Source organism: Silene latifolia, unplaced genomic scaffold (assembly GCF_048544455.1).
Source record: "Silene latifolia isolate original U9 population unplaced genomic scaffold, ASM4854445v1 scaffold_20.1, whole genome shotgun sequence".
In the NCBI taxonomy this organism is placed as follows: Eukaryota; Viridiplantae; Streptophyta; class Magnoliopsida; order Caryophyllales; family Caryophyllaceae; genus Silene; species Silene latifolia.
Genome location: NW_027413163.1, coordinates 1,623,623 through 1,695,711, shown reverse-complemented (window position 1 = coordinate 1,695,711; position 72,089 = coordinate 1,623,623). Strand labels below are relative to the sequence as shown.

At 37.1% G+C, this 72,089-nt stretch overlaps 5 protein-coding genes across 7 annotated transcripts; 2 read left to right on the top strand and 3 right to left on the bottom strand.

Annotated features, from left to right (window-relative positions):
* Nucleotides 1-15,727: 15,727 nt before the first annotated feature.
* LOC141638468 (uncharacterized) lies at nucleotides 15,728-16,201 on the bottom strand. Its single transcript, XM_074447882.1, has one exon. The coding sequence runs from the start codon at nucleotides 16,199-16,201 to the stop codon at nucleotides 15,728-15,730; it is 474 nt and encodes a 157-aa protein (XP_074303983.1).
* Nucleotides 16,202-21,167: 4,966 nt separating this feature from the next.
* Nucleotides 21,168-32,449, top strand: LOC141638499 (uncharacterized). The gene is made up of 3 exons (XM_074447912.1): nucleotides 21,168-21,439; nucleotides 29,484-30,022; nucleotides 31,999-32,449. The coding sequence occupies exons 1-3, from the start codon at nucleotides 21,259-21,261 to the stop codon at nucleotides 32,260-32,262; spliced, it is 984 nt and encodes a 327-aa protein (XP_074304013.1). The 5' UTR covers nucleotides 21,168-21,258; the 3' UTR covers nucleotides 32,263-32,449.
* A 5,424-nt stretch (nucleotides 32,450-37,873) lies between these two features.
* Nucleotides 37,874-43,407, top strand: LOC141638522 (casein kinase II subunit beta-2-like). 2 transcript variants are annotated; one of them, XM_074447930.1, is made up of 6 exons: nucleotides 37,874-38,262; nucleotides 38,899-39,096; nucleotides 41,414-41,629; nucleotides 42,181-42,290; nucleotides 42,373-42,538; nucleotides 42,835-43,407. In XM_074447930.1, exons 1-6 carry the CDS (start codon nucleotides 38,064-38,066, stop codon nucleotides 42,963-42,965), a joined length of 1,020 nt encoding a protein of 339 aa, XP_074304031.1. In that variant the 5' UTR covers nucleotides 37,874-38,063; the 3' UTR covers nucleotides 42,966-43,407. The 2 variants fall into 2 exon arrangements, with proteins under 2 accessions (XP_074304031.1, XP_074304032.1); XM_074447931.1 differs by lacking the exon at nucleotides 38,899-39,096 and having other exon boundaries at nucleotides 37,875-38,262.
* A 296-nt stretch (nucleotides 43,408-43,703) lies between these two features.
* On the bottom strand, nucleotides 43,704-48,639 carry LOC141638411 (SNF2 domain-containing protein CLASSY 4-like). Of its 2 annotated transcripts, none has more exons than XM_074447820.1 (4): nucleotides 48,436-48,639; nucleotides 46,402-48,132; nucleotides 45,985-46,143; nucleotides 43,704-45,817 (listed from the first exon to the last, which is right to left on the bottom strand). In XM_074447820.1, exons 2-4 carry the CDS (start codon nucleotides 48,100-48,102, stop codon nucleotides 44,006-44,008), a joined length of 3,672 nt encoding a protein of 1,223 aa, XP_074303921.1. In that variant the 5' UTR covers nucleotides 48,103-48,132; nucleotides 48,436-48,639; the 3' UTR covers nucleotides 43,704-44,005. The 2 variants fall into 2 exon arrangements, with proteins under 2 accessions (XP_074303921.1, XP_074303922.1); XM_074447821.1 differs by having other exon boundaries at nucleotides 46,402-48,124; nucleotides 48,436-48,619.
* A 21,910-nt stretch (nucleotides 48,640-70,549) lies between these two features.
* Nucleotides 70,550-71,458, bottom strand: LOC141638466 (uncharacterized). The gene has a single exon (XM_074447880.1). It carries the CDS (start codon nucleotides 71,456-71,458, stop codon nucleotides 70,550-70,552), a length of 909 nt encoding a protein of 302 aa, XP_074303981.1.
* Between the last annotated feature and the right edge of the window lie 631 nt (nucleotides 71,459-72,089).

Sequence of the window (72,089 nt, the reverse complement as noted above, 5' to 3'; positions counted from 1 at the left end):
AGTCGTTATATGTTATTCCGTGTAATATGTTACGTTATGATTTAGCAAAGCGGTTTTAAGAAAGTCTTTTGGTCAAGAAAGTTGTACTGAGTCAGTGTTATGAGATTGTAAAAGTTGCGATGATTATCGATATGGTTGTTGTGCCTCGAGTGGCGATCTGGGCACAGTTATATAGATTGTTGTTTATTTACTGATGAGACGAATTTTTGAAAGTATATATATCAGTTATATTGATTGTTGTTTGTTTACTGTTGTTTGCTGTCAGTGTCGGTCTGGGCATATAGAGTGTTGTTTTGTTTATTAATATTTCTTACCAGTTTCAGCTTGGGAGTGAGGGTAGAGTAGGATATCTGGATATGGAAGAAAGTTGCGTATGTTTCCGTCGTTGTCATGGTATAGTGATATTCTGTTATTATGACAGTGAGTATAGGGTGTTGGGAACTAGTATTATGTTGAGTTATGGATGAGTTTTACGGCAATAAACAGGAGAACTTGAGGATCTAGTATGAGTGTGTATAACGATCGTAGATCGTGAGTTATGATTGCGGATAAGTGCATGTATAAAGAAGTATGTCATTTGGCGGTAATGTTGAAGAGATGGAGTAGTAGTTATACTGAGGATTTTATAATATAGGTTAGATGGAGTGCAGAATAATTGGAGGCACGAGAACTGTTAGAGAAAGAGATTCCTTGATATAGGAATGGTTGTAGGTATTGAGGTTATAGTGGGTTATCGTTGACATGCGGTGGTAATGAGGATTATGGGAGTTATAGCAAAGAACCTAGTACTAGTGAGTTACGAGGACGTAAAATTTATCTTAAGAGGAGTCGGATGCGACAAACAGAGTTTGATGGTCATACAGGTTGTAATTGGAAGTTTGAGTGTTGGTTTAGAATAAGGATGGATTTGTGTGGTGGTCGATTTTATTACAGGTAATGGCAGTGCTTGTAGTAGCATGATGTTTAGGAGTGTGAGTAAACTTCGATAGTATTAACGGATTGGGTGATGATGTTTATGTGTGTGAGTAAATTTCGAGGATGAAGTTCGTTTTAAGGGTGGTAGAATGTAATATTCCATTTTGGTTTTTGGTAGTCGTTCTCGCTCGCTTGACGGATTGTGTTGGTGTTAGAATGGCTAGCGAGTTGGTTGCTGTTGTGTTGTTGGCATTCGATGGTATTATGAAGTTAGAGAGGCTATTCTACGATTGATGCTAGGTTGAGTGGCATTGTTGAGGTAGGCCTTGTTGGGTGAGTTAGTGTCAAGGTTAGAGGATGAGTGTTGAGTGGTGTTGGTTGGTAAAATGGTATGTGTGCATGCTATGTAGGTATGGGTGTGAACTTCGGGGACGAAGTTCATTTTTAAAGAGGGAAGACTGTAATACCACAGGTTTCGGTATAGGAGTTACTTGACCGAGTGGGCCTTACTCGGTCGAGTAAGGTGTTGGGTGTTATGAGTTTGGGTTCTGGTGAGTCAGTACTCGATCGAGTACGAAGATACTCGGTCGAGTTGAGCATACTCGATTGAGTACTCCCTGTACTCGATCGAGTACCCGGTCAGTTACGGGTAATTTTCGGAGATTCTATTAAAAGAGTTGAGGGGTATTTATTATATTTCGTCAGTTTCTAAATCATTTTACAATCCCTAAAAGTTTACTACGACTCTCTCTCAACTCTCTTAATCATTTTCCAAGCAAGGATCAAGCCTTTGTGATTCCGGATTCATCTAGCGTTGCATCTATCGTTGTTGTAAGTCTCTAATTCTTCTAGTTTGGATTAGATTGAGTTATGGTAAACCCTATTTTAGGTTAATTTGGGGGTTTAGGGTTTTGTCATCATATGTGTGTTGATTGTTGATTATCATTGTTGTAGGTGACGATGTAGTATTCGTTATACATTTGTATGATTGATTGCAGTGTAGCGGATTGTAAAAGGTAGGGTTTCCCTACTCGGTTTACTGTTTAATCATTATAAGTATATGTTTGTATTGTTGTACGATTGTTTATCTGCTGATCGTTGTTGGTGTGTTAGAGTTGATGTTAGTGATGTGATGGTTGTTGATGATGTTCGCGAGAGGCGCGTCCTCAGCAGAGTGGAGTCACTTGCGAAAGTGGCTTCATGCCCTAGTTTCGCCCTCTATGGAACCCGCCATAGGAGGGGATGTACACATTAATGAACAGGGTTATCGCTCGTTGATGAGCGAGGATTTGGTGGGGATTGGCTGCGGTCCCCCATTGGCGGTGTGGATTACCTGTTGCGATGGGTAATCTGGCAGAGCTACACACTTAAGTGTGTAGTCGGTTTCTATGTGAGATCGGGAGTTGGAGGTGTGATGATCAGCAGTTTGCCCTTCTGTACTTGTCTTATTTTGGTTATACAGTAACTGACCCTGTTTTTGTTTTATAAAATATGTGGTGATCCATTCTGGTATGGTTAGCAGATTGTGACAGGTGATGATGTGCTTTAGCTATGGGGTCATCCTAGGGATTCATCACTCGAGTCTAGCTGCCGCTATCAAGCGCTTTTAGTTTTCAGTTTTCGTTGTTGAACACTAGACACATGTACTTTGGTTTTTGGATTTTGAACTTTGTAACCAGTTAATCATTTATACTTTAATAATTATGTTTTGGATTGGTAACTTTGATATACTAACCTCGGGCAACCAATATGGTGACGGTTTCTCATGCTAGGGTGGTCCTGGTAAGGCACCTTGGTATGTGGGGGTGTCACAACGTTGTCAATGTCAAAAGTGAGGCTACTAGGGATGGTGTAGTGTTGGGTAAGAGGGCGAGGTGATCCCGCCCTCTCCAAGTGTGAAGTCGTGGGTAGTCCTCCATTGGTGGCGAGTCTTATATTCCAAGGTCCGTTTATCTTCCAAGAATAGGTACCCTCCTCCGCCCGTCTATAATACACGACTTACTTTTCAATCACGCTAGGTCGATGATAATTGCATATTTTATACATTTTAACCCCTTATATTAATTTGATTTTACATATTATTTAGCACTTATCAAAGTGTTTTTAAGCTAATATTGTGTTTCTAGTGCAATTGCGTGTACAAGTGTGTTTTATAGGAAAATGAGCTAAATGAGCTAAAGTACTATAAAATGTGTCAACACTAGAAGCAAGGCTAAATATGAGAGCAAGATTGGACTAAGTGTTGGAAGTGCATGGATTTTGCATGAAGAAAGTGTTGGATCAAAATGAAAATGCAAGCAAGGTCAATATGCAAGTCAAGCCTAAATTCAATGCCCAAATTATGGTGGAAAATATTGGATGCTAAGAAGAGCTTAAGATGCTTGAAAATTATTAAGATGCTCACCTTAATGCTCTTAATCACACCATTAAACAAGATATTAATGGCTCACATGGGATTCTCTAGGCAATTATTCAAGAAATTAAGAGAAAATATTTGGGGTTGACCCCTTGTATTTGCTCTAAGTTTCACCCCTTATTTCCTATATAAAGGGTGTAGACTTCAACCTTTTTTACCACCATACACCATCTATTCTTACACACGTTTACATATAATTCTCTCTAAATTTAGTAGTTAGTTTATATTAGCTCTTAGTTTAGTTTAGTTTAGATTTATTTTATGTTATTTACATTTCCTATTTATATTACAAGTTATAAAACAATTTACATTTACAAGTTAAATATATTACAAGTATTGTTCTTCCATTTCTAGTCCATTTCCATTCAAGGTAATTCTTATTCTATTTTCATTATGTTATTTATCATTTCATTTAGCATTACTTTAGTTTACATTTCCACCATGTTAGAGTAGTTGCATTTGTCTAAGGAGTAAGGGAAACCATGCATGACTAAGTAAATTGTAAATGTTAAAATGAGGCTAAGTTAATATTGTATAATTGTTTCTATCACATGTTTGCATCGTCACGTTTAATCTATGTTTAAAGGCCTTATTCATTGATTAAGTTTGTTCATTCATTCTAAAAGTCGAGAGGCACGGAATTGAATTAGACTAAGCATGTGTAGTAGGACGACCTAGTCATGGACGAGAGTTTCTCTAGGACCCGGTCTATGGTTGACACTAATATCGTATGGTGGGTGTCTTTAAGCCTAAACATTTATCGTAAAATCAACTTCCTAACTCGACATGAGCATTTACATAATTAGCATGTGTGACCCGACCTCCCTAGACATTTTCTTTATTATTGTTTTATCATCACATTAAACCAAACCAATCAATCAACCGTTAACCTACCGAGATAAAAGTTCAATTCATAACAACTAAATTATAAACTCCCGTCTCTCTGTGGTTCGACCCCTACGTACTACATTCATTTGTTTTGTTAGGGTATAAATATTATTTTTTCATAGGTGTGCGATAGCCTATCAAATTTTGGCGCCGTTGCCGGGGAGACGGTTTTGTTTGCTAATTAGTTGTTGAATTTTATCTTATTTTATTTTGTCTCGAGGAATACTTGTTCCTTGGGATCATCTCACGGTTTTCTTGTAGTTTTAGTGCCTATTTTTGTAGGTGATAAAGCTATTGGCCATTCATAATGAATTATGAATTCGTCCCACAACTCCAAGATGAGCCTTTTCATGACTATCTTGCCCGATTCTGCCATTTTTGCGATAGTCTCCTCTCTCTTGGACATGTCCTTGATGGGGATTACATGGTTCAATTCTCCCTTAATGGCATGAATTTTGAGACCCGGAAAATAGCTCTAAACTTGAGTAACGGGAGTGTCTACTACATGATGGGGCTAGAACTTTGGGATTTCTTTGATTTCATGGCTAGCCAAAGTCAATTGCAGGAGGTAGCTCGCCAAGAAGAATTGAGGCGTGCAATGCTTCTTCAAGATCATTTGGAGCAACAAGCGTCCGAGGTTCGTAGCATAAAAATGCTCGAAGACATGCTCACAGAAATGCGAGAAGGAAATGAGCGATTTATCAAAGCTTCTACTCTTCCACCTTCCCAATGTGAGTCTTTTGCAACTAATAATTTAGAACTATTAGAAGATGATGATGATGGTCCTAATTTTTCTTCTAAAATACCCCATAACATCACTCTGATTGACCATTTAGAGACTCATGACATTGACCTTGTAGTAGATGACACACCCACTATGGACGATGCCGAGCTCGAATATAATGAAAAGGATAAGGTTTTACACGAGACCTTAGATTCCTTTGAAAATCCTTTCGTGGAGGATGTGGTTGACGTTTTTAAGGTTGATAAAGGACTTATTGATGCTAAAATAAAGGTTAAGTGGGATGAACCCCCCATTTTTGACGAGTCCTACCACTTAGAGTTTTCATACAACCAATTTGAGACCGATTATAATTATAATTTGTGCACTAACGATTATTTTTATGGTCTTAAGCATGATGCTCCTTTTCTTGCTGACGAGTGGAGTACGGTGGTTCTATTTGAAATCTCTCATGGGCAATTTGATAAGATTAATCATTTCTTGCCTTTGATCTTTCATACTTATATCTTATCAATTGCTTACATATGCTTGTGTATTGCTCATGCACAGGTATATGATTTACTTCTAAAGGCATTGACGTGCTTTTTAGAGGACAATGGAGGATCCATTAGAAAAAAAATAGTTTGTTTTTATTTCACTTTTTACGCAATTTCATGTTTTATTAGAATTAGGAATAAATTTTAGACTAATTAGCTATTTTGAATTGTGACTTGTAGGTGTTTGAAGAGGAGAAGAGGCGTTTTGAAGGATAGCATACTACCCCATGTTGTAACCCCGTTCGGGGTCGTAACATTTACGTTTTTTTTTTTTTTTTTTAAAAAAAGTCAACGGTCAACCCCGATCGGGGTTGACGGTCGTGACTTTCTTCATTATTACGCGTTTTAATAAAAGTCGAGATATGCTAATCTTTTCCGTATGCTTCGAAAGCAAAGGACGGTACTCCTCCTCTCCATTTTTCTTTATTTCCCAATCAAATCACCTCCGAAAACCTCTTTTAGCATCAAAGACCTCGTAACCGCCGGATTTTTGACCCATTTTTTTGATGAGATGCTAAGTGGAGGAGTCCCCCGAATATATGCTAGCTTGGGGGAGGCTCGTTAGTCTAGTAAGTTTTCTTTCCTTTGCATTTTAGTTTATTTCTCACAACCCATTAAATATGTCCTCTTGTCCTTCTTGTTTATGTGCTTTGCGCCATTTTTATGGTTTCGTTTGGTAATTTGATTGTTGGCACATTGAGGACAATGTTATGTTTAGCTTGGGGGGAGATTGCATTCGCATATTAGTTAGTTTGCATTTAGTTAGTATAGATTTAGTGAGAATTTTTGAAAAATTTGTGTGAATTTTTGCTTCTAATTCTTTGTTTGTCCTACTTATGCCCTCTTGCTTGTCCCATCTTTGGCTTGATAGCTCTTGATTCGCTACTTTTGACGGGATATAGCATGCATGGGGATGTCTTAACATAGTAGGTGGAAGATGGAAATTAAACCAAGTAGGCTTGATCTTGACTTTTGGCAAGATACAAAATTGGTAAGGTAGAACCTCCTTAAAGGCCATTTCATCTTTATTTGGTCTCACTTAGATGAGTGTTAGGTCTCCTTATGGTGTGTGTTACATCAAAACGCACAAGTATGGTCTTCTTTTCATCTCTTTTAAGCATTACTTTCATTTTGCTATGCATTTTTGAAGCCAAATTCACATAGATAAATTTGCCCATTTTCTAGCCCCCTTCACATGTTCTTATTCCCTAGCTACATTAAAAATAGTCTACCCTTGTTAAAGCTAGTAGCTATGTCTTTTGGTGATGGGATGCTCAAAATTGGGATGTTCTTTAAAATTTATGTCATTGTGAATTTGTTTGCCGGATGTCATTGTTTTTCGGCTGTGCTATGAAAAAAGAATTAGAGTTGAAGAAAAAGAAAAAGAAAGAAAAAATGAAAAAAAGGATGAGAAAAAAAAAAGAAGAAAAAAAAAGAAAAGAAAAGGATTTGTTTGATAAAGTTGATGTTAATAATAAGTGGTAGAAGAAGAAGAAGAAGAAGATAAGACTTCTCATATGGTTAATTATATATTTGGAGAAATTCTTAAGGTTTGTAATGTAAAAAGTCATTTGTCTTCTAATTGGGTTATTTTGGGTTGGAATGAGCATTTTCTCATGGCTTTGTTGCTAGCTTAACACTAGCTCCACATATCCATAATCATTTGTCCCCCTTATGTCCCATATCACAATAAAGCCTTCTTCTAACCCTTTGGCTTCATTATTTGCTTGCATTTGGTTGTTTTGGCTTATGATTTGATTGATTACTATATTAGATTGCGGGTACACTCTCATGAGTCGAGGATAGTTGAGTGATTATTCACATAAATGTCCGTTACACAAAATTGAGTTATGAGTGGACCGTGAGAGTCCGAAAGTCAAAAGATCGTGCAAGAGCCGGAAATTTTACTTGAAATCTTCTACGCTACGCCGCCATGTAAATCTCATCCATGATTTTGCTTATCCTTATGCCCATGTTGTTTTGGGATTTGAATCAATTGCTTGTTAGCTACTTGGGATTTGCAATGTTGGGATGATCTTGCTTGAGGACAAGCAAAGACTTAGCTTGGGGGAGTTTGATAAGTTCAAATTTTATACATTTTAACCCCTTATATTAGTTTGATTTTACATATTATTTAGCACTTATCAAAGTGTTTTTAAGCTAATATTGTGTTTCTAGTGCAGTTGCGTGTACAAGTGTATTTTATAGGAAAATGAGCTAAATGAGCTAAAGTACTATAAAATGTGTCAACACTAGAAGCAAGGCTAAGTATGAGAGCAAGATTGGACTAAGTGTTGGAAGTGCATGGATTTTGCATGAAGAAAGTGTTGGATCAAAATGAAAATGCAAGCAAGGTCAATATGCAAGTCAAGCCCAAATTCAAAGCCCAAATTATAGTGGAAAATATTGGACGCTAAGAAGAGCTTAGGATGCTTGAAAATTATTAAGATGCTCACCTTAATGCTCTTAATCACACCATTAAACAAGGGATTAATGGCTCACATGGGATTCTCTATGCAATTATTCAAGAAATTAAGAGAAAATATTTGGGGTTGACCTCTTATATTTGTTCTAAGTTTCACCCCTTATTTCCTATATAAAGGGTGTAGACTTCAACCTTTTTTACCACCATACACCATCTATTCTTACACACTTTTACATATAATTCTCTCTAAATTTAGTAGTTAGTTTATATTAGCTCTTAGTTTAGTTTAGTTTAGATTTATTTTATGTTATTTACATTTCCTATTTATATTACAAGTTATAAAACAATTTACATTTACAAGTTAAATATATTACAAGTATTGTTCTTCCATTTCTAGTCCATTTCCATTCAAGGTAATTCTTATTCTGTTTTCATTATGTTATTTATCATTTCATTTAGCATTAGTTTAGTTTACATTTCCACCATGTTAGAGTAGTTGCATTTGTCTAAGGAGTAAGGGAAACCATGCATGACTAAGTAAATTGTAAATGTTAAAATGAGGCTAAGTTAATATTGTATAATTGTTTCTATCACATGTTTGCATCGTCACGTTTAATCTATGTTTAAAGGCCTTATTCATTGATTAAGTTTGTTCATTCATTCTAAAAGTCGAGAGGCACGGAATTGAATTAGACTAAGCATGTGTAGTAGGACGACCTAGTCATGGACGAGAGTTTCTCTAGGACCCGGTCTATGGTTGACACTAATATCGTAAGGTGGGTGTCTTTAAGCCTAAACATTTATCGTAAAATCAACTTCCTAACTCGACATGAGCATTTACATAATTAGCATGTGTGACCCGACCTCCCTAGACATTTTATTTATTATTGTTTTATCATCACATTAAACCAAACCAATCAATCAACCGTTAATCTACCGAGATAAAAGTTCAATCCATAACAACTAAATTATAAACTCCCGTCTCTCTGTGGTTCGACCCCTACGTACTACATTCATTTGTTTTGTTAGGGTATAAATATTATTTTTGCATAGGTGTGCGATAGCCCATCAGTCGAAGTGCACAACATCCCTAGACATAGGCGCGTCCACCGCCCCCGACTCATAACCTAACAAGTTCTTTTCTAATCGAGTCACCAAGGCCCCATAATATAAGGAGTACTTGTCCGATTCTGTCATCCTCTCAAGAGCAAGGCCACCATAGATGCGGCGTTAAGTAGAAACGCTCTTCATGGCGAGGGTTAAGGTAAGAACTCAAGTTTAATACCTCCGTGGAGTTGAGTTTGCTCGGGTCCTTCCTCCCATAAAAGAGGTTGGTCAAGAAGCACAAGAAGACTTTTAGGACGGGGTGCTCGACGTCACTTGTTTTCATTTTACTCACACCGGTCCTTCCATTACTCGTATAGAGATGAAAATACCTCGAGGCTTTCATGTCTTTCTCGATCTTGTCATGGTGACCCGCGACTCGCTTGCCCACTCTCAAGTGGTCGGCAAATGCGTCACTAGTTAGGTTGAAGGTGGTATTTTTGAGCCTAAAGCTCACGGCATGGTTATCCTCATCGTAGGTGAAAAGCTCAAAAACTCGAGAGTGAGGTTATAGTAGCTTATTTCCCCAAGGTTGTACAATCCTTCCAATCCAAGGACCGATAAGATGTCATGTACCTCCCTCTCTATTCCCAAAGCCTCAAATGTACTCACCGACATACACTTCATCGCGGCCATCCTTCTAGTGGCTAGAACCTCAAAGTTACTTCGGTGATCTTCGCTCCCAAATGCTATCGTCGGGTATCCCGGAAGGGTAATGGTGGTGGTGCCTCTTGTTGTTTTTGTTAACGGGCATTCTTTCCACGGCCGGCTTTAGTGTTTCTCAACATGCTACAAGATAAAATCACACCACAAAATACGGAACGGGAAAGTAAGAATCAAATGACATGGAAATGGATAGAAATATTCTCCCTACGCTTTAAAATTTAACAACCAACATCCCAAGGGGAATGACACGACTTTCATTCAAAGAGAGTTAATTTGACTCGGGAAGATAAAATGAAGAAGATCTTGGTGGAGGAATATAGTGACTATATTCCAGTTCAAATGATAGTAAGTATTTAAAACCTTGACATTATTATTGTTTCAAGAGAATGAACATAAGAGCTAACATTATTTGGCATGCCTCCACATTTCCACACAATTGAGAAGTTTTAAGATGAGTTTTTCTAACTCAAATCAATACCGTACATCATAACAAAATAGAGAAGTCAAAAGACAACTCTAGCAAGAACTAGGAGTGCGAATAAAATCCGGGTAAGCTAATTACTCCAATATTTCAAAATTTTCAAGTGTTTTAAGACGGACAAGTTTCTCAACATACGACTTCACAAGTCATTATAATCAAAGATTAGGACAATAATGAGCAAGTGAAGTATGTTATTAGTATAGAAGTCGAAACTTGAGCGTATTTGTCATGAGATTTACGGGTACTTTGAAAAATTTTAAGACGGAAATTCTTGATTCCATCCATTCTATAACATCACTCACAAGACCATAGCTCAATTAAAACATGTTGTGAGTATAAAAGTTAAAATTTTGACATCATTGGTACAAAATTCTTGAGAATTCCACTCTATTTTAAAACAGAAAATTTCAACATTCTTCATGAAACATAGTAGTGAAGGATTAACACTACATGAGACAAGTAAATCATGTTGAAGTATGAAATTCAAAATTCCACCCTTTGAATCGCCACCATTTTCAAGATTTTTGACCCATTTTAAGACAAAATTTCCACTTTAAACCTTGTTTAAAAAGACCCATTAAGATTATTCCTTAACGATGTCATTAAACCATTTTTTTTTTTTTGAGATGCAAAAATCAAAATTTCGTCATGAAGTAGGGGTATTTCGAGCCTCCAAAACACAATGCATAGTTTTACTAGTAAAGATAACCATTTATAATCTGTTTGACCGTGTTTAGCATCGAGGAGAGATAAAGTTCTATTTCCCCTAAATTAAAACCCTAGCCTTATCGCCTGCTCCTCGGCTCGCCGGCCGATTCTCCCGCCGCTTTCATCCGTTCCGTCGTCGGCGAGCTGACCTTTTTCATCTTTGATCATTGTAGTCTTCTTTTAGCTGCAGTTTTGGGAGGTTTTTTGGGTCTTCCGGTCTGTTGTTTGCTTTCTCAAGGTCGATTGGTTTTCGATCAAGATCACGATTATCATCAAATGGTGCGATTTCCTTGGAGCGCTTTTCTTCAGTGATCTGCGTCTCGTGCAACTCTGCCGGTGATCTCGCTTCCTTGTGGTTTATGATTGTTAATAGTTTGTCTAGTTTTAATAACATTAAGCTGCTTGTCTCTGTCTCTTTGCTGGGGTGGTGGTTGTTTATCGTTTTCTTTATGCTGGTTGGGGTTTCGTTTTCTTGTATTGCTTTGTTGTTGGTAAAAGATTGATTGTGTGTTGTTATGGATTCCTATCGGACATGTCTAAAGTTTCTCCAATCATTTGCTTGTTCTCATCTAAATGAGGACTTTTTTGAAGATGAAGGGTGGGATATGATGAATTATATTATGCAGATAAAGGGATCTCCCATCCCTAAAATAAAGGAGTTGAAGGATAGAGGAAATAGTTTTTACAAGCATAATTGTTTTGGAGCTGCTGCGTCTTGCTATGATGAAGCTTGTAAGCTTCTAAGTCTTGTTGTTGGCATGGAGGGTAACGATGACACCAACTCTTTGTCTGATATTGCGGTCTCTTTGAATTTAAATTTAGCCGCTTGTGCTTTAAAGCTTTTTGAATATGAGGCATCAAGGGACCATTGTTCTATAGTCTTATTGTTTTTTCCCCATAATGTTAAGGCTCTCTTCCGACGAGGATTGGCCTTTATGAAGTTGAATAAGGTCTTAGAAGCTAAATGTGATTTGGAAGCGGCTTTATTGGTTGAGCCTGGGAATAAGGACATTCTTAGGGAATTGTGTGTTGTTAAAAATTGTCTTGCACTTAATTCGAATGGCAAGAGGAGTATTGTTGACCACCCCTTGCACGATCCACGTGGAAAGGGTAAAGTTCAGGTTCAAGATGATGAGCCCCCTTTGAAAGCTCTGAGAGAGTCCGGTAATTGTTCTGATAGTGACTTTAAAGCTGCTCTTACTAGTTATCATGATATTAACATCAACTTCTTGGGAGAAACTCTTACCCAATCGTGTGTGACTCAGAAGTGTGATATGGAGCTTGATACCGTTACGCTTGTTTCAGACCAACAATCTTGTATTATTAATGTTTCGCCTACTCCAAGTGAGGTCTCTTGTAACTTTAATGGTTGTGCTATGGTTAATTCTCTGGATGAGAATGGCCCTAACAGAGATTTGAGCGGGGATTCCCATGGTGTGGAAAAGAAAATGTTTCAATTTAGGAAAAAGGGGGGAGGACACTCCGTGCTAAAAATTGATGCGGGTACTTATAAAAAACTCCTTGATGGTAAGAAAGCGAGTTTTTTCCAAAAATCACATTTGTCAACTCTGAAAATTCGAGTTCTTAAACCATGTATCAAGGAGCCTGATACATGCTCAGTCACTTCCCATAAGAAGAAAAGAAAAAGACGAAAAAGGAGAAAAAGTTTGAGGGCCGGTTCTATGACCATTGTGGATGACGGGATAAAAAGTGATGTGTTGCCTTTATCTTATGGGGTTTTTAACAAGCCTATTGATTGTAATCTGCCTGTTGAGAAAGCTGCTCCAAGCTTATCCTGTGAGCTCGTTAATCACCCGGATTTATGCGGCTCGTCTAGTGTTAATTCTCATCAACCTCCATATTTCATCTTCACATCATCGAAGTTAAAGGTTCCTAAAGTGTTTCATGGTAGAAGACAATCAACAAGAATTCAAAGCCGAAGAGAAGAATCTCCAAGACGCAATGTTTATATCTACCCAGGTAAATTTCCACGTTCTTGTGACGTGAGTGTGTCTTGTTGCAGGTACTTTCCTAAAGCTCAATTACCGAAGAAAAGAAAAGGACCAACATCCTCAATGTGCTACGCCAACAACTCTTTGAAGAAACCTCGTGTTTTAAGTAACCCCACCCCTGATTTAAGTTTACGTTTCTGTCTCAATAATGTAGTACTAGCACCGGACTTGTCAAGTCTTATGTGCTTTATGTAAAAAAACCTTTCTTTACAGCTGTCAAAAAAAAAAAAAAAAAAGTTTTACTACTAAAGATGGTGGTCTTATAGCATGCTTACATTGTCAAATTAGTGGTGGTGAATGAAGAAAAGTGGAGTAATTGGGTGATTTCTAAGCAACAATAGTGCAACAATAGAGGTTTTTGTTGGGTTTTTGGTAGGAAGGAGATGAAGGTATGAAGATATGAGGATAAGAATGAATTATGGAGGAAACAGAGCTTTTAATCGAGTAACCTTCACCCGTGTAAACCGACTCGGTCGAGTACAACTCTACTCGATCAAGTGGACGGCCTACTCGGTCGAGTGATATTTTCCAGAAATGTACCAACTTCTGGATTTGTCCACTCGGTCGAATCAAGGGTCTACTCGGTCGAGTGACAGTTCACTCGATCGAAGAGTTGGTGCTCGTACTCGGTCGAGTGATTCCGTTGGATCCGAAATTCTCAACAAAATTCGATCGACAGGATTCCTGTAATACAACAAGAGGTTCGGGAGTCCACCGTTATCGGTGACTCATCCCGGGTTAGCTTATACGGCGTTATACTCACTGTCCAAGATATACTACTTTCGTACTCGTATTTACTCCACTATGATAATCTAAATTCATAGTTCTAACGATGGCATTAGCAATTCAAGCACGCATAACATGTCGGCATATCAAGATTCGGGACTAATGCCTCTCATGCATATACACACACTACAATCCTTTCCGAAATATACTATACATGTAGTTCTTCCATTTATCTCCCACGATTTATCACATTCTATATTACATACAAACACACTATAGGAACGTGTCCTTTACCACAACATACATGCAACCATATCATGGTTCACATAGCATTACCCATACTCATAACCACCCACGTAGTGACCAAGCAAGACAATAGGCACTAGTTTTGATATGAGGGCGCCTACTCATCCAAAACCGACCTCTTATTATACTCATGTCGGGTTCATTTTATTAGACACTCCTAGATTAATTTTGGTTCATTGGTTTAGGTTCCAAAATCGTCGCTCTAATACCACTTCGTAATACCCTCTTCTTACCCGCGCAAGGTAATTGGGAGATGTTAGCATCTCGGTTTCCCGAGGTGGTAGAATTATAGTTGCAATTAAGACACAATTAACATAAATAAAGTATTTAGTGGATTACATAACCATAAATGAATTAGAGAAATAAATGATACAACTCATGACTACTATACTATTCTAATGAGATGACACTCGGCTCCAAGTCCAAAGCTCGTCCCGTCTCCCATGTGACACCAACTCAACCTGTACCCAACCTGCTCCCCATATGATCGGAAATATCATATGGACCGACAAAGGCCACCCCGGAAATAGGTGACAATTATACAGACACACAACACGTTAGTTTCAATAATTTAATATGAGACACAACCTCATAAATAAATATGCAACATGCCAAAATTTAAATGAGATACAATTACCATGTCGGTACCGGGACACGCCCAGACGTACCCATAACCGCCGGTGATAGGGACATGCCCATGACACCGCACCTCATACAAGGTACCGAGACACGCGCAAAATGTACCGGGTCCGAAAGCCAACCGGATCCCCTGCCAGACGTCGTGTCTCACCCACACGCGTCCCTTCGTACTCAAGCCATTAATGTGCACATGCCTCTTGGAGTGGGAAGCTCCAAGAGGCGACTCAAGCGTAAGACGGTCTCCCAACCGTCCTACGTCTCCTCAACAACCAAGTACCACCATCAATGACCTCCAATACAACACCACAATAACCACACATGGAAAATGCAATACAACGCCAAATATATGACTCATCATGAATTCAATCTCAACATGTTACAGATAATAATTCCCAAGTGCCAACATGATGTACAAATCGACTCACACATGAAATGATGATGAAAGACAAACAAATGTGCACACTGAATATTGAAACCGAGTAGGATAAACCTACCTTTTCGCATTCTTCACAAGCTACTCGAATCCGACCCGGCTCATAAAACCGTCTCATCCTAAACAAATCATTCAACACTATCACAATACATTCTATACTATAATAAAATATGAAACCCCTTATTATTACCCACTAATTACCCATATTACATATGTTAATTACTAATTAATCTCCCCTAGTAAAAACCCCCCAAAATTGAGCTTAAAACAAGACAAGGGAGAAAGGTGGGATTTCGACTTACAATGGTATATCGGGGATTAGGAGGGATGTTCCATCTTCAATCCAAGCTTGAAGGTCATGGGAGAGTTTTAAAGAGCATCTAGAGAGATGGGAGAGTGTTTGTGATGAAGGAGAAGAAGAATAAAAGGGATAAGAGCGAGGTTTGGATAAGGTGTAATCCCGAAATAAGGCTTATCGCGTAATGTACAACGCCACTCGACCGAGTGACCGGTTCACTCGACCGAGTGCCACTCACTCGGTCGAGTATGAGCGTTACTCAACCAAGTGTCGGTCACTCGATCCACCGGAAGCTCTACTCGATCCACTGCAGTTCTACTAGGTCTAGTTTGGGTCTTACTTGGTCTAGTGTACGGTCATCCTTTATTTCCGAGTACACGTGGATCCCTTCACGCGTCCCGAGTCCTTTTTGGGTCTTAAAATATCCGAGTATTACACATTCAACTGCTTCTTTAAATCTTCCGACTCTTTTGGTCCCATACGGTACAGAGCCTTAGATATAGGTCTTATCCTTCGTTTAAGCTCAACATTCAAATCATTGTCCCTCTTAGGAGGTAACCCAGGTATATCTTCCGGAAAGACATCGTCAAACTCACTTACCACCAATATCTCTGTTGCTGACGGCTCCTCCACCTGAGTATCCATCACATGGCAAAGGATCATAGGACGCTCCTTCCTCAAACATGACTTTAAAGTCATAGCTGTGATCATCTTCACCTTGGGTTTTACAACAAATCCTCGATATGACACTCTAACTTCCTTGGGACCTTTTAGGGACACTTTATTTTGACGACAGTCTATCTTGGCCTCATACTTTCCCAAACAATCCATCCCAACTATGACCTCAAACCCATCCATACGAAACTCAAGTAAATTAACCGGTAAGTCCACTTGCCCAACCACCATAGACACTCCTTTTTACAACTTATGACATGACACCGACTCCCCCGATGGTATAAACACATTATCTTCTGCCAACTCATATTCTCCAAAATCCATAGTTAAGGTATGACCTCTAGACACAAATAAATGGGTTGCCCCTGAATCAAACAAAACAAAAGTTGGTTTATGATTACCAAGAAAAGTACCAGTGACAACTTGTGCATCATCCTTAGCTGCCTGTTTACCCATCATAAAGAGTTTGCCACTGTTCTTCTGACCTCCTCCTTGGACCGTAGTCGTTGATTTAGTAGGCTTAGCCGCCTAATTCTGAGTCACACTATTATTTGGGCATAGGATCCACCATTGTTACGGTTATAACCGTCGTTGTTGTTGTTCTCCCTTCCTTGGTTGTTCCATGACCCAACTAGCCTGTTACTTGTCAAACTCTGGTTGGAGTTTGCGAACAATTCCCCCAGTAAGATCGCCGGAAGCCTCATCCTCCTCCTCCAACACTCTTGCACTCAAACCTCTTGTGGCCTACCCCACCATAATTAAAGGAATGCAAGGTAGAGTTGTCGCTCGTACTCCGACCACCTCCTCCCCCCACACGAGATCCCCCACTATAGATAGATCCTCCGGAATAAGTTCTATCCTGGTTGTGGTTAACAGGCTTGTAGCTGGATTGGCTGCCAACCTCACTCTCGGCTTTCCTCTTCTCACTTCCTTTTTCCTTGGCTTCCTTAGCCATATCAACCAACCTCTCTGCATACCCAGCTCTCTCATAGACTTCTTTTAGATTAGAGATCACCCCAGCTTGTAGCTTCTCCATAATGTTCAGCATTATCCCTCTCTCAAAACGGAGAGTCAGACTCGGTTGACTCAGCTGCATGTCCTCCGTATAGCGCGACAGTTCATTGAACCTGTGATAGTACTCGGTCACGGTCATGCTATCAGTCATAGAAAAAGTATCAAACTCTGCCTAAGGAAGTACAGTTTTGCCCAAATTCCTATAATATGCCTGTGCAGCCTCCCTCTCACCGTGCGACTATACCCTGGCCTCATCTCTCAGATAGAATGCACTTCCAACACACTCTCCATCTCCCGGTGCCGGTCGTCAAGCATTTTAGGCTCGCATGTGCCCTCATAGGTAGTAGAGTTAAAGCGAGAAATGGTAGTGCTCAATCGGGATGTATCCACCGCTGTTTACTTCCCTTTACCCACATTCTTAAGAGCCTCAGTGAGCACCTCTTGCTGCTCGATCATCCTAGATCTCGCCGAGGCTCATATCAGAAGTGTGGATATAAGTGGCAGATCTCTTTGGCGGCATTTTAATTCTTCAATAATCAAGACAAATGTAGCACATAGCCTACGGCTCAAAACAAATATCACATCCTCCAAAGAGGTGCTAGGTCGAGTACCTGGAAGTACTCGGTCGAGTACGAGCTACTCGATCGAGTACTCCGACTCCAGTAGCTGTTCTTAAATGCACATAAAGCATACTCGGTCGAGTACCTCATGTACTTGATTGAGTACATCCCACTCGGTCGAATACTGCCTCTGCTCGGCCGAGTGTTCTTATTCCAGTAGCTGCTGCTAAATGCACAAATACCCTCACTCGGTCAAGTGCCAGGTTACTCAGTCGAGTACCTGCCACACTCGGACGAATCATGCTAAAAACTATCCCCCAAACACACACCAACAAGTATAAGTACATAAATATGAACCAACAGCCTATTCACATGTTTCTATAACCATGTACGACAAAAGGTAAACAACCAATCATACATCATGTGTTTCTATATCACCTCAATTACTCCACAACATATGCATTCAATTCATGCGATACCATCTCGAACCACAAGATGCGTATCCACTCTATCCATACACAGATATAAACACAAACATACATCGATCCCCAAACACGCCTCGTAGTGACCGGCTCGAATTTGTGTGGGCAATATTGCAGTTTCGAGACTTCTCCCAAACCTTTTTGATAGCTCCAAACAATTTCTACCCGGGTTCATTTTAATTAGACACCCTATGTTCATTTTGTTCATTGATTTTAGGTTCCAAAATCGTCGCTCAGATACCACTTTGTAACACCCCCATCTACCAAAGTGTCTTACCAAGGCCTACCTTAGCAAATAGAAGCGTTACCATCTCGGTTGCGCAAGGTAAAGTATATCAAATGGACCATAAAAGAACGTTTATTAAAGGTACAATAATGTTTAATCAAATACAATACCAAAATCCAAACCAAAACCAAAATACAACTCCGAAATGAAATGAAACGAATAGCTAATGTTTAATGCGATAGCAGAAGCTAGCTAAAGAAAGTGTGATAACTCTGCCCCGTCCATATCCCGCATGCTACATCAATATCCAATACCTGCTAAGCCAACTGTTCACCATTCCCGAATGGATCACCACAGTTTTAAAAGCAATAAACGGGGTCAGTTAACTGCACAACCAAAATAAGAACTCACAATAACACAAACCAATCAAAATGCAACCAATCAATCCTCCAAACTCCAACAATCACCAGTAACCGACTATACACCAAAATGTGTATCCCTGCCAGGTTTCCATCGCAACGGATAACCCACACCACTAGTGGGGACCGCAGCCTTACCACCTAAGCCCCGCTCATCGCAATGAGCGAACCCAGATCATTAATGTGCACATTCCCCCTGTGACGGGAGCCACAAAGGGCGAACATGGGGTTGGAACCATCTCCCAAAAATGGTCTCATAACAACAACCGATCACAATACAATCTCAATCACAGTGATACCAATACCAAACAATCAACCACAATCACATCTTATAATCAATTATATAACCAACTGAGTTGGGAAACCCTACCATATCAAGATTCAAGCAAAAGCGCAACAAATCAAGCTAGAACGCCTCCTCTACGAAGTCCTCGCCTATTATGATATTATACAAACAGAAAACTACGCATCGTGCGATTATTCACCCCAAAATCCCCAAATCACCTAATTAGGGTTTGTATATCTATAACCAAAATATCAATAAAAAAATGGTAAAGATACTTACTGATTGAATCGACGCGGAGATGAAATAGAAACCCCCAAATCTATGAACCCTAGCCTTAAAAATGATTAAGATAGTTGGAGAGAAGTGTTACGTAGTTTAGAGTTTGCTTAAGAAATGATTACGAAGTGATTAAAACCGATAACACGACTTATATATACTTCTCCAATTATCTTAATCAAACCGCGAAAAAATAATCCATCAGACCGGGTACTCAGTCGAGTACTTCTGAAATACTCGGCCGAGTACGCCCTGCTCGACCGAGTTCCTCACTACTCGGCCGAGTGCACCCAAAACAGTAGCCTGTCTAAAAGCACTCGACAACTTACTCGGCCGAGTACCGCCTACTCGATCGAGTGCACAATGACCAAAATACCGTGATATTACATTAACACTAATTAGCTTGAAATTTGAATTTTGATGGAGGGAAACCAAAATACATAAGTAAATTACAATAATACCCCGTTTGTCGCTCAATTTGAGTAACACCCGGTGTCGTCATCTCATTTTCCATTATAAATTTATAATTATTGATTACGAGTTCAAAAACAATGAGCTTTTATAAGCAAAGGAGCTTGTAAAGGCGGTGATATTGAAAACAATAAATAAAAATCACTTTTGTATGAACTTATCGCAGAAAGTTATGGTAGTTAATATTTGGCAAAAACTTTGACTTACCAACTTTTGTTTCAAATAAAAAATCTCATGGAAACGATCAATTTCAGTAAAACAGGTATCATTTCACCGTATGGCGACATAAATATGACCATTTTATAATAAGTATTGATCTTTTTTTGATAACAGTGACCACTTTTATTATTTCCTCCGTTCCAATAAATAGTTTACGTTTGCTTTATTTTCCCCTCACAAAATAAAGTCAACGTAAACTATTCACTAGCACAAGGGAAAATACTATAAAATGACCATCTTTTAAAAGTGTTTACTTTATAACATAAAATGGTCACTATCCATTATTAAATGATCAATTTTTTTAGATCAGAATTACATGGTACAACCGTCCTACCCTAAATTACTGTAGTGGGTTAATTTAACATGTGTATATTGAGTTAGTATAAGTAATGGGTTAACATGGCTAGATGGTATACCTATAACAAAAATATCTGAAGCAAGACACTAAAAATGCAGATAGTGGGTCGAACCACAAGGAAAAGTGACAAACTGCTAGTTGCCTATGAATAGATTAAAGGTTATTGAATCACAAATTGATTGGATTGATTGTAATTAAGACGAATCAATAATATAAAACAAGTTTAGGGATTGCGGTCACAATGAATACCAATTAGGGAATTATGGGCAATTAACTAAACATAGACTGACTATCTATGAGCATATGTCTGATAGGTACTATATATCCTTTAGATTATTGCTTAACATGCGGTTTTTATAACTAAGTTTGTCTACTTATTATTGTAAGTCTCTCTTAAGGGTTAATTCGGTAGGCAATAACACTAATTCGCGATAATAATCAATTAATCATGGCTAGTAACTAACTAATCATATTTATAACAAATAATCAAGCTATAATCTTTCTAGCAATTAACAGATTATCACTCTTAATTCATATTCATCCATTCCCTTCACCCTAAATGAGAAATTAGCTACTCATAACATTAATAATAATAATAATAATAATAATAATAATAATAATAATAATAATAATAATAATAATAATAATAATAATAAAGAGATACTTCATAAGGATTCATTTCCATGCTAGTCGGGTGTTGGTTCCCCTTTACTTTTTTGGTAATTTTTATGTGGTTCTAATTCAATTACATGTGAGATATGATGTTTTATGTAATCCAAATTTATTTTTTTAATTTTGTCAAAAAAAAAAAAAAAAAAAAAAAAAAAAAAACCAACCCTCAAATTAGGATGGACCAAATATTTTTCTAAAAAATTCTTATTAGACCGACCTTCAAATCATGAGAATGGAGTGATGAAAAAAGAGAAGACAAATAAATAAACACACAAACGAACAACATAAGAAACAGAAAAGAAGACATGGACATGGAAGAAGAAAAAAGAAGAGTGAGCAACGAAGCTATGGAGCAAATTAGTGAAAGATTATCAACTTTTGATAACCTTTACTTCCCACGCGCTCTTTTACAAAACGCTTCTTCTCCCCAACTTCGCAAGTCTCTTCTTCTTGATCTTCTCTCTCGCGACGTCGCCGTTTTTCTAGGTTTCCTTCTTCTTCTTTTTATTTGTTCTTATGCTATTTAATTACGTTTTTTTCATGTGGGTATTTTTGTATTTGACATATTTAAGTGTTGTTTCTAGTATATGTTGATGAAATTTAGGGAAGTTTTGTATTAGTGATGCAAAAATTTGAATGGTTGATCAATAAATCCCTCCGTTCCAATCATTTATTTACTTTTGATTGATATACCCCTCATAATTGAAACAAAAAGGTAAACAAATGACTGGGACGGAAATAATACTTGCAATCTATTGGATGATTAGGATATGTGTAGGGAATTTTTTTATGGGTTCATGGTAATTTATATTCAAAGGTTGCTAGCGGAATTTATGAATGCTTCTAGTTTATGCTGGTTGAATTTATGGAGGTTTTTTAGTAGTGATGGAATATTTTGAGTGAATGATCATGAAAGGTACAATCTTTAGGATGGGAATTGGTAAATACGGTATGTTTACGAAATTACAACGGATTATTTTCCTGCAATGACCGTCAATTGCGCTATGTCTTGTGATTTTGTTAATTTAGTGATTGATTCTTGTGGAATATAGTTAGGGATGGGTATGTGTTGTAGTGTCAGGGTATCACCTCAATGAGAGAGAAACCGAGTACTAGAACAATATGATATTTGGGAATTATAGAGAGAGAAAGATTGAGGAAAAAATTTGTATTAATGATTGAATGAATGAATTACAGTGTTTTTCCTCTATTTATAGTTATTAGAATCGAAGAGACTAATAACAGTGGTAACAAACTAATACAACTAATTAACAGCTGTATTGTAATAACTCCTAACAACTTCAGTCCATGTCAGCAATGATCCATTCCCCTGTATCATTCCATCCTCCTTAAGAAAAGACTTGACCTCAAGTCTGCACATTAAAGGTAGGATATTTGGCCTCAAAGCTGTCAGCAAATTCCCAAGAAGCATCAGCCATGTCCATGCCAGCCCAATGCACAAGATATTGTACCTTAGCTAGATTTTGGGATTTAATAATTCGTCTATCCAAAATCGCTTGAGGACTCAAGGTTTGATCAGCATGTCTACCCTTCAACCAGCCAGGAATATGAGGTTTATCAGGTAGTACTCCTCTAAAGGCCTTTAGCTGACTCATATGAAAATTAGGGTGAATTTGAGCATCCATAGGTAGTTTAAGCTTGTAAGCCACTTTTCCTACCACGAGTTCCACCTGAAAAGGCCCAAAGAATTTTGCAGCCAGTTTATGGTTATCTCGAGAAGAACACCCCACAGATCTTTGCTTGTAAGGTTGTAACTTCAGCCAAACCCAATCCCCCACAAGGAAGGATCTTTCGGATCTCGTGATTATCGGCCTGACACTTCATCCTTTCCTGTGCTCTAGTTAAGTGTATCTTGAGAATGTGTAACATTTCTTCCCTCCTCTGCATTGTCCTATCCAACTCATCAACATTTGACTCACCAGGCAAGTAAGGAAGATGTAAAGGAGGTGGTTGGTTGTAGACTACTTCATAGGGAGTTTGTTGTATAGCTGAATGAAAGTTGGTGTTGTACCACCATTGAGCCAGAGATAACCAATTGCTCTATTCCTTTGGTTTTCCACCGCACATGCAACGTAAATATCCCTCTAAACATCTATTCACAACTTCAGTCTGTCCATCAGTTTGAGGGTGATATGTTTGAGAGTAAGAGTTCGAGACTTACAAGGTGAATAAAGCCTTCCGTGCACTCAAGAAAATTGAGTCCCCACACCGACAATACTCCTAGGCCACCCATGAAGTTTGAAGACATTGTCCAGATATGCTTGGGCCACTGTAGTAGCAGTATAAGGATGTGTTAAGGCCATAAAATGACTCATCTTACTCAACCTATCTACCACTACAAATATAACATCTTTGTTGTGTGACTTAGGAAGGCCGGATATAAAATCCATGGAGATGTCTACCCATACGCTTTCGGAATTGGTAGAGTCAGAACAACCCAGGACTTGCTATAGACTCCCTTTATCGGCCCGACAGGTGATCGTTATCGATAAAATTGTTGATGTCCTTGTTTTGGCCCTTCCAATAGAAGAGTAATTTAACTCTTTTTATAGTAGCATCTCTCCCGTAACGGCCCCCTTGATGAGAGCCGTGAAGCCAAGTTAAAATCAATTCTTTGAACCCCTCCATTTCTACCAAGTACACTTTTATCAGTGCCTTTCGATTAACCCATCCTTTAATACAAAAGGATAACAGTCTCCTCATCGTAATTGTAAGAATATAGCCTGGAGATGATCATCCAAAGCATAGCTTTCTGTATTTTAGTCTTCGGATCGTAGATCGAGTTAATTATCGATAATCTTTGAAAATAAAATATCGACTTCTTGAACCCTTGAGAGTGCATCGCAAGACAAGTTCTCTCTCGCCACACCTATATTGGATTTCATAGTCAAAGCCCATTAATTTGGACAACCAAAATTGCTGAAAAGGAGTTGAAATCTTCAGTTGCAACAACCATTTAAGACTTTTTTGATCTGTCCTTACAATAAAATGATTGTTGGACAAGTATTGCTCCCACTTCTGAACTGTTGTAACCAATGCCAATAACTCTTTTTCATATACTGACAAGCTTTGCCATTTGGGGCCCAAACTCTTACTTAAGAAAGCCAAAGGATGACCTTCTTGCATCAGGACTGCCCCAATGCCTGATTGGGAAGCATCAGTTTCCACAACAAACTCCTTAGAAAAATCAGGAACTGACAGCACGTGTTGTCACCAAAGCATTTTTCAAAGCCTGAAAGGCTAGGTCAGCCTCCAAAGACCATTGAAAACCATCTTTTTTCAGCAAAGTAGTAAGAGGCTTGGCAATTTCAGCATATCCCTTCACGAATTTTCTATAGTAGCCAGCCAACCCAAGGAAACTCCTCAGTTCCTTTACTGTTTTAGGAGTTGGCCATTCCTGCACTGCTTTTATTTTTCTAGAGTCAGTTTCCACCCCAATTCCAGATATAAAATGGCCTAAATACTCAACCTTGGCACTAGCAAAAGCACACTTGCTTAATTTGGCATACATGTGTTGTTGTTTCATTAATTCAAATACAAGCCTTAGATGGGAAATATGGTTCACTAAATTGTCACTGTAAACCAATATATCATCAAAGAAAACCAAGACACATTTCCTTAATAATGGCCTAAATACTTGGTTCATCCAAGCTTGGAAGGAGGCGGGGGCATTAGTCAAGCCAAAAGGCATGACAAGAAATTCATAATGGCCAGCTGTTTTGAATACATCTTCCTTGGCCATTCTTAGTTGGTGATAACCAGCCCTTAAGTCTAGCTTAGTGAAGATAGTTGCTCCAGCTAGTTCATCAATCAACTCATCAACTACAGGTATTGGAAATTTGTCTTTGATGGTTTTCTTATTAAGCTCTCTATAATCCACACAAAGCCTCCAAGACCCATCTTTCTTACCAACTAACACTACGGGGGATGCAAATGGGCTACAGCTTTGTTGAATGACTCCCTTATCAAGCATTTCTTGAATTAACTTCTCAATAATATCCCTTTGTTTCAAGGCATACCTGTAAGGTCTAATGCTTACAGGGTTTACACCGGCTTCTAATGGAATTTTATGGTTAAAGATTTGGGCTCCTTAAATATTACTGAGTATTCCTGTAATAATTTGGCTGAGCAGGAGTAAGACTGAGTATTTGAGGTGTCAGTTCACTAAGGTGGCGGGGTTGAGATTGACAGAGGCGGAGAGTGTTATTTTCGATGGGAATGTTGTTGAGGGTTCGGATTTCTTCAGATATCTAGGATCTATTATTCAAAAAGATGGGGAGTTAGACGGAGATGTGGCTCACAGAATTAAAGCGGGATGGTTGCAATGGAAGAGTGCTTCAGAGTTTCTATGCGATAAAGATATGCCCCAAAGATTAAAGGGAAAATTTTATCGCACGGCAATTAGGCCTGCCTTACTTTACGGCTCCGAGTGTTGGGCCGTGAAGCATTGTCACATTCAAAAGATGAGTGTGGCGGAGATGCGCATGTTGAGATGGATGTGCGGACATACAAGGAAAGATCGGTTAAGGAATGAGGTGATTAGGGAAAAGGTAAAAGTGGCGCCAATAGAGGACAAGATGATGGAAAACCGACTAAGATGGTTTGGCCATGTGAGAAGGAGACCTATGGACGAACCGGTTAGAGGCCGGAGACTGGAGAACAGAAAAGGTCCCTAGAGGTAGAGGAAGACCGAGACAGACATGGTTGAGAGTGATAGAGCACGATATGAGAGTTCTGGGGCTTGAGGAGAGTATGGTGACGGAGAGGGCACAATGGAGGGAAATGATACATGTGGATTTTTAGTATTTGATGTTTTTTTGGCATATTTAGTGTTTTTTTATTTAATTTAAAGAAATTAAATTATTTATTCTTCTCTCCTTTATTACACTTTTTTACCAACCACTTTCTTATAGATTTTACCTGGTTCATTCCGGATCCTTAATTCTATTTCGGTTTCTAAGAATCGTTTTAATCCTTTCTCTCGATTTAAATTTTAAGTTTTTATAAAAGAAAGCCGGAATTCGATTTTAAAACCCCTAAGTTTACCTTGACTTTCCATTACATTTTCGTTCTTCCTTTTTGTTTTTCATCTTCCCCTTTTTTTATTCGCATTTTGAGGCGTGCGTTCACCCATGGACGGTTTGAAAGGATGATTCATGTCAGTCGACCCCAAATCATTTTGGGATTAAGGCTCTAATGTTGTTGTTGTTGTTGTATTCCTGTAATAATTTGGCAATTCCCTCAGGATATTCAGCATTGTGCAACTGAAAACAGCTTACTGGAGAACTCTTCCTTAACTGATGTTGTTCAGTGACTTGTAAGTAAAACAGATGGATAGCATTGGCCATCATCTTAGGGGTAGCTATGGTATCACCCCTAACCTTAGGAGAAATACCCCTCAAAACATGTTTGATACCCTTAGTCTCAAAGGACATCCACAATTTATTAAAATTCCATTTTACAGTCCCAAGAGTACTCAACCACTGCACTCCCAAGACCATATCACAACTGCCCAAGGGTATTAATAAAGCCTCACATTGAAATTCAGTGTTTTGTAACTTCCACTGAAAATTGGGACACACATGCTGACATGCTAGATGATTGCCATCAGCAACTGCCACAGATTGAGGGCTAATTGGATTAATTTGGAGATTTAATTTCCTAGCCAAGTCCAAGTCTAGAAAGTTGTCAGTACTTCCAGAGTCTATTAAAATATGCAATGGTTTCCTACCCATATAGCCAGTGACTCTCATTGTTTGGAAGGAATGACTACCATGCAAGGCATTGATAGAAATGTGGGGATTTATACTATTCACTTCAAATTCAGTGTCCCCTACCTCAGTACATCCCTTAATCACTGTCCTCTTCAGAATCACCAGGTACAAGAATAGTAAAAAGTTGGGGTTTCTTAAAACTACATTTGTGCCCTCTGACTAAGGTTTATCACAAAAGTAACAGATGCCTTTAGCAATCTTATCAGCCCTCTCAGCCATTGTCAGATGCCTTTGGGGAGTAGTAGACTTAGAATCAGCAGGAATAGTGGGAGTGGGGAGAAGTGGTGGTTTGTTTACAGTCCCTGACCCCACAGATTTAGTCCCCAGACCACCAGAAAAACGAGAGTAAGTTCTGGTTGCCTCCACACTTTCCTCTTGCAACCTAGCAAAGGCTACAGCTTCAGCTATAGTAGCAGGCTTAAAGGCTTTTACAAAGGGCTTAATGACAGGTTTTAGGCCACCAATGAAACTATCTAAGAAGAAAGCATAGTTCAATAAAGGGTTCCTCTGAATCATTAGAGATTTTAAGTATTCAAAGGAATCAAGATAGTCATTTAAAGAGCCAAGTTGGTGCAGCTTGTTAAATTTTTCAACCACATTATCACCCACATCATCTACAAAACGAGCACATAAATCAAGAACAAAAGAAGACCAAGAAACTGTTACCCTTGCAGCCATATACGCATTAAACCAATCGCCAGCTTTCCCAGATAGATGATGAATACCCGCAATATCCACCTTCTGATCCTCTGGAATTTTGCATAAGTGGAAATATTTCTCACATTTCTGTACCCAACCACGTGAATTCTCCCCAGAAAAGGAAGGAAATTCAAGTTTGGGGATAAACCCTAATTGTCTTGGAGTAGAAGAAGCAGAAGTAGGATGAACACAGTGTCCATATGAGATTCAGAGTGAAGACGTTCTTGCAACAACCTCATCAATTGCGACATCTGCTCCTCCATTGCTTTTCCTTGTTCTACAATGCGCTGATTCTGCTCATTTAAACGTTGTTCCAGTGATTTCAGTTATGCCTCCATGGTAGATTTGCGTGTTTTAGCCAGAATTGAAAAGTATTTTAATGGCGGAAGTTAGGATCGAATGAAAGCTGATACCAATGTTGTAGTGTCAGGGTATCACCTCAATGAGAGAGAAGCCGAGTACTAGAACAATATGATATTTGGGAATTATAGAGAGAGAAAGATTGAGGAAAAGATTTGTATTAATGATTGAATGAATGAATTACAGTGTTTTTTCTCTATTTATAGTTATTAGAATCTAACAGACTAATAGCAGTTGTAACAAACTAATACAACTAATTAACAGCTGTACTGTAACTAACTCCTAACAACTTCAGTCCATGTCAGTAATGATCCATTCCCCTGTATCAGTATGTGATCGGAATTGACCATAGAATATGCTCGCTCTATTTCAGTCGATAAGAACCATCTACGTTTTCTTTTCTTTTACATGAGGGTGATTTTGTGGATAATTGGGCTTATTGATCTGATTGTGAGCACGGAGAAGATTTGGTTTCGTGTTTTGTTATGCACTTGGGTTTAATTCTTTTTAGGCATAGACTTAAAATTGCTTTTTTGTTTGCCATGTGGGTATATTTGAATTTAACAATTTTGTGTGTTTTTTTTTTTTTTTTTTTGGTGGGTTCATCATAATATTTGTTCATATGTTATATTCGAATTTTTCTTTGTAAGGTTTTTTTTCCCTTATACTTCTAGTTTATGTTGGTGGAATAATGGAGGCTTTGTAGTAGTGATGCGAAATTTTGGATGATTGATCCATGAAACCTGCAATCTTGAGAATTGTTATTGCATAATTAGGTTATATGTAAGAAATTTATTGATGGGTTCATGGTAATGTATATTCGAATGCTATAATCTGAATGCTTCTTGTAAGAGTTTGGTTCTATCTATGCTTCTAGTATGTGTTGGTGGAATTTATCGAGGTTTCTTAGTAGCGATGCAAAATTTTGAGTGAGTGATAGACGAAAGATACAATCTTTAGGATAGGAATTGGGTAATTACGAGAAAGTATATAGGGAATATTTCCCTGCAACAGATTGCACTATGTATGTCTTGGTGATTTTGTTAAGTTAGTGATTGATTCAGGTTGAATATAGTTAGGGATGGGTGCTTTAAGTTAGTGATTGACTCTTGTTGATATAGTTAAGGACGGGTGCATGATCGGAATTGGCCACGGAATATACCTACTCGTTCTGTTTCAGTCGAGAAGTCCCATATATTTTATTTTATTTTATTTTATTTTATTGCGTCAGGGTGATTTTGTGAATGATGGGGCTTATTGACGGGGATAGATGGAATATGTTTAGGGGAAGTTGCTGGTTGAGAACATGGAGAAGGTTTGGTTTTGGAACTTGGTTGTGAACATGGGTTTATTCTTTTAGGCATGGACCTTTAAAAAGGAGTAAAAAAGAGAGATTAATCCCTTTGCTGGATTGATAATATTTTCCTTTCTCTTCTCTATCCGTGGATATTTATTTCCTTGAATTAAGAGTTTAAGACTAAATTGTCTCTTGCCCTTAATTAGTTGATTTGAAATCGCTTAGCAATGTTTTATGATGTAGTTTCTCTTTCAATTGTCAGTTGATGCTTTTACTTGCTTCGTTTGGTTCATAGAATGCAAACAATAATATCTGCTTAGATCGTGATTTGCATTTTGCGTTTGAATTGTTTTCATCTGTTGAACTTTATTCAATGCAGAACGATATGGTCCGCAATTGACATCTCAAGAACTTCAGGAGTTTGATGTGCTGAAGGATGATTACGAAATTAATTGGCACATAAAGCATCTAAGACGCTTACTTAGTCCTACCTCCGAACAACGACGGCTTCAGTCTCTTACTGTAAAGAACAGGAGAAGAGCGTACATGGATAAGCTAGTAAGTGAAGGACATTACTTTTCTGAGGATTCTATGAGGGAGAGGGAGCCATACTTGCATCATGAATATTTGGGTAAGTTTCAAGATCCTTACGGAAGAAGCATGGCTAGACCAGGGGAGCGATGGTCCGACACATTAATGCGGCGGGCGGAGGAGGCGATTTTGCTTAGAAAGATCAGAAGTGAGCAGCAGAGATTAGGTGTCCCTGAGAGTGAATGGGTTGGTAACGAGGGACGTAAAGAAGATGAAGAAGAGATGGAAGAAGAGGAGGAAGATGAAGAGGAAGAGGATGAGGACTCTGATGAAGAGGACAATGATACCGATGGTGTTGATGCTAGTAGGATATCAAGTTCTTCTCAGGTGAGTGAATGAATCATAATATTTCCCAACTGTTTGATGCTGTTATATTGAAACAAAATGTTTACATTTTCACGATTGTCAAAGCTTTATTTGTATATTGGCTATTTATTGTGTTTTCTTTTTCGGTTTTTTACTTTACCTGGTGTTGACCATTTCAAATGATGATTCATATTACCCAACTCCATATCAACTATCAAGTTGCTATATGCTGCATATTTATCACTGTATTTTTCTTGATAGTGTTTTAAGCCATCCCATTGACTTTTTAGTCTTGCCTTTATTATTATTGTTTTCATCGTTTAAAACATAGTCCCTCCGTCCTTGTCATTTGTTTACCTATTCCATATATGGGTGTCTTAGTCAAAAAGTTTACCTTTCTATATTGGGAATATTGCCCACTTGTCACTCAACAACACCCCCAAATGGTCCCCTCCCCTCTTCTTGGTCTTCGTGCCAAAACCAAAGGTAAACAAATGACCGGGACGAAGGTAGTACATATTATGTGATTGTATTGTGCATGGATATGTAGATTTTGTGCATGCCTATGTAGATTTGATTCTGTAATGACCGGGACGAAGGTAGTACATATTATGTGATTGTATTGTGCATGGATATGAGATTTTGTGCATGCCTATGTAGATTTGATTCTGATTGTGCTTAATCCCAGGGTACCGATTGTGCTTACTTGCTCAGCTGCTCTGTAAGATATAGAGGAAATATTTTTTTTTTTTTAAAGGGGAAATAGTGGACACTAGTATCTTCTGCAGGCTGAAGAGTACGATAACCATGTGCTCCCATTTTAGATGCTGCCATATACAAGTTTCATTTGGAAGCTCGGGATATATGACCTTAACAATTGTTGTAGTGGTCATGCAGGCCTCATGAGTAACAAAGCCGGCACACAAGTTAATCTCTGTAGGAGTCATCATGGCTTTCTTACTCTGACGTTATTCTTTTGGAACCTGGTACTATGTTTCGGTACCATCTTTGGCAGCCTAGCGCCTTATATACTCTTCTCCCTCCATCTCTCTTATAGTGTCCCCTTTGAGTAGAGGCTATATTTATATTGTACTAGATAGAGATAGAGGCAACTTATTTTGCGATGAACAAAAAGGGAAATGGGAACAATATATATGGGATAGAGAGAGTAACTAATAAACTTATAGAGTTAGATATTGTATGTTAGTGGTGTACTTGGGTGAGTTGGATCTTTGTTTGGAGATTCATTTCCCGAGATACCATTCCCTCTCAAAGTTCAACCTCGCTTACCACCGGAAAATGAAGGGAGCAATTCTAATTTTATAAGAATAGGTGTGGATTCGTGATCAAACTTGCCTATTATTTAAATTAAATGTAAGTGTCAAGTTGCTACATACCCACACGACAACAGAATGTCTGAGGATCGATTATTAGACATGAATAGTTGAGGTAAAATTGAGTGTCTGAGAAGTATAGGTTATCAATTTATCATTGACACTAGATGTTTTGGGAGATTGGCTACCATTCTACCAATTACACAGTTTTAGATGAATTTTGCTTCATGTTATGTAGTCGATTAGACCTCAATTGAAGTCGTGCTCATTCAAGTTCAATAAGTATATGATTCATCTATTGGAGGAATAGCTGTTGGAGGGAAGTTTCTGCTGGCTCGAAAAGACATTCCTTACGAGTATCATAAACAGTTTTGAGCTTTGACATGTCATTCACTATCAAGTTGAATGACTTGAATCTGGCTTAATCATGTATTTGGACCTTTGGAAGGAACTAATGAATTGTCTGGAAACAGAGATGTGCTGCCCTCTAAATTGCAGATTGTTGGCTGTATTAGTGCTATTTCGTCAGGAATTTAACATCCTAGTGTTTGTGTGTTACCCTTCTGTTTGTGTTCATATGTTATTTCGTCAGGAATTTTACTAATGAATGCTATTAAGTTACTAACCGATGTACGACTATCTTTGTTCCTGACATTGTCACAGGTAGAAGCAGTAAACGGCCAAAATGAAGCAAACGATGGCGTTCCTTCAACCAGTTTAGGGAATGTAGAGAGACCAACATTATCTCCAACAGAGATGCAGGAGCAGCTGGATCAATTCACGTACATAATGCAGCAAAAGTTTTTATCAGGTCAAGATCGGGAGCATTTCAATTACTCAAATATAGACGAAGATCAGACCTTGGATGATCACTGGCTAAAAGAAGCCAACCACGATGCCGAGGAAAAGTACTTTGCTGAAGATTGATATACAATTGGTCTCCTGTTTGTAATACTATCTCTGAAAACCGACAGTTTCTACTTATGTAAGAAAACGCTGTCAAGCCTGTAACTTATTGGCACGGTTTTATAGGGACTTGAGCTTGTGTTTTTCCTGCAAAGTTAATTGTAATCAGCGATGTTTTAAAGTGGTCGGTTCCCCGTTCTGATTTTGAGCCTGGTGCATTGGTTATATTGGTGATACCAATTGGTCTGAGTTAGGGTTTAACGGTTTGGGGTTTGTTTAGACAACTCTAGAACAAAATTGTTTTCATTGGATCAAAGTCCAGTAGCGGATTAGGTTAATGATGTGCATTATATCAGATTTTAGTACTCGAGTATCCAACGTCATTTTTCAAACCAAATCAAACACCAAAATGTGCAGTTATCTTATGCAGCACTGTTTCATACCCCACTCTCTTCAATTTCTTGTAATGTTTTCTACATAGGGCAAGTGGGCCTTTCGTAAGGCTATATCATTACAGATTTGGGTCCTTTCGAATCGAGTTAATTGGTTAAATGTTAAGTCAATTGGTTAGTTTCAAGTTATTCCTATTAAGATTAATAAGATTTTTTTTTTGGGTGAAACGTAAGTACTTTTCATAAGCTCAAAATGTGTTACAAGGATAATTTAAACAGAAAAACACGATCAACAAAAGCATAAGACTAAACAATTGAGTTGATCCAATCCCTATCTCTCAGAGAGAGTCTCCACTTTCAGTAGCCTAATTCTGCATCTGATAGTAGCCTGAACCTTCATGCTCAGAATTTCAGGCCTGCAAACCATCCCTTCCAATCTTGCTGCATTCCTTTGATGCCACATCTCATAATAGACAGCTATGAAAGCTGCCAAACAGCAACTTTTCTGTAGAGCAGTCTAATTTCTTCTCCCTACCCAGACAATGTCATTACCCTCTGGATATGAGATATGCAACCAAAGAGCGATATCGATCAAGACCAATTTTGTGTATTTGCACCTTCAAAAAAAACAATAGCCTCTCGTTCTCGCACAAAGAAATGCAACACCAAGGATCGATGAGTTACACCATGCCTAAACAACTTATCTTTGACATTGAGGGCTTGCCTAAGGATAAGCCAATTCATGAAGCTGTGCTTGGCTAGAGACCACCTATTCCAAACCAGCTTAACCCAACCCACCTTCTGCTCTTTGTGTCGAAGCCATTAATACCCAGATTTGACACTATAGCCCTTCTGATAAGCAAGCCAAATGTCATTAGCATAACCCTCCTGAAGAGTATCCCTCACCTTACAGATGGTCTTCCAATTTCCACTCATATGAGACTTTGGAATATGGTCAGACCAACTGCCACCTTTCATACAAATTTGATGTAGCCATTTGACCCAAAGACTATCAGACTTGCTGTAAATCCACCATACCAGTTTACCAACAGTGGCCATATGTCAGGTGAAACTGTGTTTGATGCCTAGGCCACCCTCACTCTTTGGGGTACAAACCTGCTCCCAGCTCACAAGAGGAGTTCTAATATAGTTGCTAGTACCATTCCATAGATAATTTCGACAAATACTGTCAATTTTGCTTAACACACCTTTAGGGATTAGAAAAATATTGGCCCAGTAAGAAAAAAGGGAGGTGAACACAGACTGGATCATGATCAATCTGCCAGTATATGAAATTTTCCTAGCTTCAAAAGATCTAATCCTGTAAATGATCTTCTGATGTGACTCTTAATTGCGCACATTTAGTCCCCTAATTGAACCTATTTTGCATACTAATATAGCATTTCATGGCCATTTTATCCGTCAATTCCTTCCTATTTTGCTTTCCTAGTGCATTTTATATGTCTTATAGGAAAGGAGATAATGAGGCGGAATTCCCGTCTCCCGTGCATATTTAGAAGCTTGATGACAATCTTAGATGGACTAGTATGAAGAGGAGGCAAGAACAATGAGGAATGAAGTAGGAATAAAGAGTATGCGTAGATTATAGGCTTCTAAAGCAAGACGGTGGAAAACTGCATCAAGATCCGTGCGTCTTAAGCACAAGACGGGCGGATTGCCGTGTCCAGATCCGAGCGGCCCGAGCATGAGACAAACGGATCCAGGACCTTTGATCCGAGCGTCTCCCTAGCAAGACGAGTGGATCCCTTGGCAGAACCAACCGTGCTTCAAGCTGATCCGAGCGGATCGTGTTAGAAGTAGTTGTCCAAAATGCGCATCTCCCTCGGGACTTGCAATTCTCTATTTAAAACTTAGCATTGTTATTTACTAATCCACCCTTACTTAACCTAATGATGTACTACTATATATACTCCATTTGTAATAATCAAGAGAGAGGTTCCCGAGAATAAAAAATCCTCTTAGAATAGATTAGGAGTAGATTAGAATAGATAAATCTCAACCATTCGATATTAATCTTCCCTTAATTATTGATCAAGTTTATTATTATTGGGTAATTGAAGATTATTGGGTTATTATTGGAGAATTGACAACTCTTCATCAATCAAGTTCTCTTCTATTATTCTTTCCTTTCCATTTATTCATCTTAAGTTTGGTATAATTTCTTTACTCCTTACTCTTTATTGTTTATTTCCTCATTTTCTTATCATGTTTATACTTGTTGTAATGATTGACACCATTAATGACATGTTTCCCATGATAATGAGTGAGTAGTTCTTTAGCTAGGATTAATGGAGAATTCAGGGAAACCAACATGAGGATTGATCTATGCTTAATCTAATATGTCTTCATAATTAATTTGCTTACTTGTTGTGATTTCAACTTATGCACATGTTATGTTTGATGAAATGCTAGCCTATGAATCCTTGTATTTTCTACCCATCACCTATCTTTTCAATAGGGCTTGTAAGCTTATATACCAACTCGAGCCTCATTAGACCATGCATATAGTTGAATAGGAAGGACTAAGTCGACTTGTATGTGTTAGTTGTACAATCTAATCGATTCGGCTCCGGGACCCAACCCTTCTTAGGGATTGTAAGCTTATACACCAACTCGATCCCATCATAACAATAAGCGCTTACATCTAATTGAGAACATGTTTGTATGATCAACTCCCATGAATCCCCTATGATCCCATGACATCCTAGTATCCTTTATTATTTGTCTACACCTTTACTTACTTGTTTTACTTTGTTGCTTGCATTAGTTTAGAAACACGACTACAAACCCAAATCAAAATTGTGACACTAGCATAAATTGAGATAGATAGACTTAGAACCCAAAGCACACCGTCCCGTGGATCGACCTCGACTTAACCACTAACTAGTTGTTTGTTGAGATATATAAATGTGTTTGATTGAGAGCCCCAACGACACTCTCATCATCTTCTCAATCAAAATTTGACAATCAGTTTTCCCCAACTTACCAGCAGCAAGAGGTACTCCAAGATATTTAAAGGGAAGTTGTCCCTCACTGCAGCCTAACATGTGAATGATATGATCCTTAACTGCTCTCTGAACTCCATTAAAGTAAATGTTTGATTTTTGAGAATTCATTTGAAGACCATAAGAAGCAGAGAAAGTAGCAAAAGATCTAAGCAAGACCAAAACAGATTGCTTGTCACCTCTAGAGATCAAATCAACAAGTCATCACCAAACATCATATGATGCAAGCACAATCTCCCACATAAAGAATGAAATTTAAAGTCCAGAGTTTCAGTTGTGAATTGTAAGATTCTTGTAAGATACTCCATTGCAATAGTGAACAAGAGTGGGGAAAGAGGGTAACCCCCTGCCTCACTCTTTTTTTTTCCTTGGAACAAGATTAAGATTTTTGTTTCAAGTAAAACTAACTAAAAGATGTTTTTTTTTTTTGGGTTGGAAAATACTTCTATAAGGCAATTTTAGACAGATATTGTAAAACGTAAATTTTAGTAACCACTTTTACCAACTAAATAAGGGGTGTGTTTGGATCCATTTGACCATGTTACAATTATATTATGGTGTGTTTGGGAACAAAGATTATATTTCTAAATTCAAATTTTGATCTATTTATATGTTTGACAAACCTATTAGATTTGAATTTGCTACCAAATCCAAGTAATGCTAAAATAAGCTCATTTGAAATCGACTCTCTAACCCCTCTCATTTCCAAATTTTTATTTCACTTTACTAAATTGAAAATGAGACATTTTAAATTAAATTCTTGTTGCCAAACACTCTCTTAATCTAAAATCTTATCTATATTAATACAAAAGACAATACTCAATCCTCAGCACGCCACGTCATTAATGCAGTTTTTTTTTTTTTTTTTGGAAAATCATGTTATGGTGGGACCCGTGAGTGTGCAATGTATTTATTTCTTCAGATTTCCGTCTTTTCAAACATGCGATAAATTCCGTCTTACACAAATTCTATGAAATAATATTATGAAAAAATTCTATGAATTAATATTATGAAATAATTGTATACATTCCGTGTAAATAAAATTAATAACATATACGCAGATTGAATTACAAATGCGAGTAAATGAAATTGAATTACATAATTTTTAAAACAAAATTACATAATAATAAAATTACATAATTTCAAGAAGGAATTACATTTATATACGGGATCGAACATAAAACGCAAATGAATTACATACATAATTTTTTAAAACTACATGGTACAATAATTTTTGTTAAAAAAATAAATCTTGACGGAGTATTTACTTGGAGTATAAAATATTCATGTATTTTGGTTAATATTATTGTACCATGCAGCAACAACATCCCAACATAATTTTTTAAAAGTACATGGTACAAAAATTTTTGTTTAAAAAAAATCAATTATGACGGAGTATTTACTTGGAATATAAAACTCGACAACTTAACTATCAACCGCGCACACCGAAAATGGTAGGTGACAATGATAGGCAACCGAGTTAATTTAGTTTTCAACTAAAATTTAAAGCAAATTTTAATTTTTTTTAACTGTAAAAAAACAAATAAATTTTAATTTAATTTACAAGTGATTAAAATTTTTTTAATAACTTTTTTTATAATAAATAATTCGCAATTGTTGTAATAAATATTTTTTTTAATAATAACAACACGATAAGTTAACAGTCGAAAAACTTTAAAATATGTTCTTTTTAGAAAAAATAATCCTCTCAGATCTGTATAGAAAGTCGTTCATCACCGAGGATTTATGTACTTAGAGCAAAAATTCTGGTAATTTTACTATCAGCCTCGCACTCCGAATTCGGAAGATGACAATGATACGCTACCGAGTAATTTCTATTTCTATAAGTACGAATGATAGGCAACGTTAATATCGTCATGATAAATTATGTAGATCGTAGATTTAGACCAACTAGATAAGTACAATAGAAATGCAAAAATAAAATACATCCAAAAACATTAATACTGACCCAAATACATACCCGTGCAATTTTGCACGGGTTTAAAACTAGTTGTCTTATATAAGACTAACTCAAAGTGTCTCCCTTAAGACGTTTTTAATTATACGACGAGAAAATGTCAATATTTTATAATTAAAAAAATAATTATAGTAAAATATTATAACTAAAAATGTCGCTTTTAACATTTGATCAAGAATATTAACATTTTCTCGTAAAATATTTATATTTTATCTATTTTAATTTCAAACAAAAAAGGCATTTGAAATGAGAACTTGCCTACAAAAATACCTAAATTTGAATGTTCCTATTCCTATTCCTATAAATTAGGCATTGTAACTTCCAATAGCCCAGAAAAAATCAGCTAAAAATCCCAGCAAGTGCTACTCGTATTCATGAAAAAAGCATGCCGAAATGAAGAAGTTGTAAAGTGAGGATATAATAGAAATGTACAAGAAAAGAGTAGTATTGAAGGTGTCGGATATGGTGGATGATCCCAAACCAATTACCCAAACAATTGAAATACTCCCTGATGAACTCTTGTCGCTTGTCTCCACCACTAGCGGCAGCGGAAGCGGAAGCGGAGGCGAAAAACTGCATTCTAATCACCGCTCACTCCCTCGTTCCAATATTCACCGCACCGCTGGTCAGTTAACTTCACCTAATTCTGCTTCCGCCCACTTATTGTTTGATTTCAGTTCAATCTTTGTATTATATATACGGTAACTTAATTGTTTTGTTAGTTTCATATTTTCATTTGTTGTGGAATTAAATAGTTGCATGCACTGGCGCCGCACAACTATGACGATATCAGGAGGCTCGCCCACGGCTTTGGTTCTTTTTTTCTAGTTTAGCCCCCATCAAAATATTCGCCTCTTAACTGTAAATCCTGGTTGCATGCTGTTCCTAATCCAGTTGAGCAAAAGTTGATTTTATGTCTTGTTTAGGAGATTTGGTGAGAGCCCATAGTTTGAGAGAAGAAAATAGTATGTTCAACATTCTATAAAAGAGAATAAAGACGGGTACAAAGTGAAAGAGAGTTTTGTAGTTTTTACTAGTGGATTAAATCACCAAGAAGGTCTGCAATTTCACTCTTACAGGAAGCTTCCCAACTCGAATCATTTCGCTTTTGGCAGGGGTTTAATAAATGTTGATTTGAATCTTCACTTTTAGGAGCATACCTTGTCTGACATGACATGATTGCATGATACTTAGGGGGTTAGGGGTATGAGTATGAAATTTGTAATCAAATCTTACCAATCCCACACTCCCTCCATCTCAGGAATAATTAATGGGAAAATCTACAAGGAAAATGTGTCGGATACGGTGGATGATCCCAAACCAATTAACCAAACACTTGAAATACTCCCTGATGAACCCTTGTCGCTTGTCTCCACCACTAGCGGCAGCGATAGCGGAGACGGAAAACCTCATTCTAATCAGCGCTCACTTCCTCGTTCCAATATTCGCCGCGCCAGTGGTCAGTATTTTTACTTGCTACACTTTAATTAGTTACTTCAATTCACTTAATTGTGCTTCCGCCGACTGATTGTTTGATTTCAGTTCAATCTTTGTGTATATAGACTGTAGTGGTATTGTTTTGTTGTTTCATACTTTCATTTGTTGTGGAATTAAATAGTTGCATCCAGTGGCCCGACTATGGGGATAGTAGGATGGTTGCCCACGACTATGATTGTTTTTCTAGTTTAGCTGATTAGTTCTCTCCCCTCAAAATGTTTGCCCCTAACTATTAATCCTTGTTGCATGCTGTTCCTAGTCATGCTCATGCTCTAATGCTTTGTTCTGGCCGTTTCAACGTCGTTAGGTGTATAATTATGTAATCAGTTAGAAACTTTGTTGTCTTTAATTGTTGGTATGGAGATTTGAGTACTCTGGAGGGTGCGTAACACACAAACTCATGAAGGTTGCCTACTTTGTAGAATGGAATGGATTTTAACCAAATGTCATAATACTTCCTCTCATCCAAATCAAAGCTAACAGTTGTTTTATCACACTTGCCGAGGCACGTTTTGCAACGTAAATATCTTTAGTTACACATCATTAAAAATTATAAAAATTTGATATTCTTATAGCATTCATGACGATAAATCAAACAAGATCTCACATGACTATATTTTATCTTATATATTAAGAACAATATCAAAGATTCCCTACGACCATGAATAGTGCCAAAAAGCAAGTGTTACCTTTGGTTTGGATGGGAGGGAGTATGTCGTAAGACGAATACGAAATATGTGTGAGTAAATCCAACATAAGTACAGCACAAGGGTCCTGGGATAATGTATTAGAGAAATGGGGTTTGTTTGTGCTCACAAACAATTAATGACTAAGCATGAAATTAGAGTGTAACCTCAAATGTTAAAAAATGTGACATCCAATTTTGAGTGAGCAATCTTGGATGTAAAGCTATGCTAGCAAATCCAGTTGAGCAAAAGTTCATGTCATGTCTTGTTTAGGAGATTTGACGAGAGCACATATTTTGAGAGAAGAAAAGAGTGTGTACAACATTATATAAAAGAGAATAAAGACGGTTACAAAATGAGAGAGAGAGAGAGAGAGAGTGGTAGTTGTACTTTAAGAGAGTTTGTATTTTTTTTACTAGTGGATTAATTCGCCAAAAAGGTCCGCAATTTCATTCTTACAGGAAGTTTGAATAGTTTGACATCCTCTTTCAAGTTTCTACCCCTTGAATGCAAACCTTTTCAAATATTCTAGTGATGCTTCTTTTGGGAGAAATCACTTGGTTAAAATTGGACTACATGCATTTTGACTGCCCTTAGCATTTCACTTTTACACTGGTCTCGTTCCTTGCACCTCATTGACTTCGTGCCTTTTTCAACTAAAAAATATATGTCTAGCGGATCCACCCTCTCTCTTGTTTTCTCATAAATGTTGATTTGGATCTTCACTTTTAGGAGCATGCCTTGTTTGACATGACATGATTGCATGACACTTAGGGGTATGAGTATGGAATTTGTAATCAAATTTTACCAATCCGACACTTCTCCCGCAAATTTGTGAAGGAAGGCTCGCTTGACAAAACTAGGGGGAAACTTTTAGATGAAGCATTAAGCATACAATATGATTTTTGATGATCATAAGCCTTACGTTTTTAATCTCTCATTACTCACTTTAAAAGTTCAAAAAAAATTCACATATGGTTGTAATTTTGCTTTGAAAATGTCCGCGTACCTGTGTCCTCATGACATAGTTTCCTTCTCTCAAAATTTAGGTCATACTGGTATGACCTAAAAGGCATAAGAGGTAAAGAGTAGTATATAGACTAGAAACATGTTATGAGGAAATGTATTTTCTGGCTGCATTAGCTGCAATCTGTTACTTACATCTACGGAATCCTGATACCTATATTTTGTGACCGTTACTGAATCCGTGACCGCTACAGAGAGTACATTTTCCTACCATGCAGTGCACACATGTTGCCACACTTGATTATTAGGTCCGTCCATAGCTTTGAAACTTAGAAGGCCTGCATCTGATGGAATGAATTTTGGTTTGGAAGTATTTAGCACTTCATCTAACCCCTCCTTATGACCTCCATACCTGACAATGATGGTGTGACTGTGTAGTAACTACATTAGATGTTCATACAACAACATCAGAGCCTTAATCCCAAAATGATTTGGGGCTATAAAGTCATATTTTGGTGGGACTATAATACACCTCAAATGCTCATGCAGGAATTGCTTATTTTCCTCCTTGCTTTAAGGAAATCTGGATTCTATTGACTTCTTAACATTTGATCTCTGGATTTGCAGAGGAATCAGAAACAGATAGTGAAGAGTCTGATGTTGGATCCAAAGATGAGGACACTTCGTGGATTTCATGGTTTTGCAACTTGCGGGGAAATGAGTTTTTCTGTGAAGTAGATGAGGATTATATCGTAGATGATTTCAACCTCTATGGTTTAAATAGGCATTTTCCTTTCTACGATAATGCAATGGAATTGATATTGGATGTAAAATTCTCACAGGGTTTGTTGCTTCTCTGTCAACAAAATTTGTCTTGTTAACTTGCTCAATGTTTATGGGTTGGACACATCGTTATTTTAGTACTATTACAGCATGCATGATTAGCAAGCTGTGACTGACTAGAGGTACTGCTGTGTCACCTGTGTGCATGAGTTAGTCATTTTAAAACTGGCCATTTTCAAAATAATAGTGTTTTCTTTTCATTGTCCGTAGTCCTGAGTTTGCCATGGGTGTGTTTTTGTTTTGGGTTGCAGTATAGGAGTTTGTACTTTGTACTAGGTGATGAGGTGTGTTCCACCTTGAGTAACGGGTAATAAGATTTTGTTGGTTGAAAAACTAATAGTTTCTCGAGTAAATTTGTTTTTAACTTCTTCACTGGTCGGGAACATTGTCATGCTGTTGAGTCTTCATATCACAGTTGAGTTTTCTATGTTCTTTTTTTTTTTTTGCCTTTTAATTCACCATGGCCAACAGCCTTTTAAGGCACTACAGCAGTAGGGTAATGTTGGTGTCCTTGTTGCTTTTGACAAGGAATTTATATTAATGCTGAACAGGTGATGTGTATACCGAAGAACAGAATGAACTGGTTAAATCTACAGCAGTAATGTTGTATGGTTTAATTCATGCTCGATACATACTAACCAGCAGAGGCATGGCCGCAATGGTGAGGATTGCCCTTTTATGAGTTGCGATATGGTATATCAAATATCTTGAGCTGCTAACATGTGTTTTGTTGGCATATACAGCTTGAGAAATATGAAAATGTCGAGTTTGGGAGATGTCCCAGGAGTTATTGCTCTGTTCAACCTTGTCTTCCAGTGGGGCAATCTGACCTTCCTCGATCAAGAACAGTGAAGATTTACTGCCCTAAATGTGAAGATATTTACTTCCCGCGATCCAAATATCAAGGCAGTATCCTTTATATGTTAACTGCTTGTGCCTGACTTTTGTTTCTTAGAGCTTGCCTTTCGGCTCTCATAGAAAGCGAGTACCTATGGGGCCCTGCTCCCTATATATTACTCCCTATTCAAATTCTCATATGACTAACCCATCTGACGTTAATTATGGCGTTTTATCTCCTTGAGCTACTGGGTTAATATTGGTAAGATTTATACTTCAATATTTTGATCTCACGTTATACTAACGTGAGACTGTCTTTCAAGAAATTGATTTTCCGTGTGCTTCATGTCCTCTTTGACGATTAATAGATGTTGATGGCGCATACTTTGGGACGACATTTCCTCACCTTTTCTTGATGACATACCCGCTCCTAAAGCCTCAAAAGCCGAGTCAAAGCTACACTCCAAGGGTGTTTGGTTTTAAGCTCCACAATCCATGATTCCAAAGCAAGATGTGCACTACGCTACTGCCGGAGCGACTTAGTGGCTCAATCTGTATAACTTGAAGGCTTAGCGACTTCCCATCTTTCGTGAAGATGCAAAATCAGTTAAGGTGAATGTAATTTTGGCCATGCCATGCATGTCAAGCCAATACCAGCTGTGTACTTTTTTTTTTTTTTTACTAAGTAGGTTTCCTGTAAAACAATTTTACCCGAAATTTTGAATCATATTCCTTCCATGAATCGTGGTAGTAAATTAATGTCCTTAGGAAGGGATATCTTATGGAAATGATAGATTGATATACTCTCTTCATTCCAGTCATCTCTATACATTTGTGTAATACGTGTGAGTTATATAATTTTATGTATAGGTCATTTGAGTCTTCATTTAAACGAAGAAAAAGGTCTTGAATAAAACCGTCTCGCTAAGGTCAATATGAAACCACAATTTTCGTTCTCCATCTGTTATTAACTATCAGTTTCAGGAATTAGCTTTTTTTTATTTGGATGATTTTACACTATCATGTAAAACTGGTTTTTAAGGAGGCTTAAAATGGACATGTTTCTATATTTCTGTTTAAGTTTAGTGGCTTGACGTCAAGTGTCCGTCTAGCTTTAGGTATTGCACCTCTATATATTCAAATTTTCCAAAATGTATTAAACCCTCCAAGAAATAGGAAAACTAAACAGATACGGAGTAAAAGGCGAATTTAACGAAAATAACCCGATCTTTAGGTATTCTTCCAATAATAACCCAAGTATTCTGTTTAAGTAATATGGGAAACATTGAGAGTACTGACAGTCTTACATTACCAGTTCTAAGCAACACATTAATAATAAAATGCTTACAATTTGTTTAAATGATACCAATGACTCCTAAAAATCCGACTGATAGGCTTCCTAAAACAACAAGCAAATAACAGTTAGCTACTTAATTAATTAGGCCACTGAACACCATGTATAGATGCTCAGGGGAATGGAGATTCGCCAACAACGTGAAAAGACAATTTTACTCTTAAGCAGAATGCACCTGTCAAACTCTACAGGTTCAGAGGACCGAAACTCTCAATCAGATTATCAGCTTTAGGCTGATAGACAATCTTCTTGAACATCTTCTTCAACTTGTCATGATCAAGCATGGCTTCTAAAACCGGATCCTTGAAAAAGTGAGAGCCTGAACTTGCTTTCTTAACACACCCTCCCTCTGAGGTAGAAAAAACAAGATCTGACAATCTTTCCTTGTTTGCCTGACGCTGGTACTTTCTTTCTTCCAGTGTCCCAGACGTGATCAGATGGTACACAAACACGTCTTTTTTCTGGCCGAGCCTATAAGCCCGGCTTATAGCTTGCCTTTCAACTGAAGGGTTCCAAACCACATCCAGTAAGACCACCCTTGACGCACCCACAAGGTGGATTCCTTCACAACATGCTTTGGTCGAAGCCAAAAGAACCCTGGCATCAGTTTTCATGTCATTGAAGTACTTGATAGTATTTTGCCTCTCCTTAGTGTCTTGGTGTCCATCCATGTACAGCAATTCCCTCCCCATTTCCCAGTTAAGGAGGGATTTTAGTAATCCCGCGAGGAAGTTCAAGGGGGGCAGGAATTGTCCAAACACCAAAACCCGCTCACCTGGACATAGCTTTATAAGCTCAAATAGGAACCTTGTTTTTACCCCAGCGTCAAGATCGTTCTTGTGCTGCTCTAGTAAAGCATTCAATTCTTTGTCAACAAAGTCCGGTTTCAGCTCACAAAAGATAGAAGGGTGCACAGAAGCAACCGAGACTTGATTATCTAGGGCGAAATTAGTCTGCCCAGCAACAGCGTCGAAACACTGAAGTTGTAGCTTTGAAGGGTGTAGTACAATCAAGGAAGCATATAATCCTTGAAGTGTCTGCTTCAAGATCTCCCCTTTATGAACATGGACAAAGGGTCTTATCTTATTGCTAAGTTCCTCGATGTTTCGCTCATTTTGGACGTAACTCCCTGGCTTGATTGGAACCTGAAACTCCTCTCTTACTAATGACAGAGTATTACTAAGCTCTTCAAAGTTGTTCTGAAATGGAGTTCCTGAGAGAATTACCTTCCTTTTTGTTAGCACATCAGAAAGAGCCTTCCAGATGTTGCTTTTGTCGTTTCTCGGGGTGTGCCCTTCATCAAGGACCATTAAACCTGGTCTATGGAGAAGAAATTCCCTGACTTTCTTATCAGTGTTGTTAGTATTATTCCTCTCATTAGCCAGCTTTTCATACAATCCATAGCTAATCCCCAAAATGCCCTTCCCATTCACCCAACTAACCAATTTGGCTAACCTAATTGTCTTCCTGTCCCGGCACGCAGCTGCATTGTTCAGTAACTCAAAGTCCTCCTTTCCTGTCAGATCATCCTCATTTAGGTTGAAGAAGGTAACATCAACCTTCCATCTAACAAATTCCTCTTGCCATGTTCGAAGCATTGTTCGTGGGGCCACTATCACGGGCCTTGACATTGGGTATTGCTTCATGAAGGATTGGATGAACACGATAGCCAGTCGGGTCTTACCTGTTCCTGGTGCATGGCATATGATACACCCACCTACACCGTACTTGCTTGGTCGTTCCAGTTCTTCGATTTTAAATCCTCCGGCCACATTTTTCCAAATGAACTCAAAACCTTCTCTTTGATGAGGGTATAATGTCTTCCATGTCTCAGGGATTAGCTCCCACACCGTCCCCTGAGTGATTTTTGAAATGGCAGAATTTTCTCTGTCATTTTGGTTTTCAGACAATTTCTCCAAAATATCACCAGTTTTGTCATCAGACTGTAACTTGTTGTCTCTTCTACCAGCCCTTCCAAATATTTCGCCATTGCTCGCCTACCAAAAATTGAAATTTCAATCAAATTTCATCAAGCAATTATTAACAAGAGACATTTTCTTGCAGGCTACAAAAAACCTCTACAGTTGACACCACTCGTGTCATGAAAAGATTTTTTTCCGAAACAAGTTAACTTGCAGCAATTCTTGGAAAAAAAAGTACTTACAAAATCAGGGAGGACATGTTTACTCTCAAGCCCCACATATGAGCAGAATCTGCAATAGATTCCGATCTCTTCATCATGAATGAGATGATGGTTTCCTCCGGCACAAAGCCTATTTTCTGAAGCCATGCTAGAACCTCGATCGACATCCATCTTATCACTCTATGAAGTACAAAAGATGCAGTTAGAAACTTCAATTCTCATGAATTGATTGCATAATTAACACAAATTGAACGAACATTTGAGTATGACTCATTATACACAGTTTTCGTACAGCTGCTTTTCATGATAAGTAAAAACCTTGGAGGCACTACAGAATGCTAGTCTTTTGAGGATTGTATCTGTCATAAGCGATATGAAAAACTGTAGCATTCTATAGAAGCAGAAATAAGGATGGAAACCAAGAATAGTGAACATTACCTGAACAGAACTCTCAGAACCTACATGGCAAGCTTGAAGAGCAAACTCAAGCTCTTTAAATAAGTTGTCGAACTCCAGCTCCTCTTCCGATTTTTCAGGCTCGGCTTCTTTGGCAGGAAAATGGAACTTCAAAGGGAGATAAGTGTGCTCTCTTGGAGTAGGAGTAGGCAGAGTCTCCTCTACCACTTCTTCCGCTTCCTCCATGATTGTATCAAGGAGTGTGTTTTGCATCTCAAGCGCCTTTTCTTTCCTCTTTCGCTTACTCAATGACCGGGCTTTCTCCCTCACTGATGACCTTTCCTCTGCCTCTGCCTCTTTTATTTCTTCATCCATTCTGTCTTTTCTCACCGTCTTCTTCTTAGGCTCTTCATCCTCATCACTAATCGACCCATCTTTCCGAAGCACATCAACAGGTTTCTTCTTAGCTTTAGCATTTCTATTCGATTTATGAGTATGCATATTCCCATCCTCGTTATTATCTTCATCATTACTTGAGGAGACAACTTTCCGAAACACTCCGTCACTTCCTTTTTTAATCCTCACCGGATGATTGGGATTCGAATTATTAACACTCATTTTCCCACCAACATCACCATCCTCATTTCTTTTTTTGAGCTTCACAGAATGATTTGAGTTTGAATCATTAGTTTTCGTTTTCCCACCCACATTGTCATCTTCATCGCGACTTGAAGCAGCCACGACTTTCCTAAACACCCCATCACTCCCTTTCTTGATCTTCACAGAAGATCTCGACTCCAAATTAGACTTCTTTTTCACATCACCCTCTTGAGCATCAGTTTCAGGGTTGATGGACAAAATTATATTCTCTAACGTCTCTTCTCTAGTCATCTTTTCCTTTTTCTTCTTCGATTTACTGTTGACATTACCATTAGCAACACCATCAGCACGAACATCCTCGCAAGCCCTCTCTTTCCTCCTCCTTCTCCTCTCCTTACTCTTTTCTCTAGCCCCCAACTGATCACCTCCCACAGCTTGACTACGCTTCTTATGCTCCCTAACCCGTACTACTCCATAATCCTCATCATCGGAACTAGTTTCATCGCTCTCATCGGAAGAAGTAGTTGAATAGTCTGAAGTAGTGTAATTTCCAGCCCCATCCACCTTAAAATCCTTATCTTTGTCATTGTTATCATCCTCTGAAGATGTCAAGCCTACATCACTCGAAGTTTGGCCGACTTCTCCATCCTTACTAACACAAACTTCATCAGTAGACGGAACACATCCATCAATAAAAATATCATCTTCATCATCACTATCATCATCAATATCATCATAAACACCAAACATTAAAGGGTTATACTTGACCCCTAAAATCTGCAAAGAATCATCACTATCCTCATCATTCACATTACTACAACCCGGCCTACAATCGCCGTTATCAACATTATTAGCATTGTTAATCCCAAATTGATAAAACTGATCACCCATCACATTAACATCCACATTAGGCAGCACATCATTCGAACATTTATCATGATCATTGAGTGGCATTTTGTCTAACTCTTCTTCACCTACAATTTGAACAGCCTCTCCATCTTCATCATCACTTATAACAAGGTCTATTTCTTTCCTATACTTCATTCTAGCCTCGAGTCGAGCCCGTCTACTTCTTTCTCTAATCTCCCTCTCTTGTATAGCCCTTTGAAGCCTTGTTCGCTTCCCAATCGGCATTGGTTCCATCTCTTAACCCCAAATTATCAACCTACAGTACTTTTATAACAACATGTAATACTCAAAATTTACCCTAGTTTGTTCAAGGTTTAATCTTAACCTAAAAAACTACAGTGAAATTATGAGACATTTACTCATCACTAATGTATTTCAGAAACATGTAAAAAAAAAAAGAGAAAACCGAGATGGGGTAAAACTTAAGCATAGGTTTACGTCTTAAGAGATAAAATTTGCAGCGGAAAATAAAATACGACTTAGTTTGTCGAATCTCGGCACCAACTGAACACAACAAAATAAAGCAGCAAAAATAAAAATAAAAACAAAAATCAAAAGGACAATTACCTGAAAACAATGTTGTGAAGCTTTTGAGAGCACGGTAAAACAGTAAATGGAAGACAGAGAGATTTGAATATTTGATTATGGATTAAATTGTAGAATAAAAGCAAAAACTAAAAGAGAAATGTAAAGGGGTTGTGTTAAATGGTGTGTACTTCTGAGTTATAGCAGAAGAATGCAAAAAGTGTGTAAAAATTATAAAGTTCATGCAGGAAAAAATGTTATGTTTTAGGTAAAGAATATTGAGCTAGTTTTGTCCTAGAAGATTTTTTTAGCTAATTTTGTGAAACTTGTATAGTACTACGTCTCTTGTCATTTGTCTTTTCTACTACAAATAGTATGAGTATTTGATTTTGAGTTTTGAGTTTTTGACCATTTTTCAGTCTGTGTGGTGGTTGCGTGGAAGATAATTATGTTATTACTATGGATAGGTTTTTTTTTTTTTGTTTTTTTGAGGACTAAAATAAAAATATTAATTGGAGAATTAGTTTTTCAAAAGAAAATAAAAATAAAATATGATATTATTAAAATCACATACAAGTTAACTTTTGGACCAATAGCCAGAACTTATCTAGAGGATTCGACAAAAGTATGAAAATATAGAAATTATTGTTTTAGACGGTTATTTTGGTCTGAAACAATAAGACGGGATTTTGTGACCAGTTTGTGGTCAAATGTAAGTACAATGGTACATACAATATTATTACAGTTTATGGTAGGTTGTTTTCTAGAAATGGTCACATTTAGCTATCAAGGTGTATTCGTATACAAGATGTGTTTGTATACGTAGTGCTAGATCAGCTTATGTAAGAAAAAACCAACTTAGACATGTACTTTGTAGTGCTACATCAGGTGTGTTCGTATACAAGATGTTTGTATACATAGTATTATTTCTGTAAGTGTATTATCCGTATCAACTTATTTTACAACTTATATTCCGTGTCAACCCTCAGATGACTCCTTCTATTGGAAATTTTCTAAACATGGTGTTTACACTGTCAAGTCGGGATACTATGTCGCTGCTATGGCCTTATCTAATGGACCTACTTCGACTTCTGATCGCTCTAGAATGTCTGCAACAATTGTGGCGTTTTGTAAATCAAAGCTCTAGAAGTTGCCTATTTCTAACAAACTTAGGGTGTTTTTATGGAAATTTATGGCTAATGCTCTTCCACTGGGTTCTGAATTCCTCAAACGAAAAATGAATTGGCGCTCCACCTATACTCTTTGTGATGGCTCATCTCCTTGTGTGGAATCTATTTCTCACCTTTTCAGAGATTGTAGCTTTGCTAAGGCTCTATGGTTTGGCTGTCCTTTAGGAGTTAGAATCACGGGGGGGGGGGGAGGGATGGACATTGATGTTAGGGTTTGTGTCATAAACTGGGTTTCTTATTTCTTGATCGGCCCAGATCCTAACTCCCTCCCTTTTCCCCTCATCGCTACCCTCTGGAGAATTTGGTGTTGTAGGAATGATATGGTTTTCAAGAACCGTCGCCCTTGGCCTATGAGTGCTCTCAATTCTATTCTTGACGACATTCAGTGTATGAATGAGGTTGTGCACAGTAAGGTTGCTAGCCTACTTCAAGCGCCTTTGTTGGACTCCTCTCCTGATTTTGGATTAGCTAAGAGGATTAGAAACTCCTTCCCCTCTTGGATTGTAGGTGGGCCAGGTGTGGAAATGTCTGCAGACCGCTGTCAGTGTGATCTTCTTTGGAAGGTGATAGAAGTTACGCATGGGGTGGTGCTTGTTGGATGATAATGGGGCCTTAAGGAATACTGCTCACGCTCGCTCGTTTGCCTCTTCTGCCTTGCATGCCGAAGGACATGCAGCTATCATGGCGCTTAAATGGGCCTTGGACGAAGGGTACCTTCATGTTAGACTGATTCTGATTGTCTTAACTTGGTTATGCGAGTTCTTTGGAAGCGGAGAAGACGATTGCATCTATTAGTTGCATTATCCATGATATTAAGTCTATTGCGTCTCATTTTCATTCTTGCTCTCTTAGTTTCTATCCTAGGAGAGTGAATAGGATAATTTCATAATTTTCTTTCGGAAGTTTTTTAAAAAGTATGTTATTTGTTCTTTGTCAAAAAAAAAAAAAAAAAAAAAAAAAAAAAAAAAAAAAAAACTTATTTTACAACGGTAAAAAAAACTCCACGCCTAATTAACATCATTCACAAAATTAACTCAAGCATATCACTCATTCATTGTTAAAGGGGAGTGGGGTAGTCCAAAGGGTTAAAATGTTAATCTTCATTTATTATAGGTGAGTTGAATCAGTAAATCTTGTCTATAAATGGAAACTATCTTTTGGCAGGTTCTAATACAAGTTATAGCAGGTGAGCTGTGACTCCTGTGAGCATACCTTAATAGTTAATATAGCAGTAAGGTTCATACTTTAAACTCGCGTGATGAACTGATGATTCTCAAACGGAGAACTACGGTATCACCTATGTAATTAACTAATGGGTCTTTCTTAAGATGAATTATTTTCGTCTAAAGTTTAAAGCGAGGAAAATGTAACTTATTTACAATAAAAAGTGACTTTTTTTGATAAAAAATTATCAGAATAACAACCGTAAAACTAGCTACAATATTTTTCGTGCTAAAAATGACAACATTTTATCGGTTTATACATTAAGACAGAATAGCTCATCTTAAATGAGAATTTGTGGTAATTATATGTCTATAATTCTATATATGTAGCCTGCTCGATTACTTATAAGGGTCAATGATTTAATTTGGGTGATTAACTTCTAACAAAGCATTTGAAAGGGAAGACAAGGGTCGTGGTAAATACGGAGTATTTCGTTTCTTCCACTGAATTGTGTACAAATACATACACGTAAACATCATAATCCAAGACTTTGTTTCGTATTTAAAAAACTCCCGTTATTAAAGGAGTAAATTAAATCTTTATTATACTACAAAAGTATATACTCCATAAGCTGGAGTATAAAGAGTCCAAAACTCAAAATATCCAACTCATGGAAGACTTCAAACATAAGACAATAGATGACACGGCCACCCCGAAACCACCCGTAATTCCATCAATTGACGATTTCTACAAATGACAAGCAATTAGAAAGAACATTATATGGTGCTGCAATGGATATTGGATTATTGCTTACGATTTGTGAGATCGGACAAGATTCATCTCTTTCAAAACTTTATTATCAGATCTATAGATCCCTCGCAGTTGGTTGTATGAAGAAACAGCGGTATTTTAGAGAGTGGTGTGCAAAAACGCTTTTATCTAATAACAATCTTAGTTTTAGGAAGAGTTTGTCTTGCCTGTATTTTACAAATTTGTATTCAATTAATTTTAATTTTTGTTGCAATTCTTGTATGACATAATATTATTATTATTATTATTATTATTATTATTATTATTATTATTATTATTATTGAAATTGATCTTTTATTCAAAAAAAAAAACATTTAACCCTAATTTTGGACAACATTCAACTAACTAATATTACATCACACTCATCGCTCGCCTTACGATTGCCAACTATTTCTTCACCAAATTTCCCATCACTTCCTTGCGTTAAAAGCAAAGACTCGTTGTAAATACAACTAATTTTGTTATAGACGGATATATTCGTCTATAGTTAAAAGACGGGTCAAATAGCTTGAAAGTGGTGACATTTTTTACATTCACCATCCTACTTGTTGCTTGTCCTATTATGTATGTGACATTGTATTTGGCTCATCTTTAGTTATAGACGGATATGTTCCGTCTATAATGAGATTTTGTGTTGTAAATAATAAGTCACGCTTATGACGGGCATAAGCTTGTGACGTCTCGTAGGCTCTCTTGGACTCACCCACATACTTTCCCACTTGCATCATGTAAGGTCACAAGCTTGTGACGAAAAATGTTCGTCACAAATGAGAATTTGTGCATTGTAAACATAACCTTTTTTTTCTGAAATAATGTTATTGAAAATTATTACTCCTTATTTACAAAAGAGTAAATTAATAATTACTCCCTTTTATAAACCACTTTTCTAAACAGATTTGATAAATACTGATAACTCTCGGATAGAGTATTAGAACGGAAAGATCCATTTGATAATGAACTATTGGTTCTAAGCCATCTCTGGCGATTAATCAACAATTCAAAGTGTTTTTTCTTTATCATTCCTTAGCCGGAAAGATATGTGGCCATGAAAGGGGGATTCAGTGGAACAGAATTGACTGGGTGGTAGAGGCGTGGAAACACTTGTTTTTCCATATTTCGTACCTTAGCTCCATGGAATAATATGCTCTTCAAAAACATGGAAGAATTGAAATCTTAGATCAAAACACTATGTATGGGTGGTATGAACTGCCTAAACAAGAATTCGTGAACAACGAACAACCAGAGCCTATTACCCACTACATCAATAAATTTCCATTAATGAAAGATGTAAATCCATTGGAAAATAAAAAAGACGCATGTCCGTTGAAATGGTTGTTGCTATCTGCTCCAATAACGAATCGTTGGTTTGACTGAATAACTAAATAAAATCGAAATAAAATACCCTATATGGATAATACACATTCCAGTTGACCGAGCCTAATTTTAATTGTTTTGTGCCCTTGTGAAAACTTTTTAATAATTTACCCCATAAAATGTTCTCAGGTCAAAAATTACACCTATTTTCACATTCCGGTGACATATTCCGTCAAAATTCAAATTTTCTGTTTTAAAACCTAAATTTATGACGAAATTGCCCTTCTTTATATTTTTATATACTTCATGTCGTCTCTTCTTATATTTCCACTTCATTCATCTCTCTTCTTAAATTAGGATTAATTGCAGACACAAGCGACTCATCGGGGTTCATCTTCGAAAAATGAGACGGGTTTTTGGTGGTGCTATCAACGTAAGAAAGGCCTGGAAACAAGTAATTATTTTGCGACATATCTGCAATTGCACAACAATATAGGGCTATGAACATCCAATGTGTGTTCCGAACACAGATTTGGGGTTTCAAAATTCATAAAGCTACTCATTTTTGTGCCTAATTAATTAATTCATAAAGCTACTCATACACTTAATGTATTATATAACTGGTTGTATGTACAACTTATTCAGTGTTGTGGAGCTTTGTTACAAAGTTGTCGAGCTCTATTAACAAAATTATCGAGTTATAATACAAAATTGTTGAGCTTGACAGAATAATTATTAAACTCAATAACTTCGTAAAATAGCTTAATAACTTTAAAATAACTCAACAACTTTGTGTGAGTGCTCGATAACTTTGACGCGGTTGTACATAGCTATTATAAAACTAGTTGTAAGATAGTATTTGTGCTACTCATATATGCAATTGCAAGAGTATCAAAACTGAATCAAATTTGTAGCGATAAAAACAAACCAACTATGGCAAACAAAATTCAAACCCAGATTTGGGGGTTTCAAACCCAGAAATTAGGATTTCGAATCCATAAATTTGTCAAAATAAACCCAAAAACTAGGGTTTACAACACACGAAATAGGACTATGAACATCCAATGTATGTTCCGACTCAAAACCGAATTGAACCAAATAATATACGCCACAAAAAAAAATCAATTTAGTCTAAATTGCGAGTTGGAGGCAATATTAATGAATGGTGTGTTCTTCGCACCAAAAAAAAAAAAATGAATGGTGTGTTCCAAGGTTGGGGTGAATTTGCCAATATTGATGAGGTTGCAACGTCTTTAGAAGGGTCATTGTTCTTCGCATCGACATCTTAACCATAAAATAAAATTTTAACTTAAATCAATCATGTCTCATATATAATTTGATTTCTCATCATCTGACCTAAATTTATCGAAATAGGAAAAAAGGAACATTTATTGGTTGTCTAAATATTATCACAGGGGCATAATGGTCATAAAAGGCAACTTTTCACCTCAATTGACCTAAAAAATTCATGGGAAAATTAAAATCCCATGAATTGCAAAAATGGAAGGATGTTTGGTTGCCAAATTTTTGGCAAATTGTAGACATTCAATATTCCAAGGAGTTTTGAATGCCTACATAATGGGGGAATTGAATGACCTAGCCCTCCTTAGGTAGTTCACAACTACAGTGGAATTCAACTCCCACATGCGCAACCAAACGACTTTTCCGAATTCATGTGAATTTGTATACAGGAAAATAATTCACATGAATTGAAAATTCCGGTGTCAGCTAAATTCCTTGATGAACCAAACGAGGTCTTAAATTAAGTTTGAAATAAATATTTGTTATCTATTTTTATTTTGGGTAAGTATTGAACAAATGGGCTAATGTGTGCAAGTGAACATGCATTCTTTATTTTCAAGTCTATTTCATTATTGTATGAGGCGGTCTTATACCATAAGTCCGCTCTCTTTAAAGCCCAATCCGTATTATATAACTATCCAAAACCTCTACCCATTTTTTTGACAGCCAAAATAATACCCCCTCTTATTCTCCATTTTATTCCCCTTTGTTGTGGGCACAAGATTTTAGGAGGAGAATAAAGTATGAATTGTGTGAGTTGGGTGGTGTTTAGTGATAGGAGAGATGAATGAATAAATAGGAATTAAATAAGAAATTGTGACTTGGGTGGGGTTTGGTGATAGGAGAGAGGAATGAATAAATAAGAATTAAATAAGGAATTGTGAGTTGGGTGGGGTTTGGTGATAGGAGAGAGGAATGAATAAATAAGAATTAAATAAGGAATTGTGAGTTGAGTGGGGTTTGGTGATAGGAGAGAGGAATGAATAAAATAAGAGTAATAGTTTTCCAAAAAAGAAAATGAGAAGAAAACCTGAATAATCCGTTTAAGGAAATAGGGAAGAAAATGGTGAATAAGAGGGAGTATAACCTCCCATATCCCCCTCTTTCTTTTTTTCAGTTTAAAAATTTCTTCATTTACTTGCCTGCTCCTTTTTCTTTCAATCTATCTACCTCCTATATCCGTACTCCTTAATTTTTCTCTCACCATAATATATCATTGGTATCCAATTATACGAATTGGTCAATATCGATCTCAAGGTGATGGTAAGTATAGAGTAATTTATTATTCAACCATGATTATCTAATTTATGCGGTTGTGTTAAATTTATTACTTTCAAGTTTTGCTTGATTTTTGGGGTTTGGCTCAATGATTTTTGACAATTGATATGTCTTTTTAATATGAAAATTTACTCTTTAAAGTCTAGGTTAAGCAATATTAATTAAGCATTGAGGTTGATTCATACTTGATGCTTTAAGTTGAGATACGAGTTGAATTTACCGGGTTAGTAAAAACAAGTTAAAAGTTTTTTTTTTTTTTTTAAATTATAACTTTGAGTTTTGAATTTTAAGTTTAAAGTTAATAACTAATAGGTTTAACTTCAAGACTATTATGTATATTGTTGCTGGTGCTTGTGCCTTTGAGTGAGATTATAAGAATTGGGAGAATTAGAACTTATGTATACCAAAAGCCAATTAGCTTAAATGGAAGAGTATGTACAGCAATGCATATAGTGTGCGTTCGAGTCCCACATTGGCTATGACAACACTTGTATATTTGTTGGGGCTGGTGTCCTTAACAGTTAGTGCAAGGACTTATAAATCTCTAAAAGGATCAAAGGGCATACTTTTGGTATTATTATCAGTTGATCCACGTTTATCAATAACGGTTGGCTTGCTAGATAAGTTTGACGTTATTGTCGCATGCGGATGGCGGTGATCAATCTGTCCCTAAAAGTCACACCTATAGGATACGTTTGAGAGATGTGACGGTATGAAAATACAGTCATGTAGATGCCAAATTTGACTAACCAGTTAGTCTGAGTTATTTGACTAATAATTAGTCAAAATGTGATGTTGAGATATTTTATTTAATACGGATTAAATAATAATGGCTAAGGCGGATTAAGCAGTTAATTCGTAAAATTAAATATAAGCGATTTATATTTGATTAATGTATATTGGATAAATTAATTATACGATATTGTCTTTGTCGGACACGTATTAATAATTCAACTAATCCGTGTAATTAGTTGATGCTTTAATATCCGATAACCGATGACAGTTTATAATTAGACCGTGTCATATACATTTAGTAAAATTGCATGTCGGACCGCGAGTTAAAATAAAGAGGAAATGGAAAAGCCCATTTCCCTCTCCTTCACTCGGTTTGGCCGAATGGTATAGACAAAAAGAGAAGCTCATTCTCTTGTTAACCTAATGCTAATTCATTTGAGAAAATATTAGGGTTTTGAAAAAAGTGCCTCTCAAAATTCGGATCTCTCATCCAACGAAAACTGACAAAACGATCCTCTCAATATTGCAAGGCAATTAGAGGATTCATTCTAGCACAAGGGCATTTCTCGGACAATCTTGGGTGCAACAATTAGGAGGAGATCTACTTTGATCTCTCATTGCCGAATTGCACTAGGACCGAAGGTTATTCCTTAATCTTTATCGTTTCATTGTTAATTTCGTTTATGACTATAAATTGCATATAAAATTTGCGTTATAATCCTATAAAGAAAGGGTTTTATACGGATATTACCCCACAAGTGGTATCAGAGCCGAGGCCACGTAAATTTTCTATGTGTTTTTCATCAAACGAAATGGATCGATTAATTTTTGATGCAAAATTTTCTCTCGGCTGAATTTTTTTTTTCCCTCGGCATTTATTTTTTTTTGGCTGCTTTTGCTGCGTTTTTTTTGTGCCTTGGGATCCGTGTCAAGTTTACACGGTGATGTTTGACTTTTGTTTTGTTTTCATTTTCGATCTTTGCATATTGTATTGTAATCGATATTCATTGCAATATGTTAAAGATCGATCAAAATGATTGCATAAAATTTCGTGTGGCAATTTTTTTTTTTTTGTCTCGGCCAGTTTGTTTTAGAAAACCGTGTGGCCTTCATGAACACGGCCTGTTTTTCTGTTTTTTTTGCATCATTATGCGTGCCACACAATTTTTGTTAGATCATTCGATCTCTTGTTTTCAATCGTTCTTCACATGTTGTAATTTTAACCGATAATGATTGCAATATGTTGAAGATGTAACAATTGTAGTTTGATTTCTATACGGATTAGATTAAAATTACAATTGTGTTTTATCAAACCGTTTTGTTTTGATCTCTTGTTGCTCTCGTTTTAAGCCGATTGGTTTTTTTTTGGCCTTTAGAGGCTCTCGGCTTTTCAGCCCTTTTAATAAAAAAAAAAAAAAAAAATTTCCTTTCTGGTACTGTTCACGTACAGCAGTGCAGAGAAAAAAAAAAAAATTTGTTTGTTTTTTTTCTTTCGGCCAATTATTGCATAAATCGGTTTTTATGCTCTCGCTTGATAATGAAACGGTTCACCCACGTAAAATTAAGTTACTTTAAAACGATTTATTGTAACGGATTATCTCGGATTAAAATTAACTTGACTAAAGCGGTTTTGTCATGTAATTTTAATTATCTTTGGTGGTTTGGATAAATTTAACATAATTACGGAATTATGTCACGAATAAATTTAATTTAGTTGATGCATTTTATTTATCATTAAATTTGAATGTTTTTGAATGCCTTTCATTACGTATTTATTTTTACAATCAGTTGTAACTTAGTGTGGCCTTAGTAGAACGTGTTACCGAAATGATGGAACACGGTCTTGGTTGTATTTTGAGATCTCGTATCTCCATTTTTATTTCTTTCAATTACAGTTTTTATTTAGAATGTAAATAGGTTTATATTTGTAAATTTTAATTGTAATTTTGAGAAGACCAAAGATGGAGACCGGATGCTCACTCCCGCTACATGGATCAAGAGTGAACTTCAAGACAAGCTTCTCGGGTCCAACGGTGGATTCCAAAGTTGTTTTATGTTCTTTTTATTAGGATAGGCCACACTAGGAATTTTTATTTACGTATTGCATTCTTTTATTTATTTTACGTAACGATAATATGCATCATATTCCGCCTAAAACCAAACCACCTAATTATTGCATGAAAACTGACACATATAGAGGTCACGAGTTAGTTTTTTTTTTTGACATTCTCATGTCACACGTTTTTTTTAAGCCATCACCCAAATTAATTCATTCACGCAGACGCTAGTTATTCGTTCACTTAATATGAATTATAATTTAGTTGATGGGATCTTCCTCGTATAAACAAAAATTGAGAACGGTCTTTATAGGTCAAACTCCAATGAGTCCCTTCTTCGTCGGTAGGCATAATATGACCCCTTCTACGTCGGGTAAGTTGGAACCGATTGACCTATTTTATCTCAACACTATGGTCACTCGTACGATCCTGTGACTATGGTGGACTATAGATAGGATTTACGGAAATCTATCGACCAAGAGTTCTTACGGAAGAATTAGTTAAATAGTTGGCTTATCAATTTACAGAAATTGAGTCTTGGGATCACTTGTATCATTCTTGAGGGAGATCAATTATGCAAGTGCGAGAGTCTACACGTTAAAATGAATTTTAAAATAGACTTAAATCACCTCGATGAGTTGCTTATTTCGTTCTTGTTTTTCTTTCTTTTTCAGTGTAGATCACGAACTTTTAAACTGCTAATAACAAATGGTTGGTTCTACTGATAACCCAATGCCAAGTGCCACATTGGACCGTGAGTCCTGGCTTCGGATCTTCATGAATCGGATGAATCGGTCTACTCGATCAAGAATGATGGATCAAACTTCGCGGACCGGGAGGCGGCATTACGGAATCTGCCGCTGACGGGAAGCTCAAATATCTATTAGAGCCCCTCCCGGCAAACCCAGGTCCCACGGCTAGAGCTAATGAAATCGCCAAGTTTAACGATTTCTGTATGGAAGCGGGTGCGATTAAAAACGTACTCATTTTTGCAATGGAACCCAATTTGCAGAAACGCTTCATAGCCCATGGTGCAAACAAGATTTTCACCACGCTCACTAAGGAATTCTCGAAAGCACCGAGAATCGTGACCTATGAGCATACCACTCGCTTCTTTGATGCGAGACTCGAAGGGCCAACCGGTTAGCCCACACATTCTCGGATGATTGAGAATGTCGAGAAGTCGAGACCTTTGATTGTAAAATCGGCGAGAACATTGTGATTGACCGCATGCTTCATTCACTCCACGATGGTTTTGCGCTCTTTAGAGCGAATTACTATATGAATGATTTGAAGAAAACTCCCCATGAACTGCACTCCCTTCTCGTACACCGAGAAGGACATGAAGTTCAGTGGGAGCATGAAACAAGATGTTCTCGTTGTGTCAAACAAAGGCAAGGGTAAGGGCAAAGCTAAAGCGCACCCTAGCAGAGGGTAAGGCGAAGTTTAAGAAGTCGGGTTCAGGTAAGAGTGGTCCTGGTGAGTCAAGCAACTCATCAGGCGCGACAAAGAGCAAGAATGAAAACATGGAATGCCATCATTGCCACAAGACTGGGCATTGGAGGCGTACATGTCCTGTTTATCATGAGGACTTAAAGGCAGGTCGTGTTAAACCTGTTGGTATGTCTTCTTCTTCTTCTAGTTTTATTCATTTGATTGAGATTAACCACGCAAGTTACGGAACTTGGGTACTAGATACTGGTTGTGGTTCTCATCTGTGTAATCATGTGCAGGGGCTCCGAAACATCAAACCCCTCGTAAAGGGTGAGGTGGACCTGCGTGTCGGGAATGGAGCACGAGTGGCTGCCGTCCCGAGGGGAACATATGTGATCCAGCTTCCTAGCGGATTTGAGTTATTTTTATATAACTGCTATTATGTACCCAGTCTTTCCAAAAACATTATTTCAGTTTCTGCACTTGACAAACTTGGATTTTCATTTGTAATAGAGAATAACACTTGCATTTTCTCATTACACGATATGATTTATGGCAAGGCAGTCTCCATGAACGGAATTTATGTTTTAGATCAGACCACCGAAATATTACACGTAATGAATAAAAAGTTAAAGGTTGGTGACAAAGATCAAACGTATCTATGGCACTGCCGTATGGGACACATTAATGAGAAACGCGTAAGACAGCTCATCAAAAATGGAGCTATCTCGACCTTTGATTATCAATCATTTGGCACGTGTGAATCATGTCTCATCGGTAAGATGACTCGTATTTCCTTCAAAGGTGTTGGAATGCGCGCTGCTGACCTATTAGGACTCATACACACGGATGTATGTGGACCTATGTCAATCACCGCACGAGAAGGCTATAGGTATTTCATCACTTTCACGGACGATTTAAGTAGATATGGCTATGACTACTTAATGAAATACAAAAGTGAATCCTTTGAGAAATTCAAAGAATACCAGAATAGGGTACAGAACCTATTGGGTAGAAAGATTAAAACACTACGTACAGATCGTGGTGGCGAGTATCTTTCTCACGAGTTTGATCAACACCTCAAAGACGTGGGATTGCCTTTACGCTTAACTCCACCTGAACACCTCGGTTGAATGGTGTGTCCAAACGGAGAAATCGAACACTACTTGATATAGTTCGATCCATGATGAGTCACACCGTGTTGCCTCGACTCATTGTGGGGTTATGCTCTTCTCACCTGCTCTAATACTTAACCAAGTCCGTCTAAAGTCATTGACAAGACTCCATAAGAACTATGGAAGGGAACGGTCCCTAACTTGTCCTTTATACGGGTTTGGGGCTGCGAGGCTTATGTCAAGTGGAGACACGAGGATAAGCTCGGCCCGCGATCGGTCAAGACATACTTTATAGGTTATCCTAAAGGAACACTGGGTCATTACTTCTACTCGCCAACCGAACAACGTGTTTTTTGTTGCGGCTAGAGCGACATTCTTAGAGAAGGAATTTCTCGAGAATGCAAAGAGTGATAGAACCTTCGACCTGTCGGAGGTTCCAGAACCAAATACCGAGCAACCATTGGAGGAACCAGTTCTTTCAATCCCTATTTGGTTAACATTCCTGAGGAACCTAGGAGGTCGGGAAGAGTCTCTATTCCTCCGGACAGATACATTGGTATGGTCGAGGAACATGACATAGATGACATTCTACTCTTAACGAGTAGTGAACCCGCAACCTATAAAGGTGCCATGACTAGTTCTGACTCAAAGCTATGGCTTGAGGCCATGCAATCCGAGATGGACTCCATGTATGAGAACAACGTGTGGGATCTTTTTGACTTACCTGCTAAGGTTCGTCCCCTTCAATGCAAATGGCTTTACAAGATAAAGCATTCTGTGGAAGGTCAACAAGATATCTACAAAGCACGACTAGTTGCTAAAGGTTTCACCCAAGTGCCAGGTTTACACTACGATGAAATTTTTGCACCCGTAGTCATGCTGCGTTCCATTCGGATTATCTTAGCGATTGCCGCTTTTCATGACTATGAAATTTGGCAAATGGACGTGAAAACCGCCTTCTTAAACGGCTTTTTTGGAGGAAGAGTTGTACATGGTACAACCTGAAGGTTTCATCGATCCAGAACATCCTAAGAAAGTATGCAAACTTAAGCGTTCCATTTATGGACTTAAGCAAGCATCTCGGAGTTGGAATCATCGCTTCGACCAAGTGATAAAAGAAAATGGATTCACTCGATCGGTCGAGGAACCATGTCTATATATCAAGTCGAGTGGGAGCAAGATTGTCTTCCTAATATTGTATGTTGACGACATACTCCTGATTGGGAATGACATACCTCTCTTAACTTCGGTGAAAGTATGGTTGAAAAACCATTTCCAGATGAAAGATCTGGGTGAGGCACAAAGAATTCTGGGCATCCGTATCTATCGAGATAGATCACGACGGATGTTATCTCTCGATTAGGAGTCTTACATAGACAAAGTCCTAGAGAGATTCAAAGATGACTAACTCCAAGAAGGGTTTCTTCCTATGGCTCCAGGGGTGCATTTGAGCAAGTCTCGTGCACCGGACACCGAAGAGAAAGAGCGCATGACACGGATTCCTTATGCCTCGGCTATAGGATCAATCATGTAAGCCATGATATGCACACGTCCGAACGTGACATATGCATTGAGTATGACAAGCCGATTCCAACAAAGATCCGGGTGAATCACATTGGATGGTTTCAAGAACAATCTTAAGTACCTACGGAGGACTAAAGATTGGGCATTGACTCATGGATCGAGATGACTCGAAATCTCGATCCGGATTCGTTTTTACTCTTAATGGCGCTACGATCCGAAGAGTTCCAAACAAAGTGTTACAGCAGATTCTACGAATGAGTCCGAGTACTATGTCGCGTCTAGACATGTACAACGGAAAGCTCATCTAATTCGAGATTACGTGGAGCAAAAGAAGTAGTGATAGAAAAGATTGCTACAGATGATAATATAGCAGATCCTCTCACTAAACCATTACGACAAGATAAGCATGAAGGGCATGTTAATTCCATGGGAATTAAACGTGTTCCTAAGTTGTAGTACTCTTTTATGGATTAGATTCATTTTCTTGTGTACTCCATACGACATCATCGTTTTGATATTTATATATATTATGTTTTTCATGTGGAATTGTGCGACAATTTTGAACACCACAAAGTGAACTGAACAAACATTATATTTTTAGTCCTTAATTGCCCACATGAGCTGATAACTCTGGCAATTATTTTGTGACGTTGGTTGATGGTGGGTTCAACGAGCCACAAGTCAAACAGTTGACTGACCAATCACAAAGGCGATTTATACGGATATCTCGTAGGGCACAATTGTGACATCGACGTGGAGTCCTAAATGTTTTATAACATTCGGTGCCCGGTCGTGGATAGGACCTCCATGGTGATCCTAAGAGTCGATTCTTTTGACTATCGACTGTCTCTTGAGACTAAGGCAGATTTTGGGTGACTTTGGTTTCTTTCTCACGGTCATCCGTAACAGGGGGCCAAGTAGATTTTTTCTGGGTCATTTCATGCTGTGCTTAGATCGGAAGGAGGTCGAGTTGACGGAAATATTCACCTTTTTTATCGTGTACTCGATATTTCTCGGGGCCACTCGAGGAGTCAGAATCGAAATGCATGGCCATGCTCGGATACGGATTCGTTTTATCGGTTAAGTTACTCTCTAGTCGGGGAAACCACTCTAGATACGGATCGATTGTAAAATACGACCTTTGCGGATCCAGATCTGCAAATTGTTTTACATTGAGTGGGAGAAATTTTAAATGAATATGAGAATCGGTTATCGCACATACACTTGTACGGACAAGTGGAGTTTGTTGGAGCTTGTGTCCTCCAGTTAGTGCGGATAACGTCATTGCACGTACACTTGTACGGACAAGTGGGAGCTTGTTGGGGCTGGTGTCCTTAACAGTTAGTGCAAGGACTTATAAATCTCTAAAAGGATCAAAGGGCATACTTTTGGTATTATTATCAGTTGATCCACGTTTATCAATAACGGTTGGCTTGCTAGATAAGTTTGACGTTATTGTCATTCTGATGGCGGTGATCAACGGTCCCTAAAAGTCACACCTATAGGATACGTTTGAGAGATGTGACGGTATGAAAATACAGTCATGTAGATGCCAAATTTGACTAACCAGTTAGTCTGAGTTATTTGACTAATAATTAGTCAAAATGTGATGTTGAGATATTTTATTTAATACGGATTAAATAATAATGGCTAAGGCGGATTAAGCAGTTAATTCGTAAAATTAAATATAAGCGATTTATATTTGATTAATGTATATTGGATAAATTAATTATACGATATTGTCTTTGTCAGACACGTATTAATAATTCAACTAATCCGTGTAATTAGTTGATGCTTTAATATCCGATAACCGATGACAGTTTATAATTAGACCGTGTCATATACATTTAGTAAAATTGCATGTCGGACCGCGAGTTAAAATAAAGAGGAAATGGAAAAGCCCATTTCCCTCTCCTTCACTCGGTTTGGCCGAATGGTATAGACAAAAAGAGAAGCTCATTCTCTTGTTAACCTAATGCTAATTCATTTGAGAAAATATTAGGGTTTTGAGAAAAGTGCCTCTCAAAATTCGGATCTCTCATCCAACGAAAACTGACAAAACGATCCTCTCAATATTGCAAGGCAATTAGAGGATTCATTCTAGCACAAGGGCATTTCTCGGACAATCTTGGGTGCAACAATTAGGAGGAGATCTACTTTGATCTCTCATTGCCGAATTGCACTAGGACCGAAGGTTATTCCTTAATCTTTATCGTTTCATTGTTAATTTCGTTTATGACTATAAATTGCATATAAAATTTGCGTTATAATCCATAAAGAAAGGGTTTTATACGGATATTACCCCACAATATTAACCTTTAAAAACCAAGTATGACTCGAAATCGAAAAATGCTTATGCCGGCTTGACAATAGCGACGATCCAAATATCCAATATCGTCATTATGTAACAATCTATTCAAAAGATTGTGTCACTATAGATAAGAACTTGACTTTTGTAATGGAAACCTAGATGTTTTAGTCTTGTTTCATAATATTTGATGTCAAACTTATACTTCACTTACCTTGTAAACCCAAATTTTATGTACACAAGACTCAATATCTTATCTTTATAACTCTTTGTTTACAATGAGTACAGTTTAATATAAAATTTTAGGTTTAAATTTGAAAACTTATACTTATATGTTAAAAAAACCCCACTGATTAAGTTAAAGACAAAAATTATCATCCAAGTTGAACATCACGTAATTAGATTGACAAGCTATCACTTACTAGTATAACATAAAAACTAATTCTTGTAGGTGGAAAACAAAGGCTTTTAAACCACTCACATAGAGGTGTTAATATTTATAGGTTGAAAACTAGATGTTTTAGCTTAAAAATTGTTAAGTTTAGGCTATCATCAAATAAGGTTAGGTTGAAAACAAAGGCTTTTAAACCCACTTACATAGAGGTGTTAATATTTATAGGTTGAAACTTGAAAACTAGATGTTTTAGCTTGTTAATTTTACGGTTATCATCAAATAAGGTGAGGCATAGATCATTAATGAACTAAATGTCTATTAATGGTGTGTGAATAAAAAGAAAAGAAAAATGTGCTCATAACTCTGGAAGGAAAGCTCATTTAGTAACTGATTGATAGCCGTACTCAAGTTTGTGGTGGAGTTATTTTTTCTCTCTAACCATCTTCTCGTCAGTTATAATTTTGCTAAGTGCTGCATCCTTATCTTAATAAAATTATTTTGTTTTTTTTTTATTATTCACTTTTTCATTGAGCTTCTCTCCTTTTGGGCCCGTCCTATACTATAGAACGGTCTTATAGGAGAGTTGTTGTTCACATTTATATTTTTTCTTCGATATTTGTGCAAAGTAGAATAGATAAACAATTCATTGAACGGAGGGAGTATATCAGTATTAGGGATGTCAATGGATCGGGTTCGGGTCGGGTGAAACCTCATCTGTCATTCATCCATCCTTTTAAAATCTCACCAACCCGTCCGTCATCCGTGAAACATATCATCCAACATCCATCCATCCATCATCCATGGATGAAACGGGTGGATCGGGTGATAACGGGTGTTGTGTATTTATATGTTTCAAGTTAAAAAAATGATGATTTTTATTATCTACAAAAATAAAGTTAGATTAATATTTTAGTTTAGCTTTCTAGTGGGTAGGTTCACAAAATATCTATATTGAGAGTATAAAAATGTGAAAATTTGAATATTTTAGATCTTTAATATGTTATATGTAAAAAAACATTAAATAAAAACTAATAAAATCGGGTGATGGATGGCGGGTAAATTTTTTCATCCAATGCGGGTTTTACCATTTAAGTCGGGTTTTCATCCATCTTTTAGAATTGGGTGGATCAGATTTTGATCGAATGCGGGTGAAATTGACAATCCTAATCACTAATTCACTCTCACTAATTCACTATGAAGGGTGAGTAGCTGTGGCCTGTGGCCCAGTGGGTAGTCGGAAGAATTAATGTTACTCTTCATTTATTATAAATTTATAGGGGAATTAAATTAAATTAGAAAATCTTGTCTATAAATGGAAAGTATCTTTTGGCAGGTAGTAAACTTGTAGTAGAAGTCATACATGATTACATAACCATACCCTATTGTTGTAGGACATTAGCCTGCAGCTGCATACTTTAAAGCCGCGTGATGTTTATTCTCAAAAAAATGGAGTACCACGGTATCACCACCAGGGGCGAGGCCAGGAATTTTATATTGGTGTAGCAAAATTAAGTCGCTACTACAAAATTAGATTTGTCGATATAGTTGTCTGAAACGTATGACATATAATTTTGGTCAATGTATTCTCATATATGTTGATTTTTTTTTACGAATGTATAATTTTCCTTCTGAAGAAGAGTTGCAATAAGAAATATAGAATTTAACTCATTTTTTACTTAAAAAAAATAAATTGAGAACAAAATTAAGTTCTACAAAGAAGAAAGGAAGTAATAACTTCAAAATCTATATCTATCTATCTATCTATATTAATAAAGAAAGCTTTTTTCGAGCGATTACAAAGAGTCCAACATTCGCGAAAGACTAAATTTTAAAAAATGAGTAAAACAGCTAGCAAAATAGTGTCACCATCCTTGTGATAAGATTTTATTCTATCTTATACAAATTCTCATCCAATATGATAAGATTTATAACTTCTAATGTAGGTTTTTCACATGAGCTCAAATAGAAGAGTTCATTTATTTACAATTTTCCTATTTAATAATAAAAAAAAATTCACAATTGAGTTTGAGAGGCATTCACAATTGAGTTTGAGAGGCATACAATCTGAGAAAATATTACGACAAAATACGAGCATATATAAAGCGGTCCATTCATACCAAATTACCAAACATAATTTATTTTTGTTCTGACATCATTTCTTACGTTTCTCTTTATTTGATTGAAAATGTGTGTTTTGTTTTTCATATGATTTGATTATTATACGATGTCATTGTTGTCATTGTGTTTGTGTATCTAACTAATATTTTTTCTTTCTAATGACAGATTTGAAGAATACCAAGCAATATCACATTAGTTGGATGTCAGATTAGAAGAGATTATATAAGAAAATTTGGGTTAGCCGTTTATGCATTGAAAGTAATCTCAAATTGGTGTCTTTGGTTTTGATAATTTTCTTTTTTTCCCTATGGCCCTATCTAATTACCAATTTGGTTGGATTGATAATATGTTTTGCAGTATGATGACAAACAGGTTAGGGTGGTAGATGACTTATCCGTGATCGGCTAGAGATACAATATTCAGTTTATGTAAGTCTAATGGAAAAGGACATCCTTGAATAAAGGAAAAGGACAATACTTCCTATTTAATTGGTAGACTAAATTATTTTCCTTTTGCTTTTTACTTTATTTACTTCATTATGACAATATTTGCTTCCAAACTTAATTGTATACGTCTTTCATTCTACATGTTTGCATAATGACCGAGTTTTGGGAGTGAATTATTAATTTTTCTATTATCCGTAGAAACCTACTCCATCCCGGTCAATTGATATTCTTTAGTTTTGGCACAAAGACAAAGAAAAGAGGAGATAGATATAACAAGTGGACTAAATTGAGTGTGAATTATCAAATTACCCTCAAGTTCGCTCTTAAAATAGAAAGGACAACAATTGACTAAGATATCAAAAAATAAAATAGGACAACAAATGACCGAGACAGAGGAAGTATTCAATTTATATGCGAAGAACTACTATATTAGGATTTAGGAACCAATGAGACACCAACCGTATAAGATACCGTGACATTTTGTAAGTTATTAGGAGGTAACATTTGATGAGTTTGTTTTAAGTAAATAACCTATCTTCCTTTACCCCCTTATATATAAATAAAAAAATATGTCCAATTTATTATGAAAAAGTCTAACAAAATATTCTGCATCAACTTTACCAAGGTCCAATAAGACGAGAATAATTGTTTTGCGAACAAGTCCATCAAAGAATAGAAATAGTTAGATCAAAGTAAATGTACATAAAATACGCCCTTGGTTTCATTTTTGACAATTATCTCCTTTCCCCTCCCATGCATCAACGTTTTTTAATTAAAATAATACAGCAAGTCTCCCTTGTGACGGGTATATCCGTTGCAAGCTTGCGACTGACCAAATACAACCATATAAGGAGATAAGACAAAAGTTTGATTTTCAAGATAATTTTATTCTGTCTCATATGTTTGATGGATTGTTATTGTATTATGATATTCTAAATCTAAAGTAAAACATAGACAAAGTTTGATGTTTATTAGTTTAGTTAAAAAAGACAATTGAGATGGAAGTGTACGTAGGCATGAAACCAATGATTCAGACTTTATCATAAGATAAAACATATCGTTACGATGGTCTTGCCACTGTATTTTTTCAAATACCCCTCTCTATATTGTTACTATAGAGATGATCATCATTTGATATAACTAAAAACATAATAATCAAAATATTGTAGAACACTTCGTTTCAGTTAGAGCGATTAGAAGTAGAGTTAGTTCGTTATTGGATAGGTATGAGTATCAAATATAATATTTAACATATGTGGTTGTCAAGGACAACCCAAAATTAAAACCATTTGAAATTTTGTGCAACTGATCCAACTTTTATTTAAAAATTATAAGATTAAGTCATGATGGATTAAAGTATTCATACATATCAAACCAATTAATTTAAAAGAGTGTGTTTTTTATTTCACAACCCTACTTAAATAAGTGTTTGATCAGATTGAGTTATGGCCTTATGGGTGACAATGCTTAAAGAAACCATATTCTATTTAAATATGCATTTTCCTAGGTACCGCGATTATTATCAATTCATAGAGTATAGGATATTACAAATAGGCCCGTGCATCGCACGGGCATTAAATCTAGTCTATATTAATAAATGAAGCTTTTTTCGAGCGATTACAGAGAGTCCATCTTTCGCAAAAAACTTTCGAGCAATATTGATTTTTATTTTAATATAAAATAATTTTAAAAAGCTTGGTGATTAGAATTCCACCAGTACTAATATTATTGTCGACGAATTGTAGGACGAGATAAACTAAAATTCTATTACCAACATCAATGCAATGTAAAACCGGTAGAACTCTAGGAGGAATCAAACTCCGAGACTTAATTTTGTATATATAATGCAATTTGACTGCGTCCAAATTGCTAAATATTACTTTGTCAATACTATCTTTACTTCTTAGTTTTTTCTAAACAATAAATGTATATGATATGATGTATATTATTACAGTATTACTTTGTAATGAAAGCTATTGTGAATTCGTATACTGTTAAATCTCGATGTGTTAGCAACTTTGAATGTATTTTTCATTTTATTTATTATTACTCGAATTTAATCATTGGCGATTTTTTTGGCAGGATTAACGACAATTTGATACGGTGATGGAAGCTTTGGAATTATGTACCAACTACATATAATTAAGTCTTAGGAATTGTTTGGTTACTCTTTAAATTCATGGGATTATTATGGAGGAAGTCACTTACCTAGCTCCCTAAGTAAGTGGCAATTCCCACATGAATTCATTACCGCCAACCAAACACTTTTTGTGCAATTCACATGAATTTCCATTTCATGTGAAATTGGAATTCATGGAATTTATCTTCCCTTATGGCAACCAAACAACCCCTTAAATTTGTTATATACACAAAAGACTATACATAATACATACTTCATACATATAGGAATAGGAAAAGGTGTATACATCATTGTTATAAATGTTATTATCCTATGCAAACAAATAGTTTGTTTAACACATCGATGTGTCAATTACATACAAGCACACCCTAAATAAAATTACATATAGTCTCCAACTTTAATAAACTTCTTAAATTTAAAATAAATATAGAAATTTAACAAGAGATATAGTTTCAAATTTTAACAAGAGATATAGTTCAAATACTCTTATCCTATTAGAAGTACAATTAAATTGAAACTCCAACTTTTAATTTTATGCTATATATACTCCGCACACCTTAACATCGTCATATGTTCATTATAGTTTTATTTGCTATTAACTTCATAATTTGTTGTTTGATTACAGGTCTTTATGGTGTACACTAATGCAAAAACAAGCTACCTCATTAAGGTTGGATTTTCTATCATCAACTCCTTAACTACTCCGTATTTCATGTGCTTAGAAATAGTGCTATGTCGTATTGTACGTAATTTATTACAATTTTGATTTTATTCTGGATACTTTTTTTTTTTTTTTTTTTTTTTTTGGCAGCTGAAAAGAAAGGTTCCTAAAATAAACTCATAGCCTTTTTTGCCAAGGCATGAGCTTTGGAGTTACAGTCTCTGCGAACATAACTAAAACACAAGCAATGAAAAGCAGAAGAAATAAGAGTAATGTCTTGGAGAATGCCCTTTATGTGATGGTGCATCGTCTGATTTCCCATCCATTGCGTCAGAAGCGAGAGGCAGTCAGATGAGATTTCAATGTGGAGAAAACCTTCCTGGCATGCCCAAGCGATGGCCTCCTTCACTCCTAGGGCTTCAGCTTGGAGGGGGGATTCAGCCCGACCACATAAATAACCTTCATATATAGAATTACCTTCAGGCCCAAAAGCAATCCACCCAAACCCTGCGAGACCCGGTTTTTTCCAACTTGCATCAACATAAATATGTATCCTAGCACAAGGAGAGAAACTTCCGATACAGTAAAAAGGTCTACCCGTACGTAGAAACTGGAGGTCAAAATCACCATCAGAACCTTCCTCAAAACCGGGCGGATGTAAAGGGGCATTGTTACTCCTATCATTTGCTTGAAGAACCTCTTTAATCAGATGCCGAGCCTTGATAAAGAAGACGTTCGGGTTAAAGACTTCACCCCTGAAGCGGATGTTGTTTCTTAAGGACCAGAGGCTAACCAAAATAGCGAGAAAGCTTAAGACAAGAGTAACCCCCTCCTCAAGACGAGAGAGATAAAGAACCCAGTTAATAATCCAGTCTCGAACATCTAGAGTAGGAAGGTGGCTGACATTGATACCTAGTTCCGAGCCAGCCCAGATCCTGGAGCTAAGGGGGCAATCACGGAAAAGGTGATCAAGAGTCTCCACAGTATCGCCTGCGTTGTTGCACATAGAACAAGAGGGAGCCCAGATTAAGCCCCTTTTAGCAAACTCACTCCCAACCGGAAGGGAACTTGTCATGATTTTCCATAGAAGAATCTTCCAAGGCTGAGGACCTGGCAGATTCCATAATCTTTTCCTACAAAAGAGTTCTGTAAAAGAAATAGAGATAATTTTATTGTCTTCAACACATTCAAATCTAGGTGAGACACATTAATGTCGCTCGAGATTTGCTTCCTAATTTGCTTCGTCAAAAGGAACCTTGAGTTTATTGCGGTTTACGGAGTTGGTAAGGATCGTGTTAAATTATTTAGTGACCCTCTGACCCTGATTGCACTCAAAACTCGAATAATTTTTTCCCCGACTTTCACATACTCCGGGTCCATATAATGCATGGTTTTATTTACGTTTTTGAATTGTGGTCATATCAGCTCAATGCTACCTCTTCAATCGCTGTTCTGGAACGACGATCTACCTTTTTAACTTCTAAGTTAAAAGCACTTGCACATGCCCTTACTTTTTCTGCAGCTTCATAAGCTTATCCTCCTTTGTGCACTGTTTTGTTCAAACAAATCAGATTCGATACATGCCTAACACGATCTATTTTCGACTATAAAAGTCTCAAATTACCGGCCTAGGCCGGAGGACATTATTGTTTGTAACATTATACTCCGTAGTTAAAGAAGAAAATGTAAATTATTGACGGGAATTC

Coding starts and splice junctions, on each gene's coding strand:
- LOC141638466 (XM_074447880.1), bottom strand. CDS start 71,458: ATGACAAGTTCCCTTCCGGTTGGGAGTGAGTTTGCTAAAAGGGGCTTA.
- LOC141638468 (XM_074447882.1), bottom strand. CDS start 16,201: ATGGTGGTTGGGCAAGTGGACTTACCGGTTAATTTACTTGAGTTTCGT.
- LOC141638522 (XM_074447930.1), top strand. CDS start 38,064: ATGTACAAGAAAAGAGTAGTATTGAAGGTGTCGGATATGGTGGATGAT. Junction 39,097..41,413: donor CAATATTCGCCGCGCCAGTG/GTCAGTATTTTT, acceptor CTGGATTTGCAG/AGGAATCAGAAACAGATAGT. Junction 42,291..42,372: donor GCAGAGGCATGGCCGCAATG/GTGAGGATTGCC, acceptor TGGCATATACAG/CTTGAGAAATATGAAAATGT.
- LOC141638411 (XM_074447820.1), bottom strand. CDS start 48,102: ATGGAACCAATGCCGATTGGGAAGCGAACAAGGCTTCAAAGGGCTATA. Junction 46,144..46,401: donor GTTCTGAGAGTTCTGTTCAG/GTAATGTTCACT, acceptor TGTACTTCATAG/AGTGATAAGATGGATGTCGA. Junction 45,818..45,984: donor AACATGTCCTCCCTGATTTT/GTAAGTACTTTT, acceptor AATTTTTGGTAG/GCGAGCAATGGCGAAATATT.
- LOC141638499 (XM_074447912.1), top strand. CDS start 21,259: ATGGACATGGAAGAAGAAAAAAGAAGAGTGAGCAACGAAGCTATGGAG. Junction 21,440..29,483: donor CGACGTCGCCGTTTTTCTAG/GTTTCCTTCTTC, acceptor TATTCAATGCAG/AACGATATGGTCCGCAATTG. Junction 30,023..31,998: donor GGATATCAAGTTCTTCTCAG/GTGAGTGAATGA, acceptor ACATTGTCACAG/GTAGAAGCAGTAAACGGCCA.